A 72,089-nucleotide genomic window follows, 5' to 3' on the forward strand; every position below is an offset into this window, starting at 1 on the left:
AGAGGAGACATAAACCAGGGCAAATCAGATACGCTTAACAAGAGCCCTCTCACCAGCTGTCAATGAGCGATGCAGCGCTGATGATGCCCAGTAGGAGGCCTCCTATCGCTGACTTTTGACAAATTAAGTGTGTTTGGTTAAACATTTCGAAAAGTGATAGGTGAGTGGTGTTTAGTTGAAGTTATGGGTCAAATTCCAGGTTTGCAGTAGCACAAAGCAGACAGAAAAAATAAATTGTTGGTCTTTCAACTACACATAGACATCTAATACTTCATGGTTTGATTGAAACTGAGGCCTATTTTATAAGCTCAAGGAAAGTTAAAACTGAAAAGTCAATAAAATAATGGCAAAGATATATATTGAAGAGGTAGATTCAGCAGAGCATCAGAGATGAGGCAGGAGGTGAACCCTAAAGTAGAGAGAAACATAACCGTCTTACCTCATCTCAATGCCTACAAATTGTCATTTGACTGTCATCCTACCCTGTCTTTTATAGCACATTAACAGTAGTTATAGTGAAACAAAATAGGAGATGATCATTAAGAAGAAACTTCTCTGAAACTGACTTTAAAGATAAATGAAAGTGGCTTTGTATTTTCAAACAGGTGTTATTTTTTTCATTTTATCATCCACAGAATGGTAGGAGAAATAGCCCTGCTTGATATTCTACTGTAGTTATTCATCTTAAAGTTAAGCAATTCTGAATCTCTCATAACATAGTCCATATGCTTGTCTTTTTGAAGTGTGCTTAGTACTCCATTTGGGATTATTAGTGTGTACTTCTCAATGTGATTTGAACAGCGTGCAGGTTTCAGCCGCAGAGACCTGTGCAAACATGCAGCGGATCATTCTGTAATAAATTATGGGGCTATAAAGCTTTCTAGACCTGTTTGCCTCTTAAGTAACAATCTTTTATGTCTCCTTATAAAAATGAATTTATGTTTTATTTGTAAGTTATTCTGGACATAGTAAACCGTTTGAATTTGGGGACACGGTAAACCGAATTAGTTTGGGGTTTGGACTCATTTTTCTTGGAGCATAGTTTTATGGTTGTTCTGGAGCTACTTATTAACCAAAACACCTGAAAGTTCTTGAAGGACACTTAATATCTAGTCAAAAGAATATCATATCTAAGGATATGATATTCCTATAGAAATATACACTCCCTATAACTTTGAACTCCAGCTGTTTTATATTTATTTCTATTTCTATTTATTTTATATGAGGGAAAGCTTACCATCAATTGTAATAAGATCATTGTGCTTCAGTTTTGTGTGAGGCTATATTGCATTGACTATGCACTTAGGTCCTTTATAAGATTTCTGTTAGAGTAGAAAAGCTCTTTTGGGTAAATAAGCAAAAGATATAGATTATTCGATCATATCTTGTGGAGTGCAGGGTGGCAGAGGTGCCCAGAATAATCATTCTGACCTTACTTGAATAAATTGTTTATTGTACTTTCAAAACCCTTTCTTGCCATCTAAACACCCTAAATAGGATTACTTTAATCACTCAAGAGAATTTGATTTGCTGAGTTTTGAATTTTTTTGGCCCCAGCATCAGAACTAGTTACCCTGATTCTAGAAATTTATCAAAGCAAATCTAAATGCAAAATGAGTCCACCCCCCCTCATATTTTATGTGGATGGATGATTTCTTTCTATTTTTTAAAAACAGCAGAAAACTTATCTTCATTTTTTTATGAATTTATACAAAGTTATGAACCATTCATATCTTAGAGATAAGTCAGTAAATCCAAACCATTTTGGAAATCTCTAAGGATAAAACAAGTTATTTGGTATTCATGAACTACTGTCAGAAATGGCACACTTCGAATTAAATATTGCCATTACTCCTGAACAAATTTTGAAGAAGATAAAAGTAAAAGAAAAATGAATACAGTAGGAAGGGCTCAGATTCTTGTCTAACACAATTGACCTACTGTCTCTAGGCCTACTGCTTTCCATAGGAAATGGAGACGCATGCACAGCAAAGGAAAGATTATATCACTTACTGAAAATAAAAAGAAATACAAAATGGCAGCGCTGTCCTTCAGAGAGAGTCTCCTTTTTAAATTTTCATATTTTGAGTTCTATCTAGTCAGCATCACAATGTCCTTTTGAATATGAGATTAAAATATGGATATGTGTATATATGTACATATATATTGAAATGTCCATATGTTTATATGTTCACTGAAGAAATATTAAGAAGAAAGATGTTAGTTAAGGTAATGATTCCTTTGAGGCCAATTCATTTTATCGTGTTCCAATTTTGGGTATTAATTGACTCTCTTACATTGTCTTAGTTATAGAGTAATGAGCATGGACAGAAAATAGACCATGCTCCATCAATTCTGCATCACCTTCTTGGTCAAACAGGGATATTGCTTGGGTCAATAATTTAATACTAGGGCACAAGGGAAACAACTGCAGGAAAGGCCCTTGCCTTGCATGCAGCCAACCAAATACAGTCTCCAGCACTGCTTATGGTTCTTCAACCTGACCAGGAGTAATCCCTGAACACAGGAGCAAGTACTGAGTATAGCTTGTGTGGCCCACTAATCAAGCTAATGAAAAGGAATACATTACTTGGACTACACACAGACATGACTCTGTAGGCTGAAACATGCAAGCCTATTCTCTAAAGTACAATTAGAAATTACTTATACATCAGAGGAAAATGGCATTGACTCTCAGCCTGATTTCTCAGAGATCTGTATGCTGGTGGATATGTAGGTTGGTGACTGTAGATCACAGTTGGAAGAACAAAGAGGTAAAAGGTATTAAGGTATTGTAGTCCTGGCAACAGTTACTACAACAGGTGAACTCTCTAGAGTAAGACAAAAACTTTGAACAAAGATAGTCTCTCTAGCCCTAATGGTAATCCAAGTAGTTGAGTCCTTTCACCCCAGCAGACCACCTAAGGAATTGAGAGGTTCAGAGATCAGATTGCAAATTAGAGGCAAAAACAAAAACTATGGCTTTGTGTGTATGTACCAAGCGGCTAAGAAAATCCTGCTGCTCTCTCTTGACACCTGCGTTGGGTGGTCTCCAGCCACTTCCCCACCTTGGTCAGCCAATGCCATGGGCAGACAAAGGAGGGAACGAGGGCCAGGCTGGTTAGTTATCAGTTGCCATTTATTCCATTCTCCTCACATGCCTGTTCCAGTCTTTCTGAATCCCTCATCCCAGTCACCCCCAGTCTCTCCCTCACTCCTCTCTCTGCACTCGACTCACTGCACTGGTCTCTCTCTAGTCTCTCTCCAACCATCCCCTCCCCGTCCCCTCCCCCCCCCCCCCCCCCCCGCCATCTCCACATTGGTGGTAGCAACCACACACCCAGGTAGGGTAGCACAATCAACATATGAAAGCCCTTCCTGATAGCCAATCAGGTTCAAGGGCAAAATACCACCTAGGGGGTTTTCTTGTTTCCTTAGTCCAATAACTTAATTGACATAGTAATTAACATCTTAAATCTACTTCTACATATTAGTTATTTTGTATGGACACAATAAGAGATACAATTAAGCTTCTAGGGTGGCTCTCCTGGGAGTATCTCGCTATAGACCTCAGACTACTGTGTTCAGGCCATATTAATCTTTCCTAACCATAGCAGGGTGCTTATCTAGTTGTTACCTTTTGGATCATGACATAATTTGTCCATTGTTGCATGAATGTTCATGCGGTCAGAGGCGCTGAGACAAGGAACGCAGAAGAAATGTATTTCATGGAGGGCCAAGGATCTCTCTGACTCTTGACAAAGGTAGAGAGACTTGTGATCTCCTTTTATTGATCATGGTACCTCTAAAGGACCCAATACAGTGACATCACCAAAGGCATCAAAAGAAGTTACAGGAAGAACATTGAGGCAGTAGAATATGCATTATTTCCTTGCATCTGCAGGCCAGTAATCTTGGCCTCCAGAAAGAAGATACAAAACCAAACCCAAAACCTTTCTTGGGCTAAAAGCACTTGGATTTATATCCCAAAGACAAGGCTGGGCTGCCACATGAAATCTACATGTCAATTACAAACTAGGCAGCACCTGAAATCTAGATCCCAAAGACTAGGCTGGGCCAGAGCCTAGAATCTACAAATGTCAAAGATCAGGCTTGGCTAGCACCTGAGATCTGCATGTCAAAGACCAGCCAGTCCTCTGTGACAAAAGGAACACTGCCCCTTACAAGATACTGGAATTATCTTCTGAAGGCAGCTTGAAGAGGGAAAATGTTCCTGTCTGTAGTACAGTCTACAATGGGCTTGCCCTGATAGCTCAGTCCATCCCTAACAGTCCATGACCATGCTCTTAACTTATAGTCAATTATTATGGTGCTTTGGCCTGGCCCATTTTGATGCCAGGGTAGCTCACAGTTTGTCTTGGGTCCATCCAGTCCCTCAGGACTCTGCTTTTGGGATGCTGGAAGTAAGGGCAACTGAGGCTTAAATAATATCATTTTCATTATATTAAATACTAATATCAATATAAGTGATATTAATATTGATATCACTTAATATCATTCAGAGCCAATTAGCTCCCAACGTACAAAGGCATAGCATTAACTGTCTTCCTATGTCTATACAAAAAGGACATTGCTCTGAATTAACTATGCAAACGACTGAAGGAGAAGAGAAAAGCAATATTCACAAGTTAACAGAGTCTGATTAGGAGGTAAAGGTGATTGGCTGGTTGGGGAATCAGAGCACAAAGAAAGAGGTTATAAATAAACACAGAGAAATGGGAGCACTGTGATGGGAGTAACCAATAAACCTAAACTCCATATAGCAAGGTAGAAAGGACAAACCAATATTATCCTATAGGTTTGTTTGTTTGTCTGTTTGTTTTCACAGATAGTGTCTTGCTCTGATCAGAGAGGTAGAATGATAATATAAAATTTGATGGTTTGACCCGAGTATCCAAGAACAGATGACTGGTTAAAGTGTTAGAGCAGGACTGCCCTGGGTGGGGACAAAGACAATGAAAACCGTATATTTTCCACTCAGGCCTCTGCTATCTGCTTGCTCCAAGAGGAATGTGCGGACTCCTGAGCTATGACCATATAAGGGTATAATCCAGACAGATAGCCTCCCGGGCCCAGGCTCAGCCCTCGGACCCATGCAGGTGCTTATGCAATTGTGACCTGTAAATCTATAGACTGGACAAACAGATGGGCCTAATGGGATTGGAGGGAGAGGCATGTCGAATTATGAACGTATTGGCTAGGGAATGCGCAGGCTTTTGCTCTTTCACCGTAACGGCCGATATGGGCCGATATGGGCCTATATAAGTAACCCTGCACCCTGGGTCGAGGCCTTGCCTCACACACGGGACCTGCGTGTCACTGTGTGCGTGTGCATGACCCTGGCTAGCCAGCTTAATAAACTACCCACTTGCTAATTGCATTCATGTGTGGTCCTTGTCTGCGGTCAGAGATCCAGAACTGTGCCCTAACAAAAGAAATTTTGGTACATCTACACAATGGAATACTATGCAGCTGTTAGAAAAGATGAAGTCATGAAATTTGCATTTAAGTAGATCAACATGGAAAGTATCCTGTTAAGTGAAATGAGTCAGAAATTGAGGGACAGACATAGAAAGATTGCACTCATCTGTGGAATATAAAGTAATAGGATGGGAGACTAACATCCAAGAGTAGTAGAGATAAGGACAAGGACATCTGCTCCACCTTGGAAACCGACCTCACATACTGGGGTAAAAGGCAGCTCAGATAGAGGAGGGAACACCAACTAAAGGATGTTAGGATGACCCATTTGGGTTGAAAGATGCGTGCTGAAAGTAGACTATAGACTGAACACAATGGCAGCTCAATACCTTTATTGCAAACCACAACACACAAAAGGATAGAGAATAGAAGGGAATGCCCTGCTGCTGAAGCGGGTGGGGTGGTAGGGAATGGGGTGGTGGTGGTGGCAGGGATGTTGGGAACATTGATGAAGGAGAATAGGCACTGATGGGGGGATGGGTAAATGATCATTGTATGACTGTAATGCAAACACGAGAGTTCGTAAGTTTTTAACTGTACCCCATGGTGATTAACTAATAAAAAAATTTGATGGTTTGAGAACCCTAAAACTTTTATGATGTTATAAGTCAAGCATATGCACTTACCTACTTATAATGCTATAGTCTGGAAACAGTATAGTATGTTAAAACTATGGTAAGTCAATAAAATGTGATATAAAAGCTTAAAAATTGATACTAGTTTGGTTTATTTAATGTAGTGTGGTCATTATGGGATGAACTACAAGGCTTTGGGACTTTCATACTTGATTTACTTGATTCTTAGTGAATTATAAACTGATTATAAACCGTCATAGTATGTGTTTGTGGCATAGGGCTGCCAATATAAATGTATGATTTTCTTAGCAGAAATTTATTGTCTCATATTTCTGAGAGTGAGATATCCAAGGTGTTGTTATATGTTTCATACTTTGAAGCCTTGAATATTTCCCTGCCTGTCTCTTCTAGCATCTGCTCCTTTAAAGGAACCCTGGATATAACTTGGCTTGAAGCAGCACAACTCTAACTGTTGTGTTTATCTTCACATAGTCATTCTACCCCTCCCCCACCTTAAAGGTCACCTTTATATACACATATATATATAAATCAAAAGGTTATTTTAAAGATCTCTATATAAGATATTTTAAAAGATATATATATATCTTTTAAATATATAGTATTTTATATATATTTAGTATTAACCACATGCAGTTGATACAGGGGTTCAGGACCATTACCTACGTTGTTCTGCTTGACTGAGCTGGTGTGGGGCCAAGCCTGGGCATGCTGTGGGATATGCAATGCTGTGCTTGGGATCAAACTCAGAACCTTTTACATGAAGGCTTGAGGTCACCACTCCAGCCATCACCCAAACATTTGTACCATATGTACACACATATTATTTATCTAGAGTGCTTTTTTCTCTTCCAGTTCTTATTTAGGCATCATGATTTACAATACTGCTAACAATACTGCTTGAGATATTTAATGTTCCAGTACCACAACTACTACCAGAGGACCAGCATTCCTCCACCAATTGCCAGGTTCTCTCTCATTCCCATACTCCCTTGACAAAGAGTTTTGTATGCTTTCCCTTGGGACCTGTTACCACTGGCCATTTTAATCCTCTTACTATGTTTATATTATATACATGAGACAGATTCTTCTTTAATTGTCTCTGTCTCTCTGACTGATTTCACTCAGCATGATACTTTCTAGGTCTATACAGGTAGCAACAAATTGCATATAGATAGATAGATAGATAGATAGATAGATAGATAGATAGATAGATAGATAGATATAGACATAGATATAGATATATCTATATATATAAATCAGGTATATATATATATATATGATTGATTTATCAGCTCATCTGATCTTGAACACTGGATTGTTTCTATACCTTGGCTACTGTGAGAAGAGCTACAGGGTACATAAGAGTGAAATTCTTTTCAGAATACCGTTTTGGGGCTCATTGGGTTGAAGTCAAGTGAAATCGTTGGGTCAAGGGAAGCTCAATTATTTTCTCAATTATTTTTAAAGAAGTATTCTTTTCCATAGATACTGAAGCAGATAACATTCTAAACAACAGTTGGTGAGAATTTTTTCCCACCACTTTCTTGCCAGGATTGTTCTATTACGGCTCAAGCTACCAAGAGTATCTTGCCCGCATGGCAGAGCCTGGCAAGCGGCCCGTGGTGTATTCGATATGCCAAAAACAGTAACAAGTCTCACAATGGAGACGTTACTGATGCCCTCTTGAGCAAATCGATGAACAATGCGATGACAGTGCTACACTGCTTGATGAAAAACAGGGATCCAGGTTTATTTATTTATTTATTATTTATTTATTTGTTTGTTTGTTTGTTTTTGCATGTGATTGATCAATTTTCCAGCACTAGTTCTTGGAATGATTACCTCTATTCACTTTATGGAACTAAGAACTTTGTTTAATTGCCCTTATATCAGAGGTTTTGTCTCTGAACTTTCAATTCCAATCTAAGGGCCTAAGTCTGCCTTTTTCCAGCACCACACAGTTTGATAACTATAATCACAAAGTATGATTGTAAAAAAGAGAAGCTCTCCATCTCTCTTTTGTTTTTACCCATGATTGCTTTGGTTATTCATGGAATTGTATTGTCCATATGAAATTTTTTAAATATTTAGTTAATGTCCTTATAATTTGCCCTGGGAGTATTAATGAAGACTGCATTCAATCTGTATGGTTCAAACTTTGAAAAAATTTAAGTGTTTTTATATGTGAGCAGTAAAATAGGCACTCATAAGAGAGATCTTAGAAGTATAGTTGAAATATATGTAGTATAATGAAGAATTTAATTCCGTATTTAGTTTAAATTTATATGGCCACATATGGATAGAAATTATCATCTGAACTTCACATTGCTATCAATTTTACATAAAATTATAGTAATATGGCTATGCAATAACGTACTGTATTTTTGTACCTTCAAATAAATTTATTATATTAATGTATTTAGTATACTAATGTGTACTATACATTACAAAAAAAGAAAAATAAATTTAGAAAGCAATTTCTCTTTATCATATCAGTGTTACACTTCCTTCTTGAACTGACGAAGTCTTAAATTGGGTGGAAAATGAAGAGGTATGATGAATTTCATTATATCAAAAGTCATTAAATAATAAAATTTGTTCTGGCACAATAACTATGTACTTTATAGCTCATTTAACTAATTGATCATTATCTCATGAATGTAAAATATTATCTTGGTGCTTAGTTCCATCTGGATAACAAAAGGTCACAGAAAACTATTTAAAAAGCCCAGTAAGTAGAATATTTTCTAATACATAAGTGCTTATACCTAAATTTATATTCATATACATTAAGCATTGATTAATGCCATTTTGGGCATGGGATAATTTAAACTAAATTCTTTGAGTGAATGCTCTTTTAACAGCAAGAGAGTTATTATTGTCTTTAATAGACAAGTAATATATGAAAATTGGAATTTTCATGTTTTTATTCAAGCAGGTCATGCTTTTTACATAAATTTTTTAAATACAGGACTGTATCAATTCACTTTAATAATTATACATTTATAAATTTCATTTGAAGGAAAATATCAATAAATGAAGTAAGGCTTATATATATGTGCAAACATATATATATTTAGATTTTGCACACCTTCCACAAGATCATTGTCTGTGATATCAATGCCATGATAGGACTGAGAAGGTCACCTGAAGAACTCCACATTGGGACCCAGAGCCTAGAATGGAATGAACAGGATGAGAGACTGTTTGAGTTCATCATGTCAACCAAGACCATCGATGGTAACTCACAGTTCCAGAAGGCCGAATCTAAACTTTGGACATGGGAGTCTCCCGATGGACAGTTCCACAACAAAATTGACCACATCATATTCAATCTAAGGTTTTGCCCGACTGATGTCACTGTTCCAAATTTCCAAATGGGACCAAACCACCATCTCCTTCATGCAAAATTCTACTTCATGGAGCGGGAAGAAAGGTCTGCAAAGTTTAAGTTTAAGAAGAGAACTCCCATAATGACCACCAACTGGAAGCTTTTTGGCACTATTGCAGCAAAGTGGGAAGATGCTGTTGTTGACAACATTGATAAGGAATACAATCAACTGGTTCAGCACCTCCATGACTGTGCAAAGTATGGCAAGAGTGAGAAAGCCACAAACAGAGGACTGTCTTCAGAAACTCTCCAGTTCATTTGCCAACCTGGTTTGGCACGAGCCTCATGCAACCACAAGCTAACGTCCGAGCTCTCAAAGCTGTGCAGAGAAGTGATGAAGAAAGACCTCAAAGAGAGAAAAGCAGCAGTGTTGTCTGATGTGGCAGAATCCGGAAAAAGTATTCGCAACGCTTGCCTGTCCTTCGCCAACGACAAGAGCAAGATGACTGCCCTCCGACGTCCTGATGGATCTATAACTTCTTCCAGAAAGGCAATAGAGAGGATTATTCATGACTTCTACTTGGATCTCTTTGACAGCCACATCCATCTGCCCACATACCGAATTCCATAGGATGGATATGTCATTACCAACATCCTCCCTTTCGAAATCCGACACTCCATCTTGTCAGTAAAGACGTGTATAGCACCTGGTCCAAACAAGGTCAGAACTGAACACCTGAAGAATCTGCCACCAGTACTCATCAATACACTGGCTTAGCTCTTCACATGCTACCTGTCCATATGTAAGGTCCCTTCCCAATGGAAAACCAGAGGACTGTTCTGTTGTAGCAGAAGGGAGACATCCACAACATCGGCAACTATCGCCCAATCTGCCTGTTGTCCGCTGTGTACAAGTTGTTCACTCCTGAATAGAATAGGCAAAATACTAGATGAAGGACAACCATGCGATCAAGCTGGGTTCCAAAAAGGACTCAGCATGATCAATTATATCCACACAGCAACCAAGCTCATTGAAGTTTCACGAAAATACAAGATGCCACTTTGTCTAATGTTCATCGATTTTAAGAAGGCCTTAGATTTTGTTGAGACTGAAGCAGTCATTGAAGCCCTAGCCAAACAGGACGTTCAAACTCAGTACATCAAGATCCTCCACAGCTGTAATACTGATTCACCACCAAGATCTCACCATTCTAAAAGGAATTGATCATTGATGTAAAGAGAGTGGTCTGGCAGGATGATACTATTTCACCAAAACTCTTCAGTGCCACCCTTGAGAATGCCATGCAATGACTGGAATGGGAAGGAATGGGAGTTAAGATAGACAGTCGGCAACTATACCACTTCTGCTTCACTGATGACATCATTCTAATAACACTAAATATCAGCCAAGCGGCACAAATGCTGGCCAACTTCGACCACGAGTGTGGAAAGGTCAGACTGCAACTGAATCTCACCGAAACAATGTTTATGAAAAACGAACTAGTGTCTGAAGTTCCATTATCTCTCAATGGAGCGAACATCTCCAAATGCAGCAGCTATGTGTACCTGGGTAAAGAACTCAACATGAGGAATGATTTGGCACCAGAACTGCACAGGAGGAAGAGAGGAGCGTGGAACACCTTCAAGAGCATCGAAGAAGTGGTTAAGAGGACAAAGAACCTCTGGCTCTGGGCACATCTTTTCCACTCCAACGTTCTTTCTGAACTAACATACATCTCAGAGACCTGGGCCCTATGCAAACATGATGAGAAAGGTATTTGGGTATCCCAAGAGGAATGGAAAGAGCTATGCTTGTTGCATCATGTTTCACTCAAGTGAGAGAAGGAATCCATAGTTCTGACCTCCCTTGATGATTCAGAATCAGAGACACTGTCTCGTTTGTCAAAGCATCAAAAATCAAATGGGCTGGACAGGTAATGCGATTCAGAGATGACTGCTGGACTAGAGCTGTTACCGACTGGATTCCATGGGGCGTCAAAAGACCACGTGGCTGCCCACCTACGAGATAGTCAGAGCTCTTCATCAAAACCCTCAATGAACGAACGGTTTGAGGTTCTTCCTTTTCCTGGAGCAAACAGATACCTTTGGGCTACACTAGCATGCAAAAGGGACAAATGGAGACATTACTGGTGCCTGCTCGAGCAAATCAAAGAACAAGTGATACAAGTGATACAAGTGATTTAGATTTAGCATATCTCAAGACAGTAAGAACTAGACTTAATTATCAATATGTTCTTGCTTATCTGTCTCTACATAGTCCGAATGTTTTGTGGATGTTGTGGGAAGAGAGTCTCCCAAGTGTTGCTTAGGAGGATGGCAGTTCAATGTTGCGTCTGAGAATACAGTTCTGCTTATGCCTTGTGGTGGCTCCTATTTATACATTTTATAAAACCCGCTGGCTTCTAATTCACATGCTGATCATTGCTTGTAGACCTTTCTTCATGTTATATTTCCCCTTGTGGTATCCTCTTTAATTTCTTTTTTCAAGATGGTACTCATGTTTCGTCTTCTTTATCAAAATATGATACAGTGTGAAATGATTTTATTGTTATCACTAAAGCCATAAATTCAAATTTATAGACAAGACTAAAAATCCAAGACTATGAAGAAATATACTTTCAATGTAAGAAATAAGAAATTATTTAAAACTAGAAAATGAGAACATTCTCATATTTTCCTCATATAATTCATTATATTTAATTCATTTATACATATTTTATAATCCTCCTAGGTTAATTGTATTTTATGATGCAGCATTCAAGTTTTTTTCTTCAAAGGGAACTCAGTAAGTCATTTTCAGAAAAAAAAATTGATGATTCTAAGAACAGAAAATGTCTTAAGCTAAATCTATAATACTTAGTTTTTTTCTTAAATTAACAGATAGTGGAAAATACAGCTTTTAGTTAAGTCTCTAACTTGACTAACTATCATGGCAGACCCAGCTTTGATTCCTCCTTTCCCTCTTGGAGAGTCTGCCAAGCTACCGAGAGTATCCCGCCTGCACAGCACAGCCTGGTGAGCTCCCTGTGGTGTATTCGGTAAGCCAAAAATAGTAACAACAAGTTTCACAATGGAGATGTTACTGGTGCCCGCTCGAGGTAATTGATGAACAATGGGAGGATAGTGCTACAGTGCTACAGTTAAGTCTCAAGAATGAAATGTAAGGTTTAAGAAAATTTGCGTGTGTAAACTTCTTTAAAACAACATTATTATGAATTACGTGTAAATGAATCAGAAACATATGGATTGACTCTCCTAAAAGTATTTATACTTAGGCAAAGAGGACATAGCAAGAGACTAAGCAGAATTCTTTGGCTTGTCACACAACAATCATTTAAATACTATATTGTGTGAGCTCACGCAATATACTAAATGGAATACATTCATTATTTCCACAACCAATGAGCAAGACTCTCTCAAGAACTGCTTTCAGTGTGGTGAGATGACTATGGAAATTCAAAGAACTCATTATAGGAAATCCCTGATTCCCTCCTTCCAAACAGCTAAATTTTTGAATAACCACAAATATTTAGTCATAAATTATCATGCTTATTGTGGGAGGCAGACATTACTTTCTCTTAGCTATTTTTATCATTTTCTGCAATAAACTAAATCTTATGTAAAATATATTTCAGATAACTAACATTTTGAATTAAAAATCAAATCAGTGAGTTGAAGGCAAATATGGGTATGTTAAATAAAATAAAGTTTTGAGAGGAATGACTCCTCTGAAGATTCTTATAAACGATATAAATAATTATGTCTTTTATCTATACCCTTTTTTAATATTATTGTATATGTGCTTGTGATTTTTCTCCCATTTTCATTCCAATTCTGATAATATTTTTATAACGTTTTAGATTTTTTGTAGTCACTGAATTGGTTCATGGGTACTTTATGCTCTTTTCTTCATCTAGAGTCCAAATCTCACGGGCTCGGGAGATTGTATAGGGATTTAGACTCTTGCTTTGCAAGTCACTGACTTCAATTTGATTCCCAGCACCAATATTGCCAGCCAGGCACGCCAGGAGTGGTCTCTGCGCATAGAACCAGGTGTAAGCCCTGAGCACCACAGGATGCTCACAAACAAACAAAAACATTTGTGTCCAAATTCTGTGACAACTTTTTGATTGTGCCTTCTACAAAATATATCCTAAAACTAGTGATATAAAATGTTCAGGATAATGTATCCCTGGAACCTGATAATCACAAAGTGTTTTATTTCTGTAGAAAGAGATTTAAGAAATTTGTTTTATTTTGGAGCCAAACATTGCTGTGCTCAGGGGTTACTCCTGGCTCTGCACTCAGGAATTACTCCTGACAGTACTTGTGGGACCATAGTACTTGGGGGATGTGCTGGTAATTGAACCCAGGGTTTGTCACATGCAAGATAAATGCCCTACTGTTGTATTCTCCCTCCAGCCCCTTAGGAAGGATAAAAAAATACATTTATTTTCATTTTAAAAGTTATATAAAAAGGTTTTTTTAGAACTAAAAAGTTTTAAATCAAATTCACAGAAGTAAAAGATTTTAAATATTAATATTTCAGAAAGTTTGTGCTTTGTGTACATAAATACATAAATACCCATGGTATCTATAATTCATTTTTATCATTATAGGATATATTGACTGAATTTTCTATACAGGATGGTTTTTTATTTTTACTTTTAAGCAGAATTCTAGCAATACATTAATTATAACAGATACAATAGTAGTGTCCTTAGTCAGAAATATAATTATTATATGCAGTATTTAGCTGTAATTTCATGTTTTATTTCAGCTCTTCTTAAGTAGAATTGTACAATAGATTGTCTTCAATTTTTGTAAAAGTACAGATGTCTAGGTCTACTACAGTGTTTCTGAACTTATCTAATTAACTTTGCATTTAAATTAAGTTGTTTCAGAACTATTGTGTTAAAAAAGATAGACGTCAGTGTCTGAAAAATTTCATTATCCTGCTACCTAGGTTTTGGTTCAGTATTGCAAACTCTAGATTTGAAAAGCAAACTGTAGAAAAAAATTTATAGCAAAATAACACTTTGGGAAATTTATATAAATAGCCCAACTGTAGTAATTAAATCAAATATATTATGTAATTGGCAGAAACAATATATGCATATAGAAAATCTCATATATTATCATGCCAAAAGTGTCAGCTTTACAAAATTTAATATTTAAATAAAAGTTACTAGAATCTGATGTTGATTTAATCAGATTATTCTTATTTTCCTTGTTTGAAGGGTTGGATACTGGAAAATAGGCCTGGGTTACAGTGAACAAAATCATGTTTCTTTCTGCTTTTTTAGTGACTTAAAAATATATACAAGAGGGGGCTCGAACAATAGTACAGTGGGTAGGGTTTTGCCATGCATACGGTCCACCCGGGTTCAATTCTCAGCATCCCATATGGTCTCCTGAGCACCACCAGGAGTAACTCCTTTGAATCGCCGGGTAGGACCACACACACACACACACACAAACACACACACACACACACACACACATACACACATACACACACACTGTCACTGTCATCCCATTGCTCATCGATTTGTTTGTGAGGCTTATTGTTACTGTTTTTGGCATATTCAATACGCTATGCATAGCTTGTCAGGCTCTGCCGTGCAGGTGCGATACTCTCGGTAGCTTGCCAGGCTCTCCGAGAGGGGCTGAGGAATCGAGTACGGGTCGGCCACATGCAAGGCAAACGGTCTACCACTGTGCTATCGCTCCAGCACACACACACACACACACACACACACACATTATGTTAAGAATTAATTCATAAGTATCCTTCCTGAACCCCACACTCCAAAATCACATCAGAAGCATTTATGTAATATGCATTCTGTACCTTACACCTGCAGACAGCAAACTGAAACTACTTCCTAAATATATGGAATATTATTATTTATGACAGACTTATGCTACATATTTATTAATTTCATTACAAATATGCAGATAGTAAAGCAACATAATAATGTCAGATGTCATCCACAATTAGATAAAAAAAATATTTCTTAAACAAAATAGTGAAATATATGTTGCACTTAGTTATCTAGTAAAAATTCTAAGCATTCTAAAACATGGTGGATTGTTAAATATCCGACTTGTTTAAAGAAGGTGGTATAAATTACCATTGAACCTCTTTTGAAGCCTATGGTTATTTAATAATCTTTTAGTGATAACCTTTTGATTGACATTTGCATACTTCATACTTCAACTATATTCTTTTCTGCATATGTGTTCCAAACTTTCTAGCTAAGATTTTGATGAGAGTTCTCCCCAATCATTCACTTAATTAAATCTATGCCTTTTGGTTTAAGTAACATCCATGTACCTTATAGATTCATGATGTCCAAGAGTAGAGAGAGTATGGGGAATATTGTCTGCCATGGAACAGGGGTAGGGTGGTAAAGGGGGGGTATACCAAGGATATTGGTGGTGGGGAATGTACACTGGTGGAGGGATGAATGTTTGATCATTGTGTAATTCTAACCCAAACATGAAAGCTTGTAACTATCTCACGGTGACTTAATAAAATTTAAAAAAAGAATATCTAATATGCTTTTCAGTAAAAGTCAGCACTTATAACATTGAAGAGAAAAATGAGTTGTAGTGGCTCATGTATCTTTTAAAAATGTCACTATCAATTATGAGACTCTTGAAAGACTAACATTTTTGAGGACATGAGCTTAAATACATATACTACAATTATACAACTAAAGAATGACAGAGTAGTGTTTGAAACATAAGTCCTTGATTTCCGAAGTTGAATATAGCTTATACAGTATTACCTAGATATTAATTTCTTGCTTATTTTTTATGTTTGTTTCTTAATTTTTATTGCATATATTTCCAAGTCAGAGGTAGTACCAGAGATACGGTGCTTGCGTTGCATGAACTGAACTTATTTGATCCCTGGTACATGCTCCCCTGAACACTACGAGGAGTGATCCCTAAGCACAGAGCCAGAAGTAAAAACCTTGTGCCCTTCCTATTGTGGAGCATCCAACCCTACAAATATACAGTTTTTTCCTCTGAAAATAACATTTTCAGGTGTAAGAAAAATTGCATTCAATGTTGAATAATTGCCAATTAATGTGTTGTAGTTTTGAAGTTAAACTAAATTTCTATTTGATTTTCATTTTCTAATATTATTATGTTTAGCTACAAAATGAAGGAATGCACCACCCAGCATTTTATAAGACTTTTATGTTTCAGTTTGGCCTTGGGAAAATTGTATCATCCATACACTCAAAATTAAGCCGTGTCTATGATGACAATTACTGGTGCAATTTCCTGAAATCCCAGACTAAAGCTGAGACCATGCCCATGATTAAAGACAGTACAATGGAAGTACAGAATTTCATGAAATATGGAATACATCTATTACAAAAACGATAGGGTTTTTCGTTTACAGCCACAGCATAAAAAATTTAGAGAAGAACTATTAAATTTAAGAATGCCTGTCTATTGCCTAGAGATTAAATATCTTCTCTTTCAAAGTTTTTCATTTTCTTCAAGTATGTGTAAGACTTTATACTGAATCCAAGATCTGCTCCAAATAAAATAGTATACCTTTAACTGTGTTTCAGCCTATGTATCTTGATTAAATTTTCTTTTTGATCCAAGTCTTGATTTTCATATTTGAAATATTAAGGCACTTTCACACTTGTTTTGCATTCTCCACTGAAACAGGTGAAAGGGGAAAAAATCTTTATACGTTTTTCCTGGAGTCTTCAGGGGCTAATTTGCAAACCTTAAATCTCTGGAAAACCGTTTGGTTTAACTGTTAAAAACAATGAATCTTGAATGTTCTTTGATAACCTACAGACATTCAGATCATTACCTGAATTGGCATGTTTTGTTCTCTCTAAGTCTCTCTCTCTCTCTCTCTCTTCTCCTTCTCTTGCTCGCTCATTTGATCACTCTCTGTAAAGCCCATGCAGATCAGAATTGCACAGACTGATACACAATTAATTTAATTTTCATTTAACTTTTCAAACAGAACTATAGTATCTTGGGTATCAAAGCTTTAGAATTCCTTGTGCAAATTACAGTGGCAGTACTGTAGTCACTCTAATAAGCAGTTGCTTTATTTTAACTGTCCCAAATCCAAATGCTACCAAACAGGCAGTAAAATGATCCCAATACGTTATGTTTGAGCTATCTTTTTGAAGGCAGGCAGAATACAAAACCCCATACGGAAATAATCTTTATTTTCCACTGGCTGCACATGTTGCATGTCTAATGAAATGCATTTCACATATTTATTTTAAGTATGTGATAGAATTACAACATTGACAACTTTCATGATATTCAAAAATGTGATGCATTTTAGACATGTGGTGATGCCTAGTTCCATCTTAGAAATGTTTTAATAAAACGTATTTTATGCAGCATATATATATATATAGGATTAAATACATTTTACATATATATTTATACACATATAAAGTAGATCGTTATTAACAACAAGCACAGCTTTGAGAAACTTTGAATTATTTTATTTTGCTTATAACAGATTTCGTAAAAATTTTAAATCAAAAATGTTGCAGATATTTGACAGGTAAATAGACACAGTTGTCTACAGGTGACACAATCATAACTGGTGATCATTTAGTATTCATTTATGAAGTACTTTGCTTGAAGCTGTTATAAAATTAAATTAATAAAACTCAATTGTCACATATATTTTGTACATTCAGTTTTCTCCTCAACATTTTAAAAGTTTTCTTATTTCCCCCAGTTTTCCATTTTTTTTGTAATTTATGTAGTTGTATAAAGTATCCTTGTGACTTTTTGAAGTCATTATTGGGTTTTGATTAAGATTCTGTGTTTCATAAATGCACATTTGTGCTAAAAGCAGACTACAGAACGAACACGATGGGCACTCAGTAGCCATAAATGCACATTTATGAAATAAATGATGTTTCTAAATAAAAGCAATGTAAATAATCCTACTATGTAAAAAAATTGATCTTTCTAATGACATAATTATTCCTAAATGCCAAATTAGAGCAAACATTATCATAGTTCTCAGAAAATTAAAACTAAATTTTCTTTGACTTTTTTAATAGTTTTACTAAAAATACAATATACTTGCAAGTGTTGATTTTAGATATAAGAAAAATTTGTAAAAATCTTTACAAACAATACTTTTCATGTGCTTTCTGAGTAGATTTAACTGCTTTTTACTGTTGTATTGATATAACCATTCATTTTATTTATTTCAGGTAGAAATTGCATTTAAATAATACAAAATAAAGTCAGATGCTTAATATATTTTATCATACAAATAGACAAAAAAGAATTTTCTTAATCTTTTATATTCTATTTATACTCTACATTCTATAAATGTGAATAGAAGATAAAATGGCTGTGCTTAATTCTTTTTAAAACGGTCTCCTTTGAGGACCAGAAATAAGATATAGAGTTTTAGGCTTTTGCCTTGCAAGGGATCCCCAGTTACATATAGTCTTGTCTCTGGAGCCCAGTCAGGAATGATCTGAGAGCACAGAGCCAGGAGTAACTCCTAAGCATCACTGAATAGGTCTCAGAACCAAAGACACTTAAAATATCAAAAATAAAACTGTATCTGTTGAAATGTGATCCTGAACAAGTGTTCTTCAAATACATTGTTTTACAGTTCTCAATCTCTGTCACCTAATTTGTGGAGGAGACTTCAAGGTTAAAATAAATGTGAAGAAAATCTTAGTTTTATACTACTTTGAGAAGAACATCATATATTTGCACAGATGTTCTTAATTTTGGCTTCATTGACGCTTATGGAGTCTAGAGAAGAGACTCAGGGGGTTCATGAACTCCCTAAAATTTTATGCAAAGAATCACGTCTTTGTGCATATATGAATCTTTAAAGAAGATCCATGACCTTCTAACTTCTACAAAATGTTAAGAACCACTTCACTATGGCCATTTTTTAGACATTCCTCCCCCCCAGGTCATGTTTAGTTTTCATATTTGTCACTTCATGCCCATATGCTTAGTTACTTTGCTCGCAATCAACAGAATAGTCTTTGGCTGCTTTTAGCAAAATGTGAATTTATCATAAACACATGAAACAACTCAAAGCTTAAAGGAAACATGAGCAATCAAATATGGAAGGAACTGGAGCAGAACTATGTAAAGACTTCAAGTGGAACAAGTGCATTAGTAGTTTCATCAGTCAGTAACTAGTAACTATTCAACAACTACATTTTATCTCCTTTTGCTAAGTATTCTAGAGATCTAAAATTCAAGTTGGTAGACCAGGTCCTATCCCTTGGTTACCAAAGGTACACATTTTTTTTCGATGAAGTCTAAGAATGACTTCAGAAAATTATATTGAGACAATTTCCTAGGATATTGAAGGGAGGAATTAAAATGAAACGAACATGATAGCCAACTTCTATTTACTTTATATTTATGAAACCTAGATGGAATAATTTTTAATACTCCCTTCAATTCCAAATTTAGTTAGAATTATTCATTGCTGTAAGTTAGGGTAAAGTACCCTTTTTTGGGTCTACATCAAATTTACTTAACTTCAGTTAATTCTTTCATTACTAATTCCATGTTACCTGTCTTACAGGAATTTCACAATGACATCCCCAAATACCTCCTATATCTATTTTGTTTCTTCTCATTTGTCTTTCCCTCAACAGACTAAATGTTCTTGATATTAAATATATATTCATGTCACTATTTTTGTTTGGTTGTTTTTGGGCCACACCTGGGGTTAGGGGTTACTTCTGGTTCTGCATTCAGAAATTACTCCTGGCAGTGCTAACAGGAACACAAACGATACTGGGAATGAACCTGGGTTTACTGCATGCAAGGCAAGCTCCCTACCCACTGAACTGTCAATATTCTGTGAAAATCTTTCAAGTACTGCCACTATTTTCATAACAAAATCCAAAGTGCCTAACAAAAATAATAGATTTTTCTTCCAATCTCACTCTTGCTTCATTTCCATATGAAGGCTTTCCCTATATTTCAGTGACAGTATTTTTCCTTTAAACACCTCATTCCTACTCTCAGAACTTTACTTGTACTGTCTGTAATATTCTAGATTTGTTTCTCCATTGTTGTCACTTAGGTAAGAGCTATTGTTTTTACCTGACAGCTGCAGGTGAAAATGTAAATTAAAATAATTTATTCTTTTTATTAATCTCAATGCAAAATCATCTCTTAAAAGTTTTGTTTTATGTTTGAGTATTATACTATTGTGTGATAATTTTTAATGTTTATTCACAGCAAATTAGTTATACTCCTCTCACCTGGTATTCCAGCAGATACTAAAATATAAAAGATTTATACTTAATTTCTAGAAGACAGAAGCCATGTGTCCTTAATTTTCTTAGTATTTATATACTTTACATATTTTCCTCTTGCCATACTAAATAAAACTTTGGTAAATAAAGCTGATTTGATATAGTTTTTATATTTATCAGAAAGATGGCACCTCAGAGAAAAATTAATTTGTTGAAAAATTGCTTTTTCTTAAAAATCATAATGGAGAAAAAAATCAGTAAGTAAATTTATTTAGTAAATGTCTCATAAATTAAAAATATGAACTTGTTTTATTACTCTATACCCATATATATCAGCTATAGTAGGCATGGAGCTCAAGAGATATCACTGTCACTGTTATCCCATTGCGCGAGTGGGCACCAGTAACATCTCCATTGTGAGACTTGTTGTTACTGTTTTTGCCATATTGAATACACCATGGGAGCTTGCCAGGCTCTGTCATGTGAGCAAGATACTCTTGGTAGCTTGCCGAGCTCTCCAAGAGGAGCGGAAGAATCAAACCCGGGTCAACCACGTGCAAGGCAAATGCCCTGCCATTGTGCTATCACTCCAGCCCTCAAGAGATATAAATAAGGAAAATGTTTCTGATATTTAAGGACAGAAGTTAAACTTGAGTTGCCCTAACACCATAAATATTTTAAGAATTTGCCTAAAATGTCATAATAAAACTGTAAACCCAAGTGATAGTGAGAAAAAATATCAAAACAAAGAAAAAAGATAAGAAAGAAAATTGGATGGGAGGTGGTAAGAAATAGGCAAAAGGATCATGATTCTAAGCAGCAAATCTCAAAGTCAGAAAGTGGAGGAATACTTTCAATATTCTTTGGGAATTCATTTTTACCAGTACGGTTAATCAATTGAACTGTAAAAGTACAATTTTGACATGCAAATAGTCCAAAAAATAATATTACCTGATTGTCAACATTTAATCTAAATGTATTATGACTTTATTTAGACTCACTTACTTTGTATCTTTTATCCTCTGCCTATAAAATAAACAAAAATGTATGAATTCCTACTTGTTGAAATAGATATAATGAAGCAATAAACATGCATGTTAAGGAGTATGAACAATGCAATTTATATTTCTTTTATATTTGAAATTAGATTTTACTGTTAGTATAACCAACCATCATTCTTAAACCAAGAATTCATTTGAATGAATGATTATCCCTGTTCTATTTGCTAATCCCACATACCCAAGAAACTGGCATGAAATCATTCTCTTCCATTTTAAATGTATGAGAATTTAAACTCTACTATTGAGATTATGTTGACCTCTAAAAATTTCTAATATGCCAGAAAAAATATTCTGAAGCGTACAGAATCAATTTGTACTGAGCATATTTCCTAAATTAATGTTGTGTGAGGGATCGGAGGGAAGTGAAGGGGAGCAGCAGGGATGGATGGGGGCATTGTTGAGGATAAACCTGACTGTCCAGGGATCACTCCTAGCTGTGCTTTGAGGATCAAAAGCAGTTCCAAGGACTGAACTAGAATCGTTCCTGTGCAAGATAAACGCTACACTCCTGTTTATCTCTGCCTTTTTAATTTTTTCTTGTTGAATTTTAATCACAACAAATAATAAAAAAATGGACAAGATAGTATAGAATTCATAATTTTTCTCAAAATGGTTCTCAGGAGAATTTGAGGTACTGTGGATCAAGCTGTGTAAGAATTTGTTTTTATAAAACATTGACTGTTCCCTTGCTTTATGTCTATGTATACCATGTGTGAGTTTGATTATTTAGTATATTTGTCTTTGTCCTCTGAATTAATTCATTTAGTGTGATACCCTTGAGTGCCATCTGTGTTCTAGCAAAAAGCAATACTTCTTTTTTACTGAAAGTTGCATGGTATTCTATCTTGAACATATATAACTTATTTTATCTATTTATTAGTGCTTAGGAACTTGTATTGTTTATAAATTTTCTCTGTTGTAAATAACACTGCATTGAACATATCTCTTCATCTTATTCCTTCTACTCCAGAAGTGTAACGGTATTTTTCCTCAAATTCTTCATTAGCACTTAATGTTTCTAACCTTTATGATATTGTCACTTCTCACATGTGTGAGCATTATAATATCATTTAAACTTTCATTGATAAGGGATGATGAATATATCTGTCATGAGGCTTTTTTTTTGAGGCAGTGTGTATTCAACATTTCTAATTTTTTAAAATAAATGGATGGTAAACCTCTTTCTTTTTATTGTATTATTATTATTTTTTAAATTGAATCACTATGACATACAGTTAAAAAGCTGTTCATAATTAGGGTTGAGTCATACAATGTTCCAACACCCATCTCTCCACCAGTGCACATTTCCCACCGCCAATGTCCCCAGTTTCCACTCCCTTCCTCCCAAGCCCTGCCTTTCCCAGCCTGCCTCTATGGCACTCTATGGCAGGCATTTTTCTTTTGTAGTCCTGTCTGTCTCTGTCTCTGTCTAAGTCTCTCTGTCTCGCTTGCTCTGTCACTCTTGCTCTCTCTCCCAGTACTATGGTTGCAATAGAGGTACTGAGAGATTATCATGTTTGTTTCTTTTCTAACTTTCTGCATGCAGTTTTTATCCAAAATGATCATTTCCAATTATCATTGTCATAGTGTTTCCTTTCTATCCCAAATCCCAATTATTTCCTCTCTCCAGCAGTTGAGGCAGGCTTCCCTTTGTGGACCGAAACACTTGTTTCTACTGTCCTTGGGTATTTTTAATAGTCATTTGTTTTCTTCCTCTTGATTTTTCGTGATATACTTATTTATCTTGATTATCAGGCCTTTGTTAGATATACTGTCTACTAGTATTTTTCTTCCACTTACTAGGATGCTTTTTATTTTAACAATAATTCATTTTACTATAAAGATTTTTTTTAGTTTGATGCATTTACATTTGCTTATTTTTGTTTTTGTTTTCCTTCATATTCATGACAATGAACATATCAATGAAGCAAATATCATGGAATTATTTGACTGTTCTTAAATGTATTTTATGGTTTGCAGCCTTATATCTAAAATATTATTTTAGTGAATTTTTAAAAATTTTTTTTATTGAATCACCATGTGGAAAGTTACAAAGTGCTCAGGCTTATGTCTCAGTTATACAATACTCAAACACCCATCCCTTCACCAGTGCCCATATTCCACCACCAAAAACCCCAGTATACCTCCCAACCCCCGCCTCCCCAACCCCCATCCCCACCTGCATAATTGATAAATTTCACTTCATTTTCTTTTTACTTTGATCACATTCCATATTTCAACACAAAACTCACTATTGTTGGAGTTTCCCCCCAGGAAAGACAGCCCTATGGCCAAGGAAGCATTTGATAATTAGTTTTCCATTGCTGAGAATGGAGAGATATGAAGTCCCGCTGTTTCAAGTACATAAATTATTTTTTCCTCCTTCCTACACCACCAAGTTCGTGCCTGCTTAATAAATAGTCCTCATAATGTGGCTGACGCCATGCCACCCGTCGAGAAAAAAGGATATTTTCCGTCCTCGGCTGGCATGGGGTTATGGCTTAGTTCACAGTCTCCACAGTCTAGGGAAATGGCTGTAAGCAGTTTCTGGAACCAAAAGTAGTCTAGTTGGCCTCCAGATTCTGGTTGATCAGCAGCAAAGCGGCAGCACAAAAGTGTGGCCACCCAGGTCGAATCTCGGCAGAGCGTGTGCTGGTATCGGCCCAAGACTGCCCAAGCGTCCCGCTGTTCCAAGTACATAGTTTTTTGTTTTTTTTTTAGTGTTTTTATGTTATGAGATAATAATCTAAGTTCATTCTTTTGCATGGAGCTATTAAGTTTAAAACATTTTGTTTAAGACATTTCTCTACTTTATGTTGCTCTTTTGTCTTAAATTAAATGTCCATATATGTGAGGATTTATTTCTTGACTCTCAATTCGATTCTGTTGGTTTATTTTTGGCCCTGTACCAAATAGTATGGGCTAGTATTTTTTGTGTGTGTAAATTATGGTTTCTCTATATATTTGTTATATATTTGTTTTCTTTCCTTAAAAAAAAATGCTGCTGTAATTTTCAAAGGCATGCCTTGAGTCTGTGCAATGCTTTGCCTAAAAAGTTATTTTAACAATGTTAATTCTTCTAGTCCATTAGCATAGAAAATTTTTCATTCCCTATTTTTGTCTCACTCAGATAAACATATTTTGATTTGTTGTGTTATAAATGCTCATGGAGAAAGTAAATTTGATGTGAGAAACTGAGTGTCACATTTCCTACCCAATCAATCATTTACATTCCCCTTATAATTTTCAGTATACTTTGCAATTGAGTGCATTTCATATTTGATAGAACATTTCTTAAGAATGAATGTATTGTCATTGTGAAAGTAGCTTAAAAACTTTATCATATTTTCTTTATAAATTCCTTGATTTCTAGAGTTTATCATTTTTTAAGTATTGGGTGGTTTCTCACAGAACTGATGGACATCTCAGGGGGCATTTCCGGTTATATCTAAGGATAGTGAGGGCCTGATGGTTCAGTGCTCAGGCCTCGTGATAATATGGGCCACAGGGGACACTTTTGGCCTTGTTGGAAGGGGATGGAGGTGCTATAAAGTCCTGGTAACCCAACTAGATTTCTTCATGTGCAAAGGTTTAGTGCACATGCTTGGAACCTTTAGATTTCTGCCTGACCCTTCAGTTTTCCCCATTATTTTTGTTAAAGATTAAGATTACCACAAAATAAAGTTAACCATATGCAATCCTAATCATTCTAGAACTATGGATGATAACACTGGTATTCTTAAATTTAAAACATTAGACTACGGGGGCTGGAGCGATAGCACAGTGGGTAGGGCGTTTGCCTTGCATGTGGCCGACCCGGGTTCTATTCCCAGAATCCCATATGGTCCCCCAGCACCGCCAGGAGTAATTCCTGAGTGTAGAGCCAGGAGTAAGCCCTGTGCATCGCTGGGTGTGACCCGACAAGCAAAAAAATAAATAAATAAATAAACATTAGACTAGGATACTATGTATTATTTTCTGAAATAAATGTTTCATTATCACTGCTATTTGCCTAGTTAAGAAAACTATTTTATAGATGCTGAGATTCCGTATTAGTAAAATAAATTCTTTATACCAATTGTTCTTATTTCTCCTTTACAGTATTTGATTCTGTGAAAATCTTTATTCCTTGATAAATTCAGGATATTTTTAATTCTACTGGTAACTGAAATTAATATTATTTTTCCTTTATTAAATATAGTATACATAAAATAGATGATGTAATGCCTTATGGCAAAATACCTTCTGAATTGGGATCATTTTTAGTAATGGAAATCTTAAATCTTTAAAATTTGTATGCTTATTATTTATTTAGGATCAAATTACTCAAGAGCACATTAAATGATATGCAAAACAAATTGCAAATTCAATATTTTAAAAATATATCAGCTGCTGCAAGAGCCAAAACCTTTCTTCTCAAAATCAAACTGGTAAAGTTATGAAGTACAGATGCTTGTTGAAGTAAGAGCAGAGAATCCAAATATTTTCCTAAAATCTTGGCATAGCTAAACTATAAAATTGCTCAGAGAATCAGCAGTGAAAGATGTTTACAAGCAATGTAGAATTACTTACAAGTTAAAATGTTACTGCTTAAATGGTAACTGAATTCATGTTTATATTCTGATATAATTTCCCTTCTCAGATCAAATCAACTAGAAGCAAATTATAAAAATCCTCAAAAATATTTTAATTATCATAACACATTTAAAATTCTGTAATATGGAACTTTTAACTAATGTAAAATAATGTTGACTGCAATGAGAAGTTCAGCATTTAATCAGGATTGTGGTGAATTGGATCTGTTTGTTTAGTCAGAGAAATATGGATGTATGTGCTATTGTTTTCATGAATTTATGCCATAAATATTTAGCGGATGGCTATTATATCATTTTGATATAAAATGGAAATGCAAAAGTAAAAAATATAAAATATGTCTACCTCATAAATTGTGTGGTCTATTGAGGGAAAAATAAAAATAACTTAGAATATAATTGATTATATTTTGGGATAAAATCATTGAAAGAAGGTGTGATTGGAACACCTGAGAGCATATTTTATTTAAAAATAGAACTGCTACCCAGTTGCAAACCATAAATCACAAAAGTGTGTAATGGTCAACAGGTATCTCATGTTAAAATTAGTGATAGTCATTAATTTAGCTATAACATAAGTAAGGATGCTGAATTGTAGGAAAGTGAAAATCAAGTTAGAAATACTATTGGATTTAGTTGAATTTATATATATATATATAGTTATATATATAAATTATGCCTGATCAAGGGAGTAAGATGTCTCATATTAAACAACTCACAGTTCCATATGGAATAATAAGAATTCAAATACCAGTTTTACAAAGAGAAATAATATGATTAAGTTTCAATTTTGAGAAAAAGTTCTATTTGTTTTTATGAATCATTTTTAAATTATATTAATAAAATTACAAGAGTATTTGATAACTATCATTTCTCAACTTGTTAAGCTGAATATAGATCTTAATTCAACCTTTTTTTTTGAAGTAAAATAGATTTTATTTGGAGGTTTTTAGGAAGGGAAGAGCGAGAGAGAATGGGAGAGAGAGGAGAGTATCATACTCAAAAGAGAACCCGGGTTTCTCCAAGGGAAAAGAGAGCCTCTACACACGCCCTAGCATTAGATACAGAAGCATGAAAGTACACAGTTCAAGAGTGGATAAGCAGGTTGACACATGTGTCGGCCACATGGGCAAAAGCAGCACATGGACTCGCTCAGCATATGTGTCCTAACTCAACCTTTATCCAGTGGAATATTTTCTTTGTAATTTGATAAAATTATCATTTTGTTTTCATTCCTATGGGATCATGCCTAGACATCTTTAGGTAAGAGCACTCTTTTCTAACCAATCCTTTAATACCTGAGTGTTGTCCATTATGCACCATCCCAGTGTTAGTTACCACAGAAAAGCCCAAAATTGTTCAGTAATGATTAAGGAGTGAAAGAAAGAGAAAAGTCACAGGTATGGTATTTATCTAAACAGTGCTGATACTTTAATCATGAATCACGAAATCCTGTTAATCACCGATTTCTTGGGTGAGCTCAGTAACATCTCATTTCTTCCTTTCCCTGAGATCTTAGAAGTCTATCTCGACTCGGCCCTCCTAACGATGTTGCACTGGGGGCTCTTCAGGGTCAGGGGAAAGAGATCCAGCTTGTTACTGGATTTTGCATATGAATACACCATGGGAAGCTTGCAAGGCTGTCCCATGTGGGCAGGAAACTCTCAGAAGATTGCCAGTTTCTCCCAGAGGGAGAAGTAGGCTAAAGATATCATGTGGTGCAAAGCGGCCGCAGGCTTCTGGGAGCTTGCTTTTAAGTCTCTCTCTGGATGTTGGCCATTGATGGGATTACACACACCTGGGTTCCTCTGCCGGTACCTTCATGCATGAGGCCTCCAGCATGGCTGTAGCTAGGTTCTGGTACTTTAATACACTAAAATATACTGAAAAAATTAATGTCTCAAAAATTAGTTAAAAATGTACAAAATTGAGATAATGCAAAGGATTGGTCCACATAGTTTGCATTAAGAAGCCCCAGGTTTAATCCCTGGCACTACTGAGCGTGACCCTACATCACCATACTGGGAGTAACCCCAAGCACCATCAGATGTGTCTCCACAAGCTCCCCAAAAAAACCTATTCCAAATTCCTATTTTATTTATTTATTCATTTATTTGTTTATTTTGCTTTTTGGTTCACACCGGACTATGTTCAAGGGTTACTCCTGGCTCTGCACTCAGGAATTACTCCTGGCGGTGCTTGGGATAACCATATGGGATTCCAGGGATTGAACCCGGGTCATCAGGGTGCAAGGCAAACATCCTACCCCTGTACTATCTTTCCGGCCTCTTATTTATTTATTTTTGTGGTGCTAGGGATCAAACCTACTCTTGGTGAATCCAAAACAAACAGGCATATGGTGCCCAGAGAGTGACACAGAGTCTCTTGCCCCAGTGCCTGGCTGTCTTCACCAGGGCCTGGGGCTGAGATATCCAAGCCTGCTTGAATTGGGACTGGGCTTTCTCCACCCAGATCCCCCATTTTCTAGTAGCTTGTTGACAGCCACATCAACAAACTGCCCCAAGCACCATGTAATCCCATCAATGGCCAAGATCCAGAGACTATAAAACAAAGCTCCTGGATATATAGCCTAGTTTTCCCTCTCAGAGAACCTGGCAAGGTACCGAGAGCTTCCTGCCTGCATGGCAGAGGTTGGCAAGCTCTCCGTGTCGTATTTGATATGCCAAATACAGTAACAATGATGGGTCTCATTTTCTTTACCCAGAAAGAGCCTCCTATGTGACACTGCTGAGAATGAAAAAGAGAGGCTGCTAAAATCTCAGGACTAAGATGAATGGAGATAGTACTGGCGTCCGCTCGAGCAAATCAATGATCAATAGAATGACAGTGATACAGTGATGCAAGATTATTATTCGCAATAGTCTGGCAAGCTCCCCGTGACGTGACGTATTCAATATGCCAAATACAGTAACAATAACAGTCTCATTCCCCTGACCCTGAAAAGAACCTCTAATTGTTGGGAAAGATGAATAAGGAGAGGCTGCTAAAATGTCAGGGCTGGGACAAATGGGGACATTACTGGCGCCCAGTCAAGTAAATCGATGAACAATGGAATGACAGTGATACAGTGATACAAGATTATTATTAACACAGGGGAGACTGTGAAATAGAGAAGTGGTTTAAATAAATAAGTAGAATTAGTTATCAGAAAAGCTGATCCAAGTCCTAGGTTTTCAACTCCAATAAATAATTGCCTTCTGGATTATAAAATCAAGGTTCATGTACATTCTAAGGATCTTTTTAGAGCTCTGTTAGTAGTCAGAACTAAGAGACTTCAACTTGACAATAGATTTTATAAATTTTATTATATACTGTAGGATAACATAGCCTCAGTAGTTTAGGTTTATTGGGTTACTCCCGTTACAGTGCTCCTATTCCTCTTTGTTTATTTGTAGCTTCTTTCTTAGTGTTCTGTTGACTTGTAAATAATGTTTTTCTCTTCTCCTTGAGTCCTTTGCATAGTTTATTCAGAGCAAGTCCTTTTTGTATGGACACAGGAAGACTTAACAAATGTTATGCTTTTGTAACCTGGGAGTCATTTGACTCTACATGATATTTTCCTCCAGGGCATCTGTTCTCTTGACCTAAGCCTCAGCTGCCCTTACTTCCTAGCACCCCCAAAGCCCGGTCCCGACCTGGGACAAGAAGGACCCAGGGCAAGCGGTGAGTTGTGTGCTACTCTGGCATCGAGATGGGCCTGGCCAAAGTGCCTAATGCTTAACTATAAGTTAAGAGCTTGATCATGGACAAATGCTGTCATGATCCAAACAGTGATACTAGATTTGGACCCTGCTAGGGTGAGGAATGATTAATCTGGCCTGAGTGCTGTGGTCTGAGCCTGTGGTAAGATGTTGCCAGGAGAGCTGCCTTGCAAGTCTCAATGTATCCCTTGCTATGTCCATACAAAAATAACTAGTATTAAGATGTTAATAAGTTCCTGGACTAAGGAAAAGAAAAAAAACCTTAAGAGTGAGGAAGGGCTTTGGAGTGCCCTGCCCTCAGGAAGGGCTTTCTTATGTTGATTTGGCTACCTGGCTGGTTGTAGCCTAGAGGGCAAGGTGGGAAAGACAAGTAGGAGGAGAGAGAGAAGCCAGAGAGAGGCAATTGAGCAGTAGATCCAGAGAGAGGCCGGAGCTGGGAGTGCGGGAGATGAGAAAGTTTGAAGATTGAATAAACCGTAACTAATCAGCAACCAGCTAGGTCCTCGTTCTTCCTTCGCCTGTCCTTGACCACCGGCCGTCCCAATCCAGTCCACACACTGCGGTTCCAGAGCACCGAACGCGGGTGGTGAGACAGAGCCGCCCGGAGAGCCCGCTAGTGCACTCGCCCCTCGGCGAGCTTTAGTTTTTTACAATATACCTCAGAGAATTAGCTAAAGCATAACATATTTTACATAAAAAAATAGCATGGGAGACAAAATAAATGGACAGCTTATAAAATCTTCCATATGACTAAGAAATGTGTGTACCAGAGAGAATTTATTTTGTGATTGGCTCTCTTAGAGTCTCATTCCCTGCTTTGTGCTGGGCTGGGTAATTGGACTAGAAATGACTCAGAGGAAAGATCACCACCTATAGTTTTTCCCATGTAACTTTCACTTGCATCTGAAATATCTATTGGAATATTTTCATTGAAATGTAGGTCAGATCTGATCCTGATACATTTGCAAGGACTGATAAGATCATAGCCTGCAGTGCAGTGGCAGTTGGCCATGAATATATAAACGCATATTGGTTTTTTTTTTGATAGTTACATATAGGGTGATTTAGTCCACTGCACTGGCCACTAACATATGACCAAATGGGATTTCGTGAAAAACAGAATTTCCTTAATGGTTTCCTGGTTGTAAATGAACTCACCAATTTCCCATTAGGATTGATTTTCATCACAAGTCTTTTTTTCTTCTCCTTTTTTAATGCACTGTCAAAGAGTGGAAAATTACAAATTGTCCTAATTCTGTGTACAGGAAGCACAAGTAAAGGAAAAAAAAATAGGATGATGTTCAGGATATAGGAAGTACATTAAACTGAATTCAGTAAGTTGGTCTATTCCTGTAATATTGCTGATCATTTGAGAGAAAGAAACAGATCTCGGAAATTCATTTGAACCCTTGTGAAGTTCTTGTAACTTGCTCATGTGTTTTAACTTTCTGCTTAGCAATATTTTCTTTAGGCTTAAAAAATGAAGAAACAATAATGGATTTTGTTAACTGATAACAACCAACATTTGACATACAATTTTCTTTAAGATGATATATTTATGCAGATTTGATGCTTGAAGTGGGTTTAAAGTCTTCATTTACTGTGCAGAGAATCAAAGTGTTGTCTTATTTTCAAATATTTGGCATTCTAATTTTATGAAATAATAAATTGGAAATAAAACTAAAGAAAACTGTAGCATGCAGATTTTCTATTTTATTTTTTAAAATGTAGATATAGGATAGGTATAGGATGTCTTTCCCATTTTTTTTTCTTTTTTGGGTCACACCCAGCGATGTTGAGGGGATACTCCTGGCTCTGTACTCAGGAGTTACTCCTGCTGGTGATCAGGGGACCATATGGGATGCTGAGAATTGAACCTGGGTAGGTTTCAAACACCCTACCCACTTACTATTGCTCCAGCCCCTTTCCCATATTTTTGACTAAAGAAAGAGCTCAAACAGCAAGGCAATGTCAAGACCCTTCAGTGAAAGATCATCAGCAATGCAATGTGTTAAATAACTAAAACACATTAAGTTTATCATTTACTGTCAGCAGGGAGAATACCGTGGAGCAAGACTCACAGAAGGGGGATCATCTGCTTTATTCAAAGTTTACCTATTTAAATCTTATATATATATATATATATATAATTTATATATCATGTATTTAATGATAATGATATATATATAATTTATATACATTTATATAATCATGTATATAAATTATATATATATATAAACTAGTATTTGACTGAACAGCACCTAGTCAAGTTACCACATAAAGTTAACCTTAACAATAGGTAATCATGGATTATCCCAATTAGAATTTGCCAGCTTAAAAAAACATATCATTATGAAAATTTGGGGTATTGAAGGGTCATTTGGGGGAGGATTTAAAGAAGAAACTACTAACAGGTATAGTAGTGCCAGCTATGGTGATATAGCTGGTTACTCACAAAAAATAGGAAAATCTTATCATTGTTATTTCAACACATTTTATTTATAATGGGATAAGTTCATGATGATGAATAAAGGAGAACGAGAAGTCACTCATTTCAGCTACAGTTGCAGTGTTTCATATAGTGATCTTTCCCCAGTTTCAGCACAAATATTTCATATGGCTCTTTTATCTCACTTTATCAGGAACACAGAGAATCTTTGTATAATTTCATTTTCTATAAGGCATTATTTTTCTCAGTAGGACAATGGCATACTAAGTGGTGTTTATTAAGCAGAATCTCAAAGTCAGAAGGTGCCTTTTCCCTCTTAACAAAAGTTTGACTTTTTCTGTACTTTCAGTTGTCCTCAAATTTGTTTAATTTTTCTGTTTTCTGTAAGTTGCATTTATGAGCAGGAACATGCAATAAAGTTGTGCAGAAATTGGTGTGTGAGGAAACTAGATTTTATGTCCTCGCCCTCACTCAGCTTTCCTCAGTCTTATTATCAGAAACTAGCTATGTATTATCATTGGACATTCTCAGTACAATTGTGAATAAGTCCAAACCACAGGACATGATTGAATGGTTGCATTTTGTTTCATGTGCATTTTCTGTGGTATTGTTACTTATACTGCTTCTAAGTTGTGTTTTTTTTTTTTTTTTTTGCACTCAGAAAACTTTCCTTTATCTCTTTGGTTTTTATTTGAAGTCTTCTGCAATGAAAAGAACTCAAATGAGAATTGGCCAAACAATTATGCTGAATGGCTAATCCTTGGAGATGGTCGAATCTTAACAGAGGAATCTCAACTTGAGAATGACCTACTTTGGCTACTTCTCAATAATATCATACTTTTCACTCTTTTTGAGAATAGTTTAAAATGCACGACTACTTCTCAAATTTTTTGAGAGTATAAAGAAGAATGTAAGATATTTATTTTATTTATTTTATTGAATCACTGTGATATAGTTACAAGCTTTCACGTTTGAGTTACAATCACACAATGATCAAACACCCATCCCTCCACCAGTGCACATTCCCCACCACCAATATCCCCGGTATAGCCCCCCTTTCCCACCTTCCCCCTGCCTCCATGGCAGACACTATTCCCCATACTCTCTCTCTCTACTTTAGGGCAATATAGCTTGCAACACAGACACTGAGAGGTCATCATGTTTGGTCCATTATCTACTTTCAGCACACATCTCCCATCCCGACTGATTCCTCCAGCCATCATTTTCTTAGTGTTCCCTTCTCTATTCCATCTGCCTTCTCCCCTCCACTCATGAAGCAGGCTTCCAGCAATGGGACAATCCTCCTGGCCCTTGTATCTACTGTTTTATGTGTCAGCCTCATGTGATGTTATTCTAAATTCCACATATGAGTTCAGTCCTTCTATGTCTGATACCATGTCACACCACAGAGACTGGCACACAATCAAAAGAACAAAAGCAACCAGTGCTGGCATGGATATGGAGAAAAGCGATGCTCTTTCACTATTGGTTGGAATGCAGACTGATGCAGCCCTTCTGGAAAACAATATGAACAGTCCTTTGACTCTAGCTCAAACTAGAAATTGAGCTTTCATATGACCCTGCAATACCACTTCTAGGAGTAGATCCTGAGGATGCAAAAAAGCACAGATTTTTTTTTAACTGTAATAATTCTTTTTCTGTGAGGGTTTAAGTTTATTATCTTACATTATCTGCTTCAAGTTGTAATCTTCAGTTTCTCATTCCCTGACTCTGCAGCTATTATTTCTTAAACACTGCCTTCCAAATTCTTAATTTTTCTGAACCCTAATTCTAGTGTTTAGTCATCTGTTTTCCATTTGTTTTGTTTTTGGTTTTTGGGTCACACCCGGCAATGCACAGTGGTTACTCCTGGCTCTTCACTCAGGAATTATCCCTGGCGATGCTCAGGGGACCATATGGGATGCTGGGATTAGAACCCGGGTCGGCCACGTGCAAGGCAAACGCCCTACCTGCTGTGCTATTGCTCCAGCCCATGTTTTCCATTTTTTAAAGTGCCTTTGTTTTCTTAACTGAATCTGAATTAATACATTGCCCTTTGGCATTTCTATACTGTTTTTGATAGATTTATCCTTTTATATTTCTTTATATAGCTCCTTCTATATAGTTCATTGTGTCACACATATTGACAAATATATGTCATTGGCTGTGTATACTAATGAATTGCATTTAAAGATTAACAAAAAGAGAGACCCTCTGCTCCTAAAGACTGATCCAAGAGGTCTTCTAACCCACCTTGGCACACAGAGCGGCTTCTTACAGCAATGCATCTAGACTGTAAGCTGTACTAAGACGTGCCGCCCGGGGAGGGATTTTCCTTCTCCACCCTGTTTTTCTGCGTGGAAAATGGTGGTGGCAGCACCATCCACGTGGCGAGAGCCACCCCCTAAGACTTCCACCCAGAGGTAGGAAGTTTGCAATGTTGTGGCTCATAGACAATCATGGGAAGGGGACGTACCAGCATGCCCTCCGCCCAGATAAGATCTGGAGCTGCTGCTCTAGAAACAGACCCTCTGCTCCTAAAGACTATGATCCAAGAGGTCTTCTAACACATCTTGGCTCCCAGAGCAGCTTCTTACAGAAATGCATCTAGACTGTGAGCTGAACTAAAATATCAGAAATCCAAAACCGGGAGGCCGCTGTCGTAGCCACTTGAGCTCATAGAATCTTCATTCTCAGCAATGAAAAGGAATTTTTAAGTGATGTCTTTTCAGCAGACCTGATTGTTGGGGGAAAATTCCAGACAATAATTTTGAGTTCTCTATTGAAATATTGAATGTATTCAAAGTATAGAGAATAAAACGAAGATCATTAGCTACTTAGGTGGGAGCTGGGTGGGAGGGGGGTATATTGGGTTCTTGGTGGTGGAACATGTGCACAGGTGAAGGGATGGGGTTTCAATCATTCTATGACTGAGACTTATACCTGAAAGCTTTGTATTTTTTTCACGGTGATTCAATATGATAAAATAAAATTTAAAAATAAATAAATAAAGATTAACCAAAAGATTTTACTTAGATGCAAATGTATTTTCAACATTGTTATAAATTTTGTACATTGGTGGGTTAAAACTCAAATAGATATAGCAAAATTGGAACAAAGATATAATAAAATTGGCTCAAGTGGTAGAACATATATATTGGGGCTGGAGCGATAGCACAGTGGGTAGGGCATTTGCCTTGCATGCGGTCGACCCAGGTTCGATTCCCAGCATCCCATATGGTCCCCTGAGTACTGTCAGAAATAATTCCTGAGTGCAAAGCTAGGAGTAACCCCTGAGCATTGCTGGGTGTGACCCAAAAAGCAATATATATATATGTATATATATATTTGTATATTGCACAAATGAGTCCCTGTGTTTGGTCTCTAGAACCTTGTAGCACCTATGCACTGCCTGCACTGCCTAAGGCACACCTTCCCCACCTTCCCACTCCATAACAGCAACAACCACAAAGAAAGAAAAGAAAATTTGAATTATTCACACAAAAGTTTATGTAGTCATAAAATCTCAGTTAGATTTAATATTACAGTCTAATGTACTTTATTACACTATTACTGAATATACTTTGTTACATAATTACTATTTAAAATAATAAACTAATGAACTTTATTACATTATTACTGAATTATTACTAAATTTATTACATTATTACTGGAGTGATAGTACAGTGGGTAGGGCGTTTGCCTTGCATGTTGCTGACCTGGGTTCAGTTCCTCAGTCCCTCTCGAAGAGCCCACAAAGCTACCGAGAGTATCTTGCCTTCATGACAGAGCCTGGTAAGCTACCCGAGGCATATTTGATATGCTAAAAACAGTAACAAGTCTCACAATGGAGACGTTACTGGGTGGCTGCTCAAGCAAATCAATGGGCAATGGGATGACAGTGACAGTGACAGTGATTACTGAATAGTAATTTCATTCCACCATAACCCTCAGTTACATAAAAGTAAATATCTAAGCCTATTGATTAAATTAACCCAATGCAAAAATCTTTTAGAGAAACTAGCATAATAGATAGTATGACAATAATAGCTGGGAATGATACACTGGACAAGAACTGAGTGTTAAAAGTAGGTAAAGATATATTCTTGATAACTTTCCAGTATCAATATTGAAAACCATAATGCCCAAAAGGAGAGAGAGAGAGAGAGAGAGAGAGAGAGAGAGACAGACAGACAGACAGACAGACAGACAGACAGACAGACAGAGACAGAGACAGACAGACAGACAGACAGACAAAGACAGAGACAGACAGAGAGAGAAGAAAAGTGCCTGCCTCTATGGGGGAGGAAGGATGGAGGGTGATGGGAGGGAACCTGGGGACACTGATGCTAGGAAATATACACTGGTGAAGGGACTGGTGTGGGAACACTGTATGATTGAAACCTAATCATGAACATCTTTGTAAGTGTCTATCTCACAGTGATTCAATGAAAAAAGTGGAAAAAGAATAAAATAAAGAAGCACTGAGGAATAAGCTAATCTAATACTTTTATACTGCAGAGTACCCCAAAGCTCAGGAATTGGAATCTCTGAGGATCTTTGAAAGAAAATGGGATGTTAACAAAGTAAAAATGGTTCATCATTTAGAGGAGTGGTATAGCTGTATATTCAAATTGCAGAGTCAGTGATATTGAAAGCAGGAGATTTCCACCACAACAACCAAACTTAAAAATGTTACAAGGAGGCAGGCTAGGTAGATGAGGGTGGGTGAGGAAAACTGAGGACACTGGTGGAGGTAAGCTGAGCCTGGTGGGGGTATTGGTGCTTGAACATAGTATGCCTAAACTTAACTATGAATAACTGCAAATCATGGTGCCTTCATTAAAAAAATCAGTATATTTATAAGTATATACTTAATTTTATAAAGTATATTAATTAAGTATATTTATAAGTATATAAAAATTTAGTATATTTATAACCCCCTTGATGGTTCACCGCCTCATCGTGGCGAGGGGGTGGCAATGGGGCAACGGTGCCAAACAGTAAAGGGCGAAACAACATGAGCTGCCCAGAGATGCAGGCAGGTTCAGGGCTGGACTCATTGCATTGACTGCATTGATCTGGCCAGTACTTTCTGTACATGAGCAGCATGTCTATGCACAAGGTGTGTGGCATGTTTATCAGCATGCAGATCGTTACAACATGCCACCTGCACAGCAGAGCCTGGCAAGCTACTCGTGGTGTATTCCATTTGCCAAAAACAGTAGCAAAAATGGGCCTCATTCCCCTGACCCTGAAAGAGCCCCCAATACGGCAGGATTGAGAAGGACAAGCAACGTGAGGCTGCTAAAATCACAGGGCCAAACTAGGCTGCCAAAATGAAGAAGGACTGAAAAGACTGTCTACACTTTTAACATACGTACACTGGCATCAGAAGCATCCATTGAGAACCTGATGGTGCAAGTGCAGAAGATCAAGTACAATGTCATCGGACTGACTGAGAGGAGAAGACATAAATCACATCACGCCGTTTTTGACACTGGAGAAGAACTGTTCCTCAGAACATGTGACAGTAGAGGCGTTGGTGGTGCCAGTGCCCTCATCAACATGAACTTGGCCATGAGCATTGATTCGTTTGAATGCCCAACTACCCGAATCGGAGGCTTACATTTGAATAGATGTGACTTGTTGCCGGCAGTTTCTATCTTCGTTGTCTACTCACCAACATCCAACTACGATGAAGAAGCACTGTAGCACTGTAGCAATGTCATCCTGTTGTTCATCGATTTCCTTGAGCGGGCACCAGTAACATCTCCACTGTGAGACTTGTTACTGTTTTTGGCATATCAAATAAGCGAAGGGTAGCTTGCCAGGCTCTGCCGTTCAGGTGGGATACTCTCGGTAGCTTCCCGGGCTCTTTAAGAGGAATGGAGAAATTGAACCTGTGTCAACCGCATGCAAGGCAAATGCTCTTCCTGCTGTGCTATTGCTCCAGAAATCGAGAAATTCTACATGGAGCTGGAGAAGTTCTATAAAGAAGAACACACCTTCTCCAAGATCATTGTCAGTGACTTTAACGCCAAGATAGGAACGAGAAGTCACCTGAAGAACTCCACATTGGGACCCACGGACTAGAACGGAACAAACAGGATGAGAGACTGTCTGAGTTCATCATGTTGACCAAGACCTTCCATGGTAACTTGCAGTTCCAGAAGGCTGGTGGACAGTTCCACAACAAAATTTACTACAAAATATTCAATCAGCGGTTTTGCCTGATCGATGTTGCTATTGTCCTAAAATTCCAAATGGGATGAGACCACCATCTCCTTCATGTGAAATTCTATTTCATGGAGTGGGGAGAAAGGGCTGAAAAGTTTAAGAAGAGAACTCCCAGAATGACCACAACTGGGAGCTGTTTGGCACTATTGTGGCAACATGGGAAGATCCTGTTTTTGACATTGATGAGGGATACCTGGTTCAGCACCTGCATGATTGTGCGAGGAACGCTGAGAGAGAGAGAAAGCCACAAAATATAAACCTGTCTCGAGCTCATTAGCCAACATGGTCTGGTGGGACCTCAGGCAATCACAAGCTAAAGTCTGAGCTTGCAAAGCTTTGCAGAGAAATGATAAAGGAAAACCTCAAAAAGAGAAGAGCAGCAGTGTTGGCCCATGTGGCAGAAGCTGGGAAAAGTATTCTCAAGGCCCTCTTGTCCTTCACCAACTATAAGACTAAGATAACTGCCCTCTGATGTCCTGTTGGATCTACCAAATCTTCCGGAAGGGCAATGGAAAAGGTTATCCACGATGTCTACTCAGATTTCTTAGATAGCCACGTCTACCTGCCCATATACCTAATTCCGCAGGATGGATATGTCATTCCCAGCATTCTCCCTTTCTAAAGCCTACACGCCATTTCGTCAGTAAAGAAGCATACAGCACCCCGTCCAGACCAGGTCAGACCCGAACACCTGAAGAATTTGCCACCAGTACTCATTAGTACACTGACTTGGCTCTTCACACGCTACCTGTCTGAATGCAATTTTCTGTCCCAAAGAAAACCAGCAGAATCATTCTATTGTATTGATTCTATAAAGGAAGGGAGACATCCACGACATCGGCAACTATCACTGGATCTGCCTGTTGTCCATCGTCTACAAGTTATTCACTCGAGTCATACTGAATAGGATTGGCAGAACACTAGATGAAGGCCAATCGTGCAATCAAGCCGGGTTCCAAAAAGGATTCAGCATGGTCGACCATATCCACACGGTGACTAAGCTCATTGAGGTTTCGCAAGAGTTCAAGATGCCACTCTGTCTAACGTTCATTGATTTAAAGAAGATCTTTGATTCTGTTGAGACTGAACCGGTCATTGAAGCCCTAGCCAAACAGGGCATTCAAACTCAGTACATCAGGATCTTCTGTGAGCTATATTACAGATTCACCACCAGGATCTCACCATTCTATAAGAAAGTTATCATCGACATAAAGAGAGGGGTTCGGCAGGGCGATACCATTTCAATGAAATTCTATAGTGCCACCCTTGAGAACATAATGTGACAATTGGAATGAGAAGGAATGGGAGTGAAGATAGGTTGTCGGCAACTACAACACCTCTACTTTGCTGATGATATAATTCTAATAACACCAAGCATTAGCCAAGTGGCATGAATACTGCCCAACTTCGACCGTGAGTGCAGAAAGATCAAACTGTAGCTGAACCTCACGAAGACAACGTTCATGAAAAACAGACTACCTGATGTTCCATTTGGTTTCAATGGAACGAACTCCTCCGAATACAGTAGTTATGTATACCTTGGTCGAGAACTCAACATGACGAAAGACTTGTCACCTGAGCTGCGCAGAAGAAAGAGAGGAAAGAGAGCCGCATGAAATGCCTTCATAAGCATAGAAGAAGTTATTTAGAGGGCAAAAACCCTCAGGTTCTGGGCACATCTTTTTGACTTAACCATTCTTCCTGCACTAACATATGCTTCAGAGACCTGAGCCCTTGAAAATATGATAAGACACTATTAGGGTCTCCCAAAGAGGAGTCGAAAGAGCTATGCTTGGAATATCACATTTCACTCAAGTGAGAGAGGAAAATCAGAGTTCCGACCTCCATCAACCATTGAGAATCGGGGATGCTGTCTTGTTTGCCAAGGCATTGAAAATCGGATGAGCCGGACACATACTGCGATTTGGAGATGACCACTGGACTAGAGCTGTTACTGACTGGATTCCATTGGACGTCAAAAGAATGCCTGGTCGCCCACCTACAGGATGGTCATACTTCTTCATCAAGACCCTGAATGAACAGTTTGAGGCTCTTCCTGTTCCTGGAGGGAGCAGACACCAATGGGCTACACTAGCACACAACAGGGATGGATGGAGACATTACTGGCACCCACTCAAGCAAACTTATGAGCAATGGGATGGCAAGTGATATCTAAAAGCATTAATTCTTGCTTATTTTTAGGTAGGCATATTGTAGTCCCATCTTAGCAGGATAAGGATTATTCTATAGAAATTAAAGAAAAGCAAAGGAGGCAGGATATAACTAGTATATCTGAGTGGAACGTAATAAGTATACATGTGCAAATATTTAGGAATATCTCATATTTGCCCTCTGTCCAACCATATTTCTTCCCTTGGCTCTCAGGCCATTTGCTTGAGGCTGAGGAATGAAGAGTCTGCAGAATCTGACCTAATCAAATATAAAACATAAAGATCCTGACAAGTGGGAAAGAGGTTTTAATAAAAATTATTTAGTGAAATCACTCTTAATTGAAACTCACATCGCAGATGATCATCCACATCCACAAACTTAAAGATTCTAAATGGCATCTTAAATCTCACACTCTTGGCACCAACCAACCATTCATAATCTGAAAAAATTCAATAAGGGGTTTAGTGAACAAAACAACTGAAGAAAAGAAAACAAACAGTAAAAAGCCAACTTAAAATAAATCATGAATATGCTTAGAGTTTTCATCACTCACTGAATGGTTAGATTGTATAGTCAAATTTAAAGAACAACTGCATTCCAGAGCAAATAGTGCTTGATTTGAGGCCATTAAGAGAAGATAGCATGCATTATTGACTTAATCAATACACACAGAGAAGAGTATACAAAATGCAGCTTCTGTGATACCTAAATTCCACATGGGCAACAGATTAGCTACAAGTTTGTGTGGATGATTAAGCTGCACACAATGTACTTTTGCTGAAGTTAAAGAACTTCAATATCTATCTCTTAGGGTCTAGATAGAGAGTATTGGTAGTGTTTCTAATGGCCCTTGACTTACACAGAATGAGTGCATACTGAGTCTGAAATGAAAAGGTAATCCACAGAAAATGACAAGCCCAGCATAGCACTGTAGCACTGTCATCAAGTTGTTCATTGGTTTGCTCGAGAGAGCACCAGTAACATCTCCATTGTGAGACTCATTGTTACTGTTCTTGGCATATCAAATATGACATGAGTACCTTGCAGGTATATGTTTTGCATGCAGATGCCCAGGCTTTATCTCTAGCACAGCATAGTCCCATAAGCTTAGTGTGCAAGAGTGGTTCTTGAACACTAAACTACAGGTATAATGAACAAGCACTGTTGGATGAAGCCTGAAAACAAAATGAACAAAACAAACAAAGAAAAGAAACAAAAGTGGATTTCACTTGATATAAAGGACAAAGAGTAAATATCAATATTAATGATACTTTAATGAGCAGTCTCTTTCCCCCCTAGGTATTTCCTTTAGTTAAGTTAGTCCTAGTTTACTCAAAAGTAAGAGTATAGATTTTAACTTATGATCAAATTCAGGATATTACAGTTATATTCTATAAAGAACCTCTGTTGCTTTTGCTGACTTTTGGCACTTGAAAGGCTTACTAATGTTTTTTCTCTACATATTTGTGCATGGTTTATTTTTCCCCAAAATTATCTTTGCTTAAAGAGAGTTACAGCTAATAAACCAAATGCCTAGAGGGAATCATAAAAAGCCACTACACATATTTAGAAAAAAAATGCTCTAACATTATTTTTCAACTCAAAAGTACTGTTTGAATCATAGCAATAGAAATTCAGTATATTTTTTAAACATTTTTTAAAATTTTATTGAATCACCATGAGATAGTTACAAGCTTTCATGTTTGGCTTACAATCTCACAATGATCAAACACCCATCCCTCCACCAGTGCACATTCCCCACCACCAATATCCCTGGTATAGCCCCCTTTTCCCACCCTCCCCTGCCTCTATGGCAGACAATATTCCCCATACTCTCTCTCTACTTTTGGGCATTATAGCTTGCAACACAGACACTGAGACGTCATCATGTTTGGTCCATTATCTACTTTCGGCACACACCTCCCATCCCAAGTGGTTCCTCCAGCCATCATTTTCTTAGTGATCCCTTCTCTATTCCATCTGCCTTCTCCCCTCTGCTCATGAAGCAGGCTTCCAGCTATGGGACAATCCCCCTGGACCTTGTATCTACTGTCCTTGGGTGTCAGCCTCATGTGATGTTATTTTAAACTCCAAAAATTAGTGCAGTCCCTCTATGTCTGTTTCTCTCTTTCTGGCTCATTTCACTTAGCATGATACTCTCCATGTTTATCCATTTATAAGCAAATTTCATGACTTTACCTCTCCTAACAACTGTATAGTAATCCATTGTGTAGATGTTCCAAAGTTTCTTTAACCAGTCATCTGTTTTCGGGCACTCAGGTTGTTTCCATATTTTGGCTATTGTGAACAGTGCTGCAATGAATATATAGGTACAGATGTCATTTCTACTGTGCTTTTCTGCATCCTCGGGATATATTCCTAGTGGGGGTCATATTGCGGGGTCATATGGAAGCTCAATTTCTAGCTTTTGAAGCACTCTCCATATTGTTTTCCAGAAAGGCTGGACCAGTCGACATTCCCACCAACAATGAAGGAGCGTCCCTTTTTCCCCACATCCATGCCAGCAATTTAGTATATTTTTTTAAAGTAGGTCACTTGTAGGGCAATTTAGAATTTTGAGCGAAATATGTTTTGACCAAAACCAAGCGACAACTCCTAATTTATAGCAAATGACACATATAACTAACTAACCTCCTCCACCACCACACCCCGTAATAAAACCAAAGAGGAAAAGAAGATGTCTTATGTAGTTGGCATACAAATTTTACGTACAAAACCAGTCTTTGAGTCATGGTTTTAATGAAAACTATTAGCCATTAAGTGTTACAGGTTTTGTCATATTGTTACTGCATTTTAAAAGAGTTAGTATTTTATTTAAAATTTTAACAAGAATCTACCCCCTCCCTCCAAGTGAGTAGCAGGTGCATGGAAGTTGAGCCATGTCAAGGAACTGATATTTCCCTGAGAAAAGGGTTCTAGGGTGGCAGTGAAGAGATCATGTTCTTCTTCCCAGCTCCCCATCTTTTATTGAGGCAGATGTATTACTGAGATTTATTCAGGAAAGTATTGGAGAGTGTCAGCTTTACTTTCTCTTGAAATCTTTTCAATTTATTCTCTTTTTGTAGATTCTCTCTCCTCACAAACCATGATTGAGCAGTTTGTTTTGGACATGTAGGGCACCCTCTGATTATTGTAATACTTGACTCCTTGTTAGTCCTGCAGATTCTACTATAGAAAAGACATTATCAAACCTTAGTTGGGTGTCCTCTGTAGTTCCTTATTAGACTTGATGTTCTTTCCATTTATGTGTACCCATATGAATTTTATCATATCTTATAAAGGGTCCATGTTACATATTTTAGATATTGGATCCAAAAGCAATGGGTTTATTCCCAAGGAAATAGGCCATATTCTTCTCTGTGTCAGATGCTTTCTCAGATACTTTTGGTTTTTGATTTCAATTATTATACCATATTCATTCTTGAATACCCTGTGTTATCTCCAACAGGAAATAACATTCAATTCAACTTATGTGGAATTAATATAAATTAAAACAATTAAACAATATTCTCATTGAACTTTATAAGGGAAATCAGTGCTTTTAAGACACCTGTCTTTTAGATACATTTTGATAATTTTCAAGTTATTGCTTGTCTATTTTAATGTTCAATTTCACTGCGTCAGAACAGACATATGTGGTATCTGATCTGCTGTGGTGTTTATTTCATTCACATTTCTAAATGTTCATCAGTTCTTTTGTAATATGTTGTTGCATTGTGTCCTTCAGCCTTGTTTCTTTCCTTAAATTTCTTTTTCTTCCTCTAACCTTTTTTTTTTTTTTTTTAGTGAAGTACATGAACTTTCTTATGTACTTACTGTCTGTGGTGTTTCAGTATTTGCTTCTGGGAAATTCTGTGTTCATTGGCATCAGCAAAAAAAAAAAGGAAGAAAGGAACAGAGAAACACGATTACAATGAGGCAGACCACAAGACAGATAGTACTGCAGTTAATGATATGTCTAACATGAGGCATTGGGCCTTGCATTATTTTTTTTGTATGTGTGTGAGGGTACAATGTCAAGGCAAATTGCTACTCTATTTTGAAGGGCATTAATAAATATGAATATATTGCTGTCATCTGCCCTCAAACTACATCCCTCCAGAGTATCTGTTAAATTTATTTTTGCAGGCTAAGAGAAGCTTTGTGAGGGTGGACCTTTGCTTAAGTAACGTTTGTTCTGTTTTCCTTGGGAAAGAAGGATTTCCAGGAAGTTTGATAAAATTGCCATTTCCTATTGCACTGTCATGACGAACTTAGGGAGATACTATTCAGGATGCAGGTGTCCAGGTCAAGGGAAATAAAGAGGAAGTTCAAAATCACTCCTCCCATAGTTGCTGATTTTATATCTCTATTAGTATATTATGGGAAGTTTCTTCACAATCACATGCTGGAAATTAGGCAAAGCTTAAATTTTGTCATGAAAATAAAACACATTAAGAATAATTTCTGTAAGAGCACTTTAGATGACACTATTGAATTTTCCATTTACATTTTTCTTAAATGGATACATCACTTGTTAAGTGTTATTGACACATACCTTAGTGGTTAAAGGAGGAAACTGTTGGAGGTTATGCATATGTTCAATGCCTCGAAATTGTTTAATGGGTATTTGCATATTTCCAAATTCATGCATCCTTATTAAAATATGTCCACAAGTTTTATATATCAAATATAGCCCAAAAGAGAGTTTTCTAAAAACATTTTAAAATACAGATAAATTCTTTTTGTTTAAATATGATTTAACTATACAATCTTTTCAAACATTCTGAAACATAAGAATAATTATGCAGAAAACACCCACGTGTATATACCATGTATCTACAGAAATTTTAAGTTCATTGAAATCATTCCCTTTAAATTGCAAGCACCTTAATTCAGAATCACATATGTGAATTTTCATTCTTTACTAATCAGTTTCATGCAGACTCAATTTATCTTTGATTTCATGACATTGTTTTCAAGATTTCAGCATTGACATTTTGTAGATTATTTCTCAATTTACGTTTGTGTAAGATTTTCTCATGACATGAGCCAGTTTGTATATATTTTGGCAGCAATTTATGGAAATGATCCTGTGGTGTTTTTTCTTTTCTTCATTTTTCATCCTATTATTTAGCACATGATGTTTTGTTTTCATTTTTTTTTGTCCTAGTAACTGTTTGTTTTAACTTTGTTCAAATAATTAAGATGGTGTCTGCCAACTTTTTTCATTCTTTCTCCTTTGTAATTAGTAAGAATTTTCTATGGATGTAATATAAAAGTTATAGAAATACCTATTTTCATTACAGGCATTCTCTTGCTTTAATACTTGATATGCCTTATTTAAATGAATATGGCTAGCACAGTGTCTAATTGTGGGTTTTCATTAGTTATGAATATAATGCTAACTAATTATGTATTGATTTGCTTATTTAAATCAATGTAAATTAATTCATTCCTGTTTTATCTATTGGACTACACTCTAAAGTAAGTGGCTATATTTTCTTCATTTATTTGAGCAGTAGAAAATTGCCACCTGAATTCTTTGATTACAGTTATATTTTTTATACTCTTTCTAAAGCAAGGCTAACATCCAGTGGTGCTTGGGCTTACTCCTGGCTCTGTGTTCAGGACTTACTCCTGGCAGTTTTTGAGGGACCATATGTGGTTTGGCAGATTGGTGGTCAGCTGCATGCAAGGCAAGAAGGCAAGCATCTTCTGTACTATCATTCTGCCCTTCATATTTCTATTTTGAGTCCTTTCTTATGGTCACAGAATGATATTCTGGATTTTATTGTATTGTCTGTCCTAATCCAATAATATTTTCTTTTTTCTTTTTCTGTATGGCTTCTGGTTCTCCTTAGTGTCGAGTGATGTTTAGAAGTTGAGAGAGGCAAATGAAAACTAGGTGTGCCAATGATTAATGCTGTGATATAATGCCAAAGTCATCAAATAGCTATACTTTTATTCTGCCACTGAGAATGTTGACTCCCATTATCTTAATATTTTAATATATATTCTAAATCCTGTGTGTGACTAATTTCTGCAAACTGTAAGGCCACTCTTAATGCTTTGCTCTGACATTCTGTCTTTCTATTGGCTAACCTCACAGCCTCACTCTTCAAATACCATATCTTTGTCACTCTTCCTACCTCTCACTAGCATCAGAGGTAGAGGAGAGCTGACGTGATGGGAGGAATAAAGAAGAGAGAGTAGAAACACAGTCAAGTTCATATACTACACTCTAATTATCTTGTAGACTTTAAAACATTTCAATCTCTATGATGTTTAGATTAAATGAGTTTATGACAATTTATAAAATATCAAGGTAAATCTAATTATTCAACATTTTTAAAAGGACAAGGTGGGTTTTATGTCATAGGCAAAATTTTAGAGATGATATTTTATACTTATAATTTTTATACCTAATCTTTTAAAAAATTTATAAAATGTGACTCGTACATGTTAAGAAATACGTATTATCAAAACCTCCAAATTTCTCTGTAAATACAGCTTTCCATGATTCCATTATCTACCACTGGCAATGTCTTAGAAATAATGATACATTCAGTAGGTTTTAATAGACACATGATGAGTACAAGCTCCAGTTGGATCAGTCAGTGTGCTAAATATAAAAGGAATGCTTTATAAAGTGCCATTTAGATTCCAGTGTAATAGAGATGTAATGCATATGTCAAGTTATTGAGTTGTCAACTTAAATAGAAGCCAGTATGTCATCCAGTAATTATTGCTATTTAGGCCTAAGGCATTAGTGCTAATATTAGCATGTGAGTGTTAAGTATGCAGAATACGAAAGGGAAAAGAAGAGATTATATGAAGTAAACCCTAAAGAACTCATTATATTACTAAAGATTTCAACCTATTCTTTGGATATGTGCTGACATTTTAAAATCAGGATAATTTGTATTAGAACATACAACCCATTGGGGGGAAAATACAGCCAGGTGCAAAAATTTACATATAATTTTAGGAACATTTTTGTATATTATCACTATTTACATAGATAAATTGCTTATACAATCTTCAGAAGTCACTCAGGAATTAGATTTGGTGATTCTAGTTATAGTCATTTATTTATGGATATTTGCGACTGTAGGTTTTTTTAAATTCTGAGATAAAATTTTATATTTAACCCATACTTGAAACTTAACTTTTAACCCCATGGAACACTCCAGAATCTCTCTAACTCCAAATTAGGCTCATTTTTAATACACATTTAGTTTTTATATACATTTACCTTTACATAGTTCTCTCTGACATTTTATTATGTCAGAAAACTGAGAAATTAAAAAAACACTTTCAAAATCTTGTTTATAGAGTTTAGAGAGTATATACACACAAAACCCTAAGTACTACATCTATTTTTGCAAGTAGTGTATCTAATTTAGAAGCACAGTTCATTTTTAAGGTCAGTTAAAAATATGGATGAAAACCTTCTGTTTGTGAGTGTACTGAACATATGTATAGTCCAAAAGAAGAAAAGGAAACACACGCACACAGAGCACACACCCCCACCACACCACGCGCACGCACATGCACACACGTGCACACGCGCGTGCTCACACAAACACACCACACATACACACACGTGACACGCTGGCATCGTTTTTGTGGTCCATTCCTGAAGAGCATTAAGTAATAAAAGATCTATGTGAAGATTAAGATAAAATCTAGCAGGACCAACTCTGTCTTTCTTAATTCACTGTGCAGACAACAGAGTCAGCAAAAAAAAAAAAAAAAATGATTGGACTATTTCCAGATCCTTTTAAAAGTACACATTCAAAAGGCATCTTTATGTGAACAGACACTCACACACACATGCCATCTTCACCTTGCCCTTAGTTTTATACTAATGGATTTAAACCACAAAGTACAGAAGTATATTTAAAAAAAGAATTTTATATACTTAAGGGTAAGCAACACAAGGCAAAGAACAAGAAGGCAGAGTCTATAAACAGTTCAAATGTTGTTGGACTTCCTCTTTGGATTTACTCCACTATGTAAACTCTCCACCAGTTCAAGTTTTCTCCTTCCTCCTTGGTTCAACTCAACCAATGAACATCTCCAGGAAACCTTCCTTTTCTGCACATTCCAAAGTAGCACAAAAAATTCCTTTGTCTTCAATCACTATCATTTACATGTTTCTAGAATAAAAATACCTAATACTTCTAATTTAAATAAGCATTTCCTTCATTTAGCTATATTTTTACTATACAAGGACAGTAACCTTTGTTTGCTTTCCCAGTGCATCTTGAATGGACATGGAGATCAAATTTAAGGCCAGGCTATGGACTTTCTGTTGAAAAAAAAAAAGCCTCTATATTCCAAAACAGATTTAGCTAGTTTCTTAGTTTCTTAAAGAAGTTGGAGAAATTAAAATTAATCTTCTTTTTAATTGTATTCCTTCAATTCTATACACTGAAGCAGAAAAATAACTAAAAAGTTTATAACTACAAGTTTGTTCTTAATTGAGGAATGTATTTGGAGATTATTAAAAAGATAGAAGAGGGAGAGAGCCTTCTTAGGCAATTTCCCCTTACTGATTTCCTGGTATTTGAAAAGATTCTTGTAACAATAGACTTAGGTGTTCACTTTACACCACTAGGGAGGTGGTCAAGATGCAAAAGATAAAATTACCCAGTTCTGGGCATTTGACCTGGTATTGGCTAAAATGCACTTATTCAAGTATAATAACATTGTAATTGAAGTTCTAGATTTGGTGAAGAAAATGAAATTGAAATAGATTCTGCGAAGATAAATCTGTCCACAAAGAGATAGTTACTACAACTCAGAGTCCTTTTTTCCCTAAAAATGATTACTTTTAGATGAATAATGACACACTCAACTGAGAGAAGGAATCCGGAGTTCTGACCTCCATCGATGATAAAGAATCAGGGATGCTGTCTTGTTTACCAGGGTGTTGAAAATCAGATGGGCTGGACACGTAATTTGATTCAGAAACGACCACTGGACTAGAGCTGTTACTGACTGGATTCCATGGGACTTCAAAAGACCGCGTGGCCGCCCACCAACGAGATGATCAGACTTCATCATCAAAACCCTGAATGAAGAGCTTGAGGCTCTTCCTGTTCCTAGAGTGAGCAGATATCATTGGCCTACACTAGCACGCAACAGGGACAAATGAAGACGTTACTGGTGCCGACCTGAGCAAATCGAAGATCAACGGGATAACAAGAGATACAAGTGACAAGTGAATGACACATCAACACTGTGCTCAGAGATAGTTCTTACTTTCTAGAGTTTTCAGTACTGCAATTCCTCCTTAAGGTTAGAGAAAGAATAAGATAAATCAAATTGATTGAATGCTTTTGCTTTTTACATATTTTTCTAATCTCACTTTTCCAAGTTATGTAGCATTTTCTTTTATTGAAATCATGAAGGTAGTAATTAAAATAATTGATGAAGATACCTTCTTTTCAGGTTTATCTCAGAATGGATTAAATAAGTTTTTTTCTGCCTCTACTTGACATTTTTTTTGTCATGAAAACATTTTTATTCACAGTTTTGAACTTGATTAACAAACATATCAGGATTTTACACACACAAGATACTTATGCTGCAAAATAAAGTGCTAAATTTTTTATAGGATTGAAAAAGTTTAAAAAAAATAAAAAAATTAAAAAATATTGGAGTTATTTGTTGAGGCCCTCCCAAGTGGGACTCTTGTGGCTTCTTTCCACTACCTACTATTCTTGGCCATTTCAGTCAGCGGTTCATTGTTGCAGTCCAACTATATGGTGCTGCTTCGGTCCTGCAGTGCCAAGGACCACCTGGGCAAGCCAGATAATTCGTTCAGGCCTCTAAGGCCTCAGACCAGTTGACATGGGGATCTAGCCCAGGTTGGCTGCATCCATCTACTGCAATCTCAGGAGGTCTAGGAAAGGAGGCCACTGTTGACAATTCTGGGCCATTCAGGCATCAGTACAGTTCATGGACTCAAAGAGGTGGTGCCACTCAAGCCTGAAAGTGCTGGGGCTAGCTCACCATCCTGGAAGTACATGATGGTGGTGGGGATCTCCAGATCTGCACCCAGAACTGCTCTCCAGATCAGAGTTTCAGGGGACCACATAGTGCTAGGATTCAAATCTGGGCCCAGAGCATCCTAACAGCTGTAGTATCTCTCATCCCCTCAACTAACTTTATAAACACTCATTTGTCCATGTTTATCTTTCAAATTTTATTTATATTTTTTCTTCTGCATTTTTTACAATAATTTTTAAAAAATTAATTACATGAGATATGTTACAAAGATATTTGTGATCAAGTCTTAGTCATGCAATTTTCCAACATCCATCCCTTCACAGGTGCACATTTCCTATCACCAATGACCCCAGTTTTCCCCTCACCTGCCCCTTCCCCTCTACAATAGATTGTTTCTGTGGCAGACATTCTTCCTCTTCCTCCTTCTCTGCTCCTCCTCCTCCTCCTCCTCCTCCTCCTCCTCCTCCTCCTTTTTCTCATTCTCCTCCTTCTACTTCTTCATCCTACTCCCCCTTCCTCGTCTTCCTCCTCCTCCTCCTCCTTCTTTCCCCTCTCTCTCTCTCTCTCTCTCTCTCTCTCTTATTTTTGTTTTAGGCTCTGTGTAGTTTACAATATTGTTACTGAAAGAATATTGTATATATCACTTTACCTTCTCTCAGTACTCAGTTTGTTTCCAGAGTGATCTTTTCCAATTATCATTGTATAGCGGTCCCTTCTTTGTCCTAACTGCACTCCCTGTCCCCTTGGTAGCACGTTTCATACATGAACCCATCTTCCTGGCCCATGTTTCTACTGCATTTGGGTATTATTCACATAGTTGAAGAGGATTATCTCCATTCGTATTGGTAGATTTTGAAAAACAAGATTCTGGTTTTGCTTAGAATGTACCATTTTTCTGATTCTGTTTTATTAATTTTAGACTTTATCTTTCAGGCTAGAGCGATAGCACAGCGGGTAGGGCGTTTGCCTTGCATACAGCCAACCGGGGTTAAATCCCCAGAATCTCATATGGTCCCGCGAGCACTGCCAAGAGTAGTTCCTGAGTACAGAGCCAGGAGTAACCTCTGAGCATCACCAGGTGTGACCCAAAAAAGCAATAAATAAATAAATAAATAAAATAGACTTTATCTTTCTAGGTTTTGTTTTCTAGTTTTTAACAACATCATTTGAAGAAATTTTGTTAAGATATTTAGAGGCAGAGCAATCATTAATTTTAATTTAGAATATGACAACTATTATTTAAAAATATATTTATTTTTGTAAAATACCAATTCCTCTTTTATGTTACTGTAGAGTTAATAATATGCTGATCAAATATTTTGTTATTCAGTGCATAAGAATATCTATGTCAAACAAGCATAAAAACATGTCAGTAAGTTTAATATATCAGGTATCACAAAGAATAATAGTAAATTTCACATTTCTATATGTAATACTGATACACATATGCTTAAATAATATTCTCACTTTTATTAGCTTGTTTGTCAGAATGAGTTCAAATGTCATCCCAAAGGCTAACCTGCTGGGCAGCATTATTTAAAAAATATAAAGTGACATCTCTTGACCCAAACTGGTCTTTTGTATGACAAGAATATGTGAAAGATGGCTAAAGGAAAACATTTGCTATAAGAGAGGACGTGTAGAGGACTATTTCACTATTTATCACAATTTTAAAATGCCATCTTTCTCTTCTTACCAGTTCACAGTATAAATGATCTACTTTAGAATAAATACATGATGTTCTTTTATTTAGGTCATTGTAAGCACAAATTATAATTTTAACTTTATTGAGGTATAATTTAAAGAGCATGAAATCCATCTTTTCTAGATGAGTAGTGAAGTGGTGGTTTTGTTGATATTTTTTAAGGAACTTTACTTCTCCACATTGTGTTTTTAAATATTTCTTCATTCAAAACATGTCTTTATAATCCCACTTACTATTAGCCTTGTTTGCCATCTACAGCCTCAGGATGCAATACATTTTGATTATATTTTACTTTTCACTACCAAGGAGTATAATTGCTGGCCATATTCTTTCTTTTTATTTTATTTTTTCTTTTTGGGTCATACCCAGCGATGCTCAGGGGTTATTCCTGGCTTTGCACTCAGGAATTACTCCTGGCAGTGCTTGGGGGACCATATGGGATGCCAGGGATTGAACCCGGGTCGGCTGCATGCAAGGCAAACGCCCTACCCGCTGTGCTATTGCTCCGGCCCTTGCTGGCCATATTCTGTTATTTATCTTTATGAGTAACTACCAAACATTTCAAAAGTTCTTCATTTCCCTGCAATGTGATCAAAACTGGTGACTAATATCTTTCAAACATTTCCTTTATTTAAAGGATATTTCCATATATTTTATTGTTTTGTGCAGATTTTATGTACTTGTAAGACTTTCAAATATACTTTTTGGCAAAAAGTCTTTTTAAGTAATACCAACTTTTAGAATTTCATTTTATTTTCTTATCTTGATCTCAAATAGAGCTTAAAAATACATTCTGTACACATTCTGTGTCTTTGTCAAACACAACTTGAAAGTTTTTAAAATGTAGGTGACTAGTATATATTTTAATAGAAATTATTTATTTTAACTTATTTATTTTGGCAAAATATGACAATTATTATTTTAAGCATTGTATTATGGTATAATTTATATACTAAGCATACTATAAATAACAGTATGTATCATTTATATACTATAATAGCTGCATTTATATGCACATATCACACATTATACCAACCACCAAAATGCCAACTCTTTGCTTTTGATAAATTCTTACTAATAACTTTATATTCATTTAAACTTTACTCTTGTTGGGAAAGGGGGGGGCATACCCGGGATATTGGTGGTGGGGAATGTGCACTGGTGGAGGGATGGGTGTTTGATCATTGTGAGATTGTAACCCAAACATGAAAGCTTGTAACTATCTCATGGTGATTCAATAAAAATTTAAAAAAATAAATAAATAAAACTTTACCTTTGTTTATGAGTTCTTTAACCTACAATTTAAAAAATATTCTTATTTTCTGTTCTCGTACTTTTATGGTTCTGACACTTTAATTTTTGTTATGTGTTTTAATGTTATTTTTATATAGCGTGTTAAACATATCTGTTCATTTTTTTAATGTTGTTATACAGCTCACCAAGTACCATTTTTCTGAGAAAACAATCCTCTACTGCAGTTTATACTCTTGGCACCTATACATAATTCTTTTGATTATAATGGGATACATTTATTCCTGAATTTTATTCTGACTTTTATTGATATTCACATCTATATTTAATCCATACCCCCATTGATTAATTTTTGCTATACATCCAAATAAAATGTTTTATTATGGAATATGGAGATAAAATACTTGTGCATTTAGGTACTACGATTCTAAACTATAAAGTAAGAGTAATATTAGGCAATTGCTTAGATTTTATATAAAGCATTTAGTCATAGGTAATAAAGAATAAATCAATCATCTTTAAATTTGCTTATATAACTAACATTTAGTTGACATCACTTGTTTTCATCTATTTGTACAAGTGAGAAATATCAAAAAGTACCTGTTATGGAAATTGTGCTAATGTCGCAATACCTTTATTTTTTATCTCTATGTCTTTATTTTTATAATTTTCCCATATGTGTTTAAATGAGAATAAATTCTACAATTTCTAATTGTTATTCAGTTGCTGCTATTGTTGTGGGACCACTTCCAGTAGCACTGGAGGAAGGCAGGCCCAGAAGCATGAGGAATCTTGAACTGTTCTTAGTGAAAACACAATTTATTGACTGTTTTTATTTTATGCATCGCTTTTATGTTTCTTTTGTACATTCTTCTTATTCTGAATGTGTATTCACTGTTAATTATTTCAAAAAGTACTATGAAAAAAACCTGATGCTTAATGGAAAAATAAAATTTATGTTCAGTTCATGCTTTGGCATAACAAACTAATAAGAACATGATTTAATTTATTCTTATCTCACAATGTCTAACATACTTAAAACATCATGATATAATATAGGGCAAAGAGCAAAAGGCCAAGTATTGGAGAATTTGACTCAATTCTTGTATTTGTCACTTAGTAGATTTATAACATTAGATGAGTTACATAAGTTTCTTGGAAACTGAACTTCCTCATTGAAAAGTTTGATATGGCCATTCCAACTCTTCCTAAGCAATAAACTGCAATGAGAATAGAATAGAATCTGATCTGTGTTTAAAAGTTTGGCAAAAGGTTTCTAGCACTCAGTATCCTTTGGTTACTTCCAAAATTAATGCTAATAGAAATGATAATTAAAATAATAGAGTCAATTGTTGGTAATAATGGACAGTACTGGAGAATGACTGGATTAAAGTTTAGACTTTGTCAAAATAAATAGATACATTTAAAGCAGATTAATCTTCCAAGGTTGAAGTGTAATTAGATGTAAGATAAGGATAATTATCAAATAATCTTGGGCTGGAGCGATAGTGCAGTCGGTAGGGCATCTGCCTTGCATGCAGCCGACCCAGGTTCAATTCATCCACCCTTCTTGGAGAGCCCAGCAAGCTACCAAGAGTATCTCACCCACACGGCAGAGCCTGGCAAGCTACCCATGGCATATTCAATATGCCAAAAATAGTAAGAACAAGTCTCACAATGAAGATGTTACTGGTGCCCGCTGAGCAAATCAATGAGCAACAGGATGACAGTGATACAGTGATCAAATAATCTTAATTATTTATTCTTGTTTTGGCATTCAAAATATGCTATTATTGTGGATTTATTAAATATTGTCTTAGTAAATATGTTTTCTTTCCTCATATTTTTCATCAGCACAGATTTCACACTCATAAATATACACGAACATCCAAGCTTAAAGGTAGGAAAGCAAATAGGGATGGAGGAAACTGTGAGAAGAACAAAAGGGAGAGAGACTGAATCTAAATATTAGGGAATTTAACTTAAATTAGTGATTTTTAAGACTATTTCGAATAAAATCATATTTAAAATGTCTCCATTTAATTAATTTGTACTTTTGTTGCAAGTGTTTTAGAAAAATAAATGTGTAATTTCATTTTACATGTATATTGCCCCACATTGGCATTCTGCAATATGAACAGTTTAGTAAAACTTTTCTAGACAGTTCATTCTTAAAATGTTATTCAAACTTGAAACATTTAAAGGAATTTCTTTAGTAAATCTTTAAAGTAAAGCAAAACATTCATTCTCATAGATGAATATATCACTTGTATCTCTTGTCATCCCATTGATCTTCGGTTTGCTTGAGCGGTCACCAGTAATGTCTCCATTTGTCCCTGTTGCATGCTAATGTAGACCAATGATATCTGCTCGCTCCAGGAACAGGAAGAGCCCCAAACCGTTCCTTTAGGGTTTTGACGAAGAAGTCCGACCATCTCTTTGGTGGGCGGCCATGCAATCTTTTGATGTTCTGTGGAATCCAGTCGGTAACAGCTCTAGTGCAGTGGTCATCTCCGAATCTCATTACATGTCCGGCCCATCTGATTTTTGACACCTTAACAAACCTCCACTACCCAGCCACTGCCACACTCTAGGCCACTTTCTTAATACCCATTTTCCATAATTTTCGCACCTTTGATTTTCACATCAAAAAAATATTATTTTATGGGCTTCAAATATGCTGTGAACCATTGGAACACTTCTAGGGGTGATTGGAGGCCTCCCTAAAAGCCTCTGCCCGTCTCAGAGAGCCTGGCAAGCTACTGAGAGTACCTGGCCCGTATGGCTGAGCCTGACAAGCTACCCGTGGTGTATTTGATATGCCAAAAAGAGTAACAGATGAATAAGAACAAACAAATATTTGTCACCTTTAAAATTTTCCCTATTTTAATTTTAAGAATAAAATATTCTCTAGCTAAAGAGAGTGGGATACCAATTCTTTTCCTTTTTAACTGAATCACCATGAGATACAATTACAAAGCTTTCATGTTTGAGTTTCAATCATACAATGATCGAACACCCTTCCCTCAACCAGTGCACATTTTCTACCACCAATGTCCCCAGTATCCCCCCCACCGCAATTCCAGCCCTCCCTCTGCCTCAATGGCAGGCAATTTTCCCCATCCCCATACTCTGTCTCTACTTTTGAGCATTATGGTTTGCTTGAGTTTTCCCACCACCATTCAACCCTTCTTGCCAGGGGCAGTTGCTAGAAAATTTATTTTCTATTGCTTTTTATGAATCTCACGTTAGGTCACTTTCACGGCCGTGCACTTCTGGCATTCTAAAATTGTAATTGATTGGGGTTCACCTTTGTAGGGAGCTAATCCATTTTGAGATTGATTTGACGATCTCAATGCATCAAGGCCGTTGATGTGTTGAGATCGCGCCCAGAGGCAGATCATGGGCTGAGATTCAGGACCCCAATCAGGTCAGGAGATGGGGAAGGTGACCCATCTCCGCTGCAGCCATGTGGCCTGGAGTCTTAGTCCTAGAACTCGCATACCTGGGTGTCGTTTCTGGAAGCTCATGGTCGATGGAGTTTCCTCTGGAGCCAGCCAGCATAGAGGGAACACTCATTCCATCTGAGGTGTCCCGGTGGAATTGGCTCGGTATGGGATCTGGAGAGATCCGAGACACCAATCTTGATTACTCACAAACCCTACTGTGTGAATTGGAAAGACTGAAAAGGATGTGTAGGTGGCAATTCGATTATTCCACTGGGACAGGGGCAATGAATCAAACAATTACACTATCACTGCATATGGAAGGAAATTACATGAGCTGTCATGTACAGACCAACAGCAAAAGTTTGGATTATGATACTTATTATTTCATTTCTTAAAAAAAAAAACTAAGACAAGTATCTTTGGCAGCCTAAAACAACAGTCATGCCTGTGCAACTGCATTCTATTCACTTCCAACAAATGACAAAAAGCCATTACCTGAAGTTTCTCATTTGATGATTCTGTACCTTCTGGGGACAGGAGATAAATGAAGAAAATCTGACACCTGTGAGCTTGGTTCCTGCTGGCATTTTTCCCCCCTGCAGTTGACAGCTGCTAATGAATTGAACTTAAACATGAAAAAGAAGCTTACAAGTATCTTTTATATAAAATTTTACTCAAAGAGATTTTGAGGCATATTTATCAGAAGCAGGAAACAATAAGTAAATCTAAGTTGTAAAATTCCAAATCACCATTGCCAGTTCATTAATTTATCTTGCTATTTAATTTTTATGTGTACAAATAATTCAGAGACTATACCAGGTACATGAAATATAAATGTACCTTATCCCATTCATATTCATCATTCACAGGAATTCCATTCAGCATTCTTGCAAAATATCTCTAAAGTATATTAGATCATTTTATGCAGGTTGTCTTTATTCCTAAATCATCTATGATGCATACTTTGATATGATTCTTAAAAGAGGTTATGGTTTATGGACAGATTACTCATATTCTTTATTTCGTCATATTATCTTGCCTTTGCCACAACAAGTAATTATTATAGTACTCTATATTCTGACAGAAAAATACCCAAATTTCTAGTTTCTTATATACATTCAATCTAAGATGAAATATATTTAAAAACCACTATTTTGGATAAACTGTATTAATAAATACTATCAAGCATATGAGCCATATTTCAGTTTTAAAGCATATTTTTCATCTTGACAAGATCTAATTAGTAAATGAAAATAGTTTTGGAAAAGGGCAAGAAAGGTCATATCTGAGGATGAAATTGAGAGAATTAAAACCTGGACACTTAAAAGGGAAATCTGAAGCAGCTTGGGGTGGAAGTTCAAATCAATTAAAGTTACATGAAAAAACTGATGACCAAAAAGGCTTCTCTATTAAAGGTAAAGTTCTAACTTGTTGGAAGACAAGTGTTGGCGATTAAGAGAATATGACAAGAAGCAGTGGAGAAAAGAGCAGTTCAGATTACAAAGGATGCACATTTAACTCTTTGTCTCTGAAAAGCTCCAAAACAACTGGAGTTTACGAGGAGAGATCAGTGTATATAGAGAAATAATATTTCTCCTTACACTTCTGAACTAATGAGAGTCATTGTTGCTTTTGCTTTTACTTTCCAGCTTGAATTAATGTGATAAAATAGCAGATTTAAGAGATAATTCTGTAGTCACTTAATACTGCTCTCATTTCAAAAGCATTACTTTGTGTTATGTTTATTTTCAAAGCATCGGAATAAGCTGGTTAAGGAGAAAAGAAAATATGACATATTTGAAAATACTTAAGGCAGTTTATGAAAGCCAAGATGTTAACCCACCATGCTGACACCACATATAGCATGATATACATTTCCCTTACTCCAGGAGAAAGAAAGAAATAAACAAAGAAATAAGCCCTCATGAAGCAATTCTAAGGTGATTTGCTAATTTGTGAATGAGGAAAAGGAATTTTAAGAATATTTTTCAATTATTTAAATTTTCTGATTTTATTGTTTTGTCTAGGTAACATTGATAGACTCCTTATAGGTATAGCTATTTCAATAGCTCTGTGAAAATGAGGTATTGTGTTTTTTAATATCTTTTTTTTTAACAACCCTAATCTTCCCTCACTAGATCTCTTTGGGAAGAATAGGAGGTATAAAACAAGGCATATTTGTAGTTGAGGTGTGGGGTGAAGAAGTATCTTACTCTAGATCTGGTTACTTCTGTTATCTTGTTTGTTCCACCATTTTAGCATTACATTTTTTTAAAAGTGTCAACTGTCTTAATAGCACTTCATATGCTTTGGTTGATTTAATACTTATAATCCTGTGAAGGGCTTACTATCATAATCCATGTTCTCATAATCCATGTTTTCATAGAGGATTAGCAGGAGAAGCTAAGAGAATCTTTACTAGATCGTATAGCTAATAAATAGTAGAACTTGTTTTTATATTTCTTTCCTAAATCATCACTGTATCACTGTCATTCCGATGCTCATCGATTTGCTCGAGCGGGCACCAGTAATGTCTCCATTGTGAGACTTGTTGTTACTGTTTTTGGTATATCAAATACGCTGCGGGCAGCTTGCCAGGCTCTTCCATGTGGATGAGATACAGTAGCTTGCCAGGCTCTCAAAGAGGAACAGAGGAATCGAACCTGGGTCAGCTGCACACAAGGCAAATGCCCTACTCGCTGTCATATAGCTAATAAATAATAGACTTTGTTTTATATTAAGAAGACTTATTTTGGAATTAAAGTTAAGTGTGCCTGTGTAACAGGTATTTAAGTATTATTTGCAATCACTGTCATTGTCATCCCATTGCTCGTTGATTTGCTTGAGCGGGCACCAGTAATGTCTCCATTGAGAAACTTGTTACTGTTTTTTGCATATCAAGTACTACGCCATGGGTAGCTTGCCAGGCTCTGCTGTGCGGGCAAGACACTCTTGGTAGCTTGTTGGGCTCTCCGAGAGGGGTGGAGAAATAGAACCTGGGTCGGCTGCGTGCAAGGCAAATGCCCTACGCACTATGCTATTGCTCCAGCCCATTTGCAATATATCTGACAATATTAGACATAAATAGAATACAGACCAAGTCATAGCAGAGGTTGATGATTCATTATACTATTAATCTAATTTGTTCACATTGACTGCCAAAAATGGCATAGCTTGGGATAATCAATTCTAGAAATATGTGACAAAAGTAATATTTTTTATAAAACTTGTTAGTATGCAAAATAATTAGTTTAAAATCATTTAAACTGTGCATTTATGTTTGCTGTGTGGGTATGTTTGTGCAAGTCTATCAGTCATTCATATATATCCCTAACTACATGGGTTTTGCTATCACTCCAATATCTCTATACACAACATGGAGGAACAGATTATTGAAAAACACACTGTGCAGTGTAGGACAGATGAAACATCTATCTCTGTCTCCATTTCTCGTCTGAATCCTCCTTGTTTATAGTCTGCTTTGACATTATAACTCATTCCATTTAGGGACTTATGTTGGTTCATGTGGTAATTATTAATGCTGCACAGTAAGTATTTCCATCTTATGGCTTTTTGAATTTTTTGTAGTGTCTGACAATCTGTGGTTGGCTTAGGACATGTAACTAGTTCTGTCTGATGAAATGTGAATTAAAATAATGTCTGTCCATTTCAAATTAAGCATTTAGAGCTTGATTTGCCATTCCTATGTTACACCACACATTCCATCTGTAATTACTCAAGAGAATAACTGTTGGGGAGGACTACAGAAATATAAACTCACTAGAAATCAGGCAAGGTGTGAGTTCGGAATAAAGATTTGTTGTTTTGAATCTTCAAGATCTGGAGGTTGTTTATCGTTGCGGCACAACTTAAAATATACAGACTGCTATGATCCATATGTGACATGTCTGCATTATGTGTTAACACACACGATATTTTGCAGAAGCTTTCTTTCCTCAGTATTTTTTGTTTCAAGGGTTAACTACACTATAGATTTCACTAATGACATCTTTCTTCCTACTTTTTATTACACAGGTCCTTACTGAGAAGGATTCTAAAGATATTTAAATTTGCAATTTAAATGCCAAAAGGGTGTCTATCCAAATCAGTCAAGTACACTAAAAAAAAACGACATGAACATGCCTTTGTTCTTTGCAATGTTATTTCCGATACTCAAGATCTGAAAGCAACCCAATTGCCATATTACCAAATGAATGGATAATGAAGATGTGGCTTATATAAGAGTGGAGTGAAGTACTAAGTAATTTGAAATAAAGAGTAATTCTTGCCTTCTGAAACACACAGATGGAGCATGTATGGAACTAAGTGAAGTCAGTCATTACAAGAAAGCTAAATATTGAATTGTTGTTGTTGTTGTTGTTGTTGGCCACTCCTAGGAGTACTTGAGAATTGCTTCTGGCTCTGTGTTCCAGTAAACACTCCTGGGGGTGCTTGAAAGACTAGATATGGTTCCAGAGATCAAACCCCATTGGTTCTGGGCAAGGTAAGTTCCCTACCTATTGTGTTATTTCTCTCTGGGTCCAAATACTGAATGAGTCGAATCGAATGTGGACTGTAGAGAAGCAGAGCAAGGAAAACACAAAAGCAAAGGTAAACAAATAATGGATGACTCACACTGAAAACTAAGATTTTTAGAGTAGGTCCAGGGCTCTGTGAAGGAGGAATGTTAATTTGGGGTATGTTACTACTTTGGGGTAGCTGACACGTTACTATAATACATATGTGCATATACATAGGCACATGTTTGTACGTATACACCAACATTACCAAAGTTGATAGTTCTAATTTCAGGCAAAATTTGGCTATTGTACTCTTTGGAAACCCAGTACTAAAATTGCTTTAGTAATTTTAGTAGGAAGTAGAAAAGAAGCAGTTCTATTACATTTTTAATGTTATCTCTTACTAAAAAAGATTTTGATTTATTTTTTGATAGCAGCAAACTAACTGTTGCCCCTAGGTTTATCAAATGATATTTACATTCTATTACATAAAAGAAAGTCATATGACTCTCACATAATGAGATTCGATGTTAAAACATATTTTTTAAATAAACAGTAACACTTGATGATCCAAAGTTTATTACTCCAAAACCATCAATTATAAAATGACATCTCTTTACCCCCTCCGAAACTCTGTGAATTTTAATAAGCATTTCTAAATAATTCTTCATTTTATTGCATTATCTTTGCCTAGAACTTCCTGCAAGTTTTTTTCTTCTAATTGCTATTATTTCCTTTGAGGATTTTATTTACATTTGCAGAAAGATTATATTTCTTCAATTGAATATTTACTTTTTCCTACATAATTTTCACATTATAAAAGTTAATGTATTGATTTGCATGCATGAAGTAACACATAAAGTAATACATTTTACATTAACAGGTATGCCTTCCAATTCTTGAAGTTTCTCCAGTTCTATTGTTTATTCATTAGCACTCCACATAAATTTGAATAGATTATTTTTCAGATCCTTAAAATTTTATGTTTCTTTTTTCAGATAAAGAGCTATTTTAATGCTTTAATTTTTTGACATTTAAATATATAAAATAATCATAACAATTACTGTAATAGGTCGTATTACCAATTGTTCCCAAATCTGGTCATTTAGCTCAATAATACTTGTGTTCTCTCTCAAATAGCAACATGGACTGATTTTTGAGATTTGATTAGAAAAAGGAATTATTCTGCTTCATCTTGTAATTTTAAGCCCAGTTTAATAATGGTCAATACATGGTTTCCAGGATTTCCGGGTGTCCACACATAGCAGGTAAAAGGGGAAAATCAAGGATGATTCACGGGTATAATTTTTGGAGAAAAATGCAAATATATCATGCCATTGCTTCTTACAGTCTGAAATTCAGTTGTATGTCTAGGTAATTGAAATGAAGGAAAGTGTAACTAAGAGTAAGTAAAATAATCTCTTACACTGCTGAGGGAGTTACTATTATTTTGACTGTTACTGCATGTCTGCAAATCCAGGATTTAGTTGTTTTTTGTTTTTCCTTTTTGATATCTTAGGCATCAAGATAGATTCTAACATAGATTTCATAGACTTTCATACATTTTATTTTAAATGTATGAAAATTAAATTACTATACATTTCATAGTAATTTAATTTTCAATATTTTTTCTTAGTAGTTTATCCTAGTATGGGGGATATTACAGTTGATAATGTTATGTTTTAGTTCCATTTTTGTTGGATTTGGGACCAGATCTGCCTGGGCTCAAGGTTTACTCTTTTCTGTGCTCAAGGATCATACCTGTCTGGTGTAGGGGTTTATATGTAGAGCCAGGAATCAAATACGGGTCAGCCATATGCAAGTCAAGCATCTTATCCACTAGTATTATCACTATAGCCCTGATAATGTTATGGGTTTTAATAAAAGTGGCAAAATCTCAACACATTTTCAAGAAAAATTAGCTATTCAATATTGATAGAAAATACTGTCAATTAGTATGGTTGCTATTAAATCTTAATAATTGAAAAAATTTAATTATGGTATGTGATACAATATTGCTTACACCTTTTTTTCCTCTTCCTAAAAGACATTGTTATTAGCAAAAATACTAGAAATCAAGAAGTTAATTGACTAATGTTCACTGTATCACTGTATCACTGACATCCTGTTGTTCATCAATTTACTCAAGTGGATGCCAGTAATGTCTCCATTTATCAAGTCCTGAGATTTTAGCAGCCTCTCCTTACTCGTCTTTCCCAATGACTGGAGGCTCTTTCAGGGTCAAGGGAATGAGACCTGTTATTATTACTGTTTTTGGCATATTGAATACACCATGAGGAGCTTGCGAGGCTCTGCCGTGCGGGTGGGATACTTTAGGTAGCTTGTTGGGCTCTCTGATATATATACCTCTCTGAGGTGTGTGTATATATATATATGTATATATATAAATATGGATTTATATATATACACATATATATATTTATATAGAGAGACTCCAAAGCAGTAGGAAGCATGGCATTTCAAAATATTTCCCTCTTTGATTTTATGGGAAATGGGTAGGGAGTGACTTATGATGTATCCAGGAATATGTTCATTCATGTGTGAGGCTCTGCCTGAGCATGTGGAAAGCGGCCTGGAGCATGGCAGTGGTTGGGTAGACTGAAATGTTAGGTTAAGAAAATAAAATTCTCAGTAATCTAGATAGCAATACATTTGCATTTATATTTTAAATATATTTGATATATTTTTCTTGTAAACATAATTATGCATTCTGTTTAAAATCATGCAGTTATGAGTGGAAGTTAATATACTCGCTTGCAACGGGTGTTACAAAATAGTCACTGAAAAACTTTTAATCTTATAGTATCTACATAACTTGATAGACTCCGAAGCAGTAGGAAGTATGGCATTTCAAAATAGTATCTGTTAGCTGATTTTCATTTTGCCTTTTAGTTTTTGTGTCTAGCTTATTTAAAACAAATAAATTCAGGACCATATAAATAGTGCAGTGGGAAGGAGCTCAAGTTTAGCATGCAGGATGCCACATCCACCAAGAACTGCTGGGAATGACCCCTGAGCATGTAATTAAAATTTTATCAGTTTAAATAGAATTATCCACAAAAATATGTTGTCCAAAATGTATGTGAGAATAGCCCACACACTTTTAAAGCCATCGTTTTTATAAGGTCAGATTTTTGTGTCGTTTATTAATGTCAAAATAGAATGGAATGGGTAATTAAATCTAAATTACTTAATTTTTATTCTCATTCATAAGCCAAACTCCAGAGTCTACAAATGTATTTTTCTAAACAAACCAGATGCTAATAGCCCATGATCTGAGTTCTAACTTAGAGCTAGCTAGCATGGCAAACATCTAGTTGAGCACAGACAAATTAAATTTTTCTATTTGTTGTTCACTTCCATTGCTAGACTCTAAGTTTAGTAGAAGTGTTTCTGATGTCTGGCATGAAGTAGTCACTCAAATGTTTATTGAACTGAATATAAGCTAAGTGAGAGGAATTGCAATTAGAACATTGAATGAGCTGTTTGGGACACATCACATGCTTTTGTTTATGGATGACAACTTTTGTTATAGAAACTAAGCAAAACTCTGTGTGCTAAGTATGCTGTGCATGAACTCATTTCACTTAACACATAATCTTTCATATTGCAGGAAACAGAAAGTATTTTACACTTTAAAATATCTCACACTGAATAGGCTTACATCTCACTGAAGCATATGTTAATTTTGGAGGATTCAGGGTTCAGACCAGGTTTAAAAAGTTGAGATACTGATAACAAAATATATAGAGTTTTCAATCTCATCGAACAAAAAAAATATATGATTTAATTTTTACATACAGCGTGTCTTCATAGAGGTAGAATATTTTTTGGCACCACAATCATGGTAATTCTGGTTAAATTGCTTTAATTTTTCTTATTTTCTTGGTGTAAGATATATAATAATGTAAGAGAATCTAATCCTCACTTTCATTTATGTCTAAATATATAGATACCTTCATCTCTCTTCTCTTTTTATTAGAACAAAATAACAATAAATTTCATGCATTAAATGTAGAAACACACAATGTGTTTAAAATATAAGCATCAGTCAACAATCATTGGTAACTTTACCTCAGATTTACCAACTATAAGCCTGATTACTCAAGAGTGATGTAAGATTGATTTTATATCTCCTGGTTACTTTCCCTAAATTTCTACTTGGATAATTGAGACTAAAATACTTCTGTGGCCAGGAGTTGTGTCTCAAAAGTAAAGTATACTGTATCTATATTGCTTTTGTGATGTCCTAGGCTTGATTCCCATCACTTAAAAAAAGAAGGAAAAAAATCTGGATGATATAAGTTGCTCATTTTTACACTAGCTGTCCAAATATGCTTTTTAAAAAACATTCCTGTAAAGCTTATATTTTTCCAAACATAAATGTACCTGTCCTACCATGTATTAATAGAGGATAGCAACCATACATTTTAGAGTTACAGACATTTTCGAAGAGTCCATAGGAAAAAAAATGACATCATTATCATTCAGTTATAGCAATTTTATCAAAAGTATGACTAATACTTTTTGGCAAGAAAAAATTTAACTTATATCTTTAATGTTTTCAGTGGAAATAATTTGATGAAGGTGGACATATTGTTAATAAACAGAATAATCCCCTATGACTTAAGTGTTATTAACAGGATTTGGGATTTGGAGAACTTGAACAGCAAATACAATTCCATATAGGGGATCTGCTATTTTCAATTACTCAGGTTGGAATCCCCATGTGTGTTTTGGCAATCTGTGCCGGAAGACATGTCACAGATTTCAGTTCCAGCTCATCTCCACTTATTATCACTAGACTTGTCAACTCGAAGAAATAACCCCTCATTCATACCATGTAATATAAGAGAGGAATGTACTGGAGAGGCTCAAAAGCTACCACCTTAAAACTGGTTTCAATTTCTTCTTGACTTTTCTTTTGTGACCTCCCTGCATTAAGCCTTTTCTGAGACTGTTGCCTTAACTTATTCAGTACATGGTCCATTTCGATTTCTCTTGGGTCATTTGGAGGGATGTGTTCTGTTGTTGTTCTGTGTTCTTTGTTTGACTAGCTGTCAGCACTCCATTCCTTTTTCCTGCTCACTGTCTTATATACAGTGGAAAGTAAGCAAAGTTTTAGGTTTGAATTAAATAAATAACATAGTTTATGTAGTTTGTATAATACTATTTATCTTTTGCTGGATGTTAATTTCTAGCTTAAGAAATTATAGATTGACTCAGATATAGCCAATGGAACTGTGATCTGAGGATATTCAGTGTCGGGGAAAGGAGTGCTTGATAAAACAATGAAGGGATCTTATATTCCGATGGTTGGTAATTGTGTAGTCACACTGTAAGTATAAATTCATATTATTAGTATTATTATAATTAAAATAATATTTGTAAAAAGAAATTCATGTCCAAAACAATATTCCCTATGTCTTTATACTTTTACTTTGCCTTGTATTAGAGTGGGATTCTTCTCTTGTTCAGACATAGAAATTTAAAGATTTCAAAAAGAGCAATGAACCTACAGATTCATTGCTCAGGTGAATAAATGAAGTAGATAAACATTTTTAAGTGGCTTGATATGTTTCTCTGCCAAATTTGTTTTATTCCCTCTCCTAATTCTTGGGAGTTCTAATTTTTGTTTAATGAAAATGACGTTTTCTGATCCATTAGTGAGTTCCTACCACCCCCTTCGAGTTCCTACCCCCCACCCTCTCCGCCTCTGTGGCAGGCACATTCCCTTTTACTTCTCTCTCCTTTTGGGTGTTATGGTATGAAATACAGGTATTAAGTGGCCATCATAGTTGTCTGGGTCTTAGCCAGTTGACCCCGGCACACTGGAGTATGATCCCCGGAAGTTGCCAGACTTACTCCCTATGGGAGAGGGAGTGAGAAGGGGAGAAGCCTCTGCCTTGGCCCTCTGCTCACGGCAGGATTCCTTCCGCGCCACCCAAAGAAAGAATCCCAGAAAGAATGTTGCGGAGATATCTTTGGCTTCAATATCGTGGAGGGTTTTACCGGCCTTGTCTTCAATGTACCTTATGGATTGTGGTCTGATGTTGAGGTCTTTAATCCATTTTGATCTGACTTTTGTGCATGGTGTCAGGTCGAGGTCTAAACCCATTCTTTTACATGTGGTTGACCAGTTATGCCAGCACCATTTGTTAAAGAGGCTTTCCTTGCTCCACTTCACATTTCTTGCTCCCTTATCAAAGATTAAGTGTTCATACAATTGGGGTGGTGTGTAGGGATATTCCACCCTGTTCCATTGGTCTGTGGCTCTGTTCTTGTTCTAGTACCATGCTGTTTTAATTGTTACTGCTTTGTAGTAGAGTTTAAGGTTGGGGAGGGTAATGCCTTCCATCGTCTTTTTCTCAAGAATTGCTTTAGCTATTTGTGGGCATTTGTTGTTTCATATGAATTTCAGGATTGCTTGGTCTATTTCTTTGAAGAATTTCATGGGTATCCTTATGGGTATTGCATTGAATCTGTATAGTGCTTTAGGGAGTTTTGCCATTTTGACAATGTTAAGTCTTCCTATCCATGAGCAGGGAATATTTTTCCATTTCCTCATGTCTTCTTTTACTTCATGTAGTAGGGTTTTGTAGTTTTCTTTGTAGAGATCCCTAACCTCTTTAATTAGGCTGATTCTGAGGTACTTGATTTTCTGGGGCACAATTGTAAATGGCATTTTTTACGTCATTTTTCTCTCTCGCTGTTTGCATATAGGAAAGCCATGGATTTTTGGGTATTGATTTTATAGCCTGCAACTTTACAAGTCTATTGTTTCTAGGAGTTTCTTAATGGAGGTTTTAGGATTCTCTAGGTATAGAATTATGTCATCTGCCAAAGATATCTTCAATGATGACACGGAACTAAGCAATCAAGTTAAAACAGAAATAAACAAGTGGGATTATATTAAACTAGGAAGCTTCTGCACCGCAAAAGACACAGTGACACGAATACAAAGGCAATCTACAGAATGGGAAAGGATATTTACCCAATACCCATCTGATAAGGGGTTGATATCAAGGGTATATAAGGCACTGGTTGAACTCTACAAGAAGAAAACATCCAGCCCCATCAAAAAATGGGGCGAAAAAATGAACAGAAACTTTCTCAAGGAAGAAATACGAATGGCCAAAAGGCATATGAAAAAAATTGCTCATCATCACTAATCAGCAGGGAGATGCAGATCAAAACAACTATGAGATACCACCTAACACCACAGAGACTGGCACACATCTAAAAGAACAAAAGTCCGCGGCTCGGATCTGTCCTAGCCAGCCCTGTGTAACCTCCGAGAGCCAGCACCTGTGTAACCTCAGAGAGCCAACCCTGTGCAACCTCCGAGAGCCAGCACCTGTGCAACCTCCGAGAGCCAGCACCTGAGTAACCTCAGAGAGCCAGCCCTGTGCAACCTCAGAGAGCCAGCCCTGTGTAACCTCAGAGAGCCAGCCCTGTGTAAACTCAGAGAGCCAGCACCTGAGTAACCTCAGAGAGCCAGCACTGTGTAACCTCAGAGAGCCAACCCTGTGCAACCTCCGAGAGCCAGCACCTGTGCAACCTCCGAGAGCCAGCACCTGAGTAACCTCAGAGAGCCAGCCCTGCGCAACCTCAGAGAGCCAGCCCTGTGTAACCTCAGAGAGCCAGCACCGGCACAACCTTAGAGAAACCTCAGAGAGCCAGCACCTGCGTAATCAGAAGGGAACACCTAGTAGAGACTATTGGGAGGACCCACTCAGGTTGAAAGCTGCGTGCCAAAAGTAGACTATAGACCGAACATGATGGCCACTCAATACCTCTATTGCAAACTACAACATCCAACAGGAGAGAGAACAAAAGGGAATGCCCTGCCACAGAGGCAGGGTGGGGTGGTGGGTGTTGGGGTGGGGGTGGTGGGAGGGATACTGGGAACATTGATTGAGGAGAATGGGCATTGGTGGAGGGATATAAATGAAATGCAAACATGAAAGTTCATAAGTTTGTAATTGTACCTCATAGTGATTCATTAATAAAAAATTAAAAAAAAAAAGAACAAAAGCAACCGCTGTTGGAGAGGATGTGGGGAGAAAGGGACCCTTCTACACTGCTGGTGGGAATGCTGACTGGTTCAACCCTTCTGGAAAACAATATGGTCGATCCTCAAAAAATTAGAAATCGAGCTCCCATTTGACCCAGCAATACCACTTCTGGGAATATACTCCGGAGAGGCAAAAAGATATAGCCAAAATGACATCTGCACATGTATGTTCATCGCAGCACTATCTACAATAGCCAAAATCTGGAAAAAAACCTGAATGCCCAAGAACAGACTGGCAAAAGAAACTTTGGTACATCTACACAATGGAATACTATGCAGCTGTCAGAAAAGATGAAGTCATGAACTTTGCATACAAGTGGATCAACATGGAAAGTATCATGCTAAGTGAAATGAGTCAGAAAGAGAGGGACAGACATAGAAGAATTGCACTCATCTGCGGAACATAAAACAACAGAATGGAGGCCTAACACCCAAGAATAACAGAGAATAACAGAAATAAGTACCAGATTTGCTCCATGGCTTGAAGACCAGCCTCACATGCTGGGGGAAAGGGCAGCTCAGATAGAGAAGGGAATACCAAGCAAAAATGTGGTGGGAGGACCCATTCAAGATGGGAGAGGTGTGCACGGAGCAGACTATAGAACAAACACATTGGCCACCCAAGACCTCCATTACTAATCACAATGCCCAAAGAGAGAGAGGGAACAGAGGGGAATGCTCTGCCAATAAGGCGGAGTGGGGAGGGAAATGGGGTAGGAGGGGTTGGGAGCGGGTTGGAGGGATGATGAGGTTCACTCGGAGAACGGGTACTGGTGGAGGGATAGATTCTCAAGCTGTATATGACCGAAACACAAGCACGAGAATATGTAAACCTGTATCTGTACCCCCACGGTGATTCATTAATAAAAAAATTAAAAAAAAAAAACGTTGCAGAGCAGAGCAGGGGAGTCTGGTGGCCAAGTAGTTCTCCATTTATTGACTCTTACACAGGGTATTTATGAACACTATGGGGGGTGGGGAGCCTTCCACACATGTAGTACGCTTATCTTGTCAAGCTCAGTACAGATGCTAGTTAATGATTTGTATTCCCCAATCTCAGGGCCAGGCTAACTAGCTCAGGCAAATGTTTACTGTCACGCCCCTCATCCCATTGTCTCCTCAACCAGAGTGCCTACGTGTGGAATCCTGGGCCCTGTAAACAGGGCAGGCTCTTGCTTTCAGGGACAGGGGTTTTGGTCAAAGTCTCAGGCTGGCTGCTGAGACCCCAACATATAGTCTACGTTGCTCCCTAAGCGTTAGGAGGTCCACTTTAAAACTAAACATGTTCAGGGCTTTCTATATGGTAGGTAACAGTTTGCTAATACTCATTTCCCTTCATTCTAGCATCACGATGATTCTATGATTCAATGCCCCTGGACATTTTAGCCTTTGCCATCTAAATTACTAATGAACTGTTACAGATTGTTTCCACTTAAAAATAATTGCAATGCACACCTTCCCCTTTTGTATTTTTGCTATTCAAATAACAGTTTATTCAGGCTGGCCTTTCCACTGGTCCCAAAAGGAGAATAAGAAACATGGAGTAGGGTCAGATTACTCTGTTTGCCCAGTGTAGAAGACTATCCCAAGGTTGTCCACAAAATTTTGTGCTAAAAGAAATTATGACTCTATATCACTAAGTTTTTGTAGTTGTTCTACAAAACATCCTTGGATTCACAATAGCCAATAGACACACTTTATTTGACCACTCTATTTAAAATTAAATATACACAGATATGATTGGATAGATATTTTTGCATCAGGCCATCTATAAAGCACTCTTTAGGTTGTGGACCATTAAAAATGACGGTCCATTAATTTTGCTGTTGTTTGTGCAAATGTGCACTCTGCTTTTATGGTTATCCTTGAGGATTTATAGTTTTCTTTCACTTGTTCAAGCCTTTGTGCCTTTGTGACTATTATGAGGCTACTATGAAAGTAGATGATGGCCACTTTACTTTATTGGTTTATTCTTTCTAGGGTTTATATCTTTAGGGTTTTCTAAGTATAATGTCATGTCACCTGCAAATAGAGAATTTTACCACTTTTTCAAATTTTTATTTGATTTTTCTCTTGCTTAA

Source organism: Sorex araneus, chromosome 1, assembly GCF_027595985.1.
Source record: "Sorex araneus isolate mSorAra2 chromosome 1, mSorAra2.pri, whole genome shotgun sequence".
Classification (NCBI taxonomy): Eukaryota; Metazoa; Chordata; class Mammalia; order Eulipotyphla; family Soricidae; genus Sorex; species Sorex araneus.